Raw genomic sequence first — 60,948 nt, 5'->3', positions numbered from 1 at the left:
AAGGGCTGCGTTTCCATCCCAGTCGCACATTGTTTTGTCTGGCAATGTTTATTTAGATGTAAATCAGCCAGCAAAAGTGTTACATCCTGCCAGTGTATAGAGGGTGCGACTTCTGGCCCTCTGAGGAGGAAACTGGCTTGAAGAGATTGGGACCCTCGGAATGTCCGAAACCGAGTGCCCTGTTGCAGTTTGGGTGACATCACCCTTTCTCCCCGAATTTAGCATCAAAGTCGGGGGCGTCCTGGGTGTTACACGCCTTCAGCTCCTCTCAACACCTCCTGGCCCATGCCTGTATGGTGCTTTTATGATTGCACTGATTATTATATTATTGTAGGCAACCACAATCACTGTACCACACAGTATTGCGTCTAAAGATGTTTGGAAAGGTGCACACCCCGGGGTCTATAAGAATCATGCTGAATTTCCTTGCTGCCTTATCGACTGACTTCCACCCCGCCTTCATCAAAAGATCTAATTTAGATCAAATTAGAACTTGTATTTTTCCAGTCAAACTCAGAAGATTGGAGGGGCGGGAAAGAGGAACCAAGGGGTGGAAACTGTTCGTGTGGGAGAGTTCTGAGAACTATGATTAGAGGTATGAGAAATATGATTGAAAGAACAGGGTGTGGAGTATATCGGGGATTGAATTGCCGTCACATTAATCACCGTGGTTATACAGAGAAACCCATGACCACATGAGAAATAAAACATTTTGGTCTTTGTTTTTCTTATGTCTTTGTTTACAATGTTTGATTTCTTATAGGATAAGACAAAAAGGCCCAAGGATATTACAGAACACATGGTAAAAAAAAAAAAGAAAGCAAATAAACGGTTTGCATTTTAATACATCTGTTTGATGACAGTTAATTTATACAGAACTAGAGCTTTTCTAATATGAGAATTACATTCTACAATAATGACAGTTATGTTGGATTAAAAAAAAAAAAAAAGTAAACTCACGAAAGTGGAAAATAACATAATTCAGGAGCTGCAAACCAATTTCATGTTCTTTATGTCTGTAACCTTGACCTGACAGTCATATACCGTAGATCCCTAGTGAATTCCTCAGTGTAATTAGCAATTTGTTCCACTTCTGCTGTCTCTAAAATCATGTCAAGCCAAGCCATCAATAGACATATACTGTCGATGATTAACCCACTCGATGATGTCATTTCTATATGTGAAAGCTGTGATCACAGACATCTAAAGCAGACAAAGAAAAATTGTCACCCTACATAGGTGACAGTTTTGCACTTTTTTGTGCTTGTAAAGAACGTGACTCACAAACATCCTCATCTCTTTAAGACATGGTTTTAAACATTTCAATGTCAAATGACTCTTTATACATACTCCAAAAAAAAAAAAAGATTTTTGTTGCTTGATCAAATTGCTTTGTTAAAATGTGCTGAAGCAACTTATTTTTTTTAATTTAGTAAAAAACTATGATTATGTTCAACTTAATGACTTTTGTTGGCAGCAACAGTTGATCTGTATTTTTAAATTAACTGTTATTTTTTGTTTTTCAGTAAAGAGAAAGACTAAGTTAGTGCTTAATGTTCCGTTATGTTGGAGGTTTAAAAGAGTTTCTGTTAAAGGGATACTATGCAAATTCACTATTAAACTATGTTATTCCTTTAACTAAGACGAGTTGATACATACCTCTCTCGTCTCAGTGCATGCACTTCAAGGGTTAGTTCACCCAAAAATTAAATTGATGTCATTAATGACTCCCCCTAATGTCGTTTCACACCCGTAAGACCTCTGTTTATCTTCAGGACACAGTTTAAGATATTTTATATTTAGTTCGAAAGCGTATCTAAGTGTATGCACACTTTACTGTCCATGTCCAGAAAGGGAATAAAAACATCATTTAAGTAGTCCATATGAGACATCAGTTAGTTAGTTAGAATCTCTTAAAGCATCGAAAATACATTTTGGTCCAAAAATAACAAAAACTACGACTTTATTTAGCATTGTCTTCTCGCGTTTGTGTTCAATCCTCAAATAAAGATTCAAACGGTCATGAATCATTGAATCGATCAATGATTCGGATCGCCATTGTCACGTGGTTTCAGCAGTTTGGCATGCGATCTGAATCACTGATCTCACAATTTGAATTCAGCACTGGGACCCCAAATACACCATTTACAAAGACGCAAGCATTGAAAAAAATAACTAAGTAAAGATATATCAAGGATGATAGGGTAAGCTTTGTCAGCTGCTTTTGATGAGATGTTAGCAGAGATAAGTTCAGATAAGAAACCTGCACCCATCACTACACACAGTTTACCTCTACGATTCTTAAGACGTCCATGTCAAATGCCACATTCTGTTTCCTCTAAACTACATTGAAACCACATGTTTAGACATTCAGTCGTATCATTGATGTTTTAAGGCCATCAGATAAGCAGACAGATTTACTTTGCAATAGTGGAGTGTGTGGGGGTAAAAGACAGAAAATGAAGATTAAATACATCTGCTATAATAAAATGGAAAACAAAAAGGCTGTGTTTAGAACTGAATAGGCCTACTACTAGTGCCTATAAAAGAATATTTCAGACAGAATGCTACATTATTCACATGACCTCATTACCTAACGTGATTAATTCAGAGAATGGTGATACCCAGTTATCATCTCAGTCTTTTTAAAAAAAATCCAATTTTCAAAATAAACAAATAAATAAATAAATGAATCAAGAAAGAAAAAACTGTAAAAACACATGCATTTAGGCTATAAAATATATAAATCCTATATTATAGGCCTATGTGATGAAAATAATATGAACTGTTTGTTGTGACTCAAATAACACCTTAACTAATAAGTTGCTTATTAGTAGCCTATGCATATTAGGATATTGGCTGTTTATTAGTACTAATAAATCACACATTAATGCCATATTCTGAACCTATTCTACATCCCTTAATCCTACTCAATACCAAATTTAAACTACAAAACCTTGCTTACTATTACTAAGTAATTTTAAGTGTTTATTGAGGCAAAAGTCATAGTTAGTGAATATGTGTTCCCCATAATAGTGTTTCCGTTACTAATAGCTATATATATATATATATATATATATATATATATATATATATATATATATATATATATATATATATATATATATATATATATATATATATATATATATATATATATATATAGTTTTTTTTTTTATTCAACTACCCTATATAGGCTATAATAATGTTATGGTTACATAAACATAATAATATTATGGTTTAGTATGTGTCCTGTCGAGGAAGGTGGGAATGAAATTAACCATTCAGACATTTTGGGCAGTGCACGTTTCTGGTTTAACAGAAGATTAACAGAAAATTGTTAGTAGTTTTGGCGGTTTAAATTCTTTAAATACTTTTTGGCGGTTTATTTAGCGAATCACGCGCTCCCTGAAGTTGGCGCTAAATGTGAGGTAATGCCTGCACGAGCCAAGCACACACCTGCACGCGCGCGTGATGCGCGCGCCCGGTAAAGGTCGAAACTGCGGCGTGCTGTGTGTTTAACCTTAAAATAAAAATAAATAAATGAATGAACTCATTCACCGGAAACTATCGCTGACTGGTCGTTTTCAGCACCGCATAGTCCTTTCTACAGAGCATTACTACAACGCAAAAGCTAAACAGCGTTCTTATTCTGCCCTTCACAGGCTTCCGTAGACATTTCCCCTCATTCTCCCGTAGTCTGCGGCTCTGCCATCTGTGGTGAGAAGTACCCGTGGGCAGCTCTATCAAAGCCATGGAGCAGATCAATAATATTCAGGTGGTTCCGTGCACCAGCTCGAACTATCTGAGGCCGTTTAGGGTGCATTACAACCAGGTGAGTTGCTATAGTTTAATCGCACGTTATCATCTGTCAGTGATGCGGTCACACCTCATCCTTTTGCTGTCAAGCAGCCCAACCCCCATTCATTCTGTCATTGCTTTTATCGACCAACATTGCGTCTAATATTTCACTATCTGCATAACATACATAGCGTCATTCCCAATGACAAACGACGTATTGTAAATGTTGCTGATACCGTGTATTGTGGTCTTAGGTTAACTAGCAAGACGCTATTAAGCTATAAACTGGGAAGCTGCCACTTTCCCTCGAGCACATGCTTTACATTACAAGCAGCACAGCTGCCTTAGAAAGGCTTTATTAAAAGCCTGATGCACATCATATTGTACAGTTGGTACTGAGGAATGAAACGCAAACCTGGACTGAACATGGAGAAATGCTAGCCTAGAACTACACAATTATTAATGTTATCCATCTATCTGTCATTCTGTCTATCTTGAACAATTTTGATACTGTAATATATATATATATATATATATATATATATATATATATATATATATATATATATATATATAATACTTTTATGAAGGCAGACTGTTGTTAGGGACAACCCTCAGTGCTTTTATAAATATTAAATAATATAAGGACATTTGTAAGTTATTATAATATAATAATTTTTTAAAAATTATTATTATTATTATTTTTTTTTTTTGCTAATTCATTAAGTGGCATCCGACAAAATAATTAAACATTTTAGCATACTTTAAAGATAATTTTGTAAAATCAGAAAAAGCTTCACATATTTTTTTTGTTTGTTGTTACAGATGTTTTTCATGCTTAAACAATTAACAATTATTGCACATTTATATGTAAAACCGTACTCAAACTCCCCTGTTTTTCTAATGTTGTTTATGTCTATGTGGTGTTTTTAATATTCTTTAAGACAAACCATGGGCAAATTCATTTCAACACCAACACTTAATTGTCAACCGCCTGTAAACTTTGAGGCCTGTTTCACAGCCATGGCTTAGATTAAGCCAGGATTAGACCTTAGTTCAATTCGTGCATTTGAGTAGCTATCTCAGTTTGTCTTCTATGTCTTTGCATTGACTTAAAGGTCCCATTCTTCGCGTGTTTTCGAAGCTTTGATTATGTTTGCAGTTTGCAATATAACATGAGTTCATGTTTCGCGTGTAAAAAAAACAGTATTTTTCACACAATTGACTTATCTGTACAGCGCTGTTTCCTCTGTCCTAAAAACGGCCTGATGATTTCCTTGTTCTATGAAGTCCCTCCTTCAGAAACACGTAACGAGTTCTGATTGGGCCAGCGCTTCCCGTGTTGTGATTGGACAGCAGCTTAGCACACTTTGCCCGGAAAGGTCCCGCTTCTTACCATAACGGGGAGATGCAAGCGCTGAATGTGCGCTCTTCTCCACGTTGGAGAGCAACAAGACCACGCCCCCTATTTTGCGTGTTCTTGTGGGCGGAGGGTTAGTCAACAAACGGTTCTAGTGACGTCATTACATCCCTGCACTTCCTGCTGTAGTCCAAACCGGCCGTTCGCTGCAGGCTTTGAAAGGGAACTTCTGTTAAATAAAATATCTCGCTTGGCATTGAACTTTGAGCTTTATAATTGTACAGGTATTATTTATTCTCTAACAGCAACATTACACACTAACTAAGGTTTGAAAGATGGAATCGCGAAGAATGGGACCTTTAACATGTAAATCACTCGCGTTTAACGCTTCATTCGTGCCTTGTGTGAACGCACCATAAGAGTGCTACAGGAAGACAGGAAGAGCAGCTGGTCATCCTCGTATGGCAAATAACATGTAAACATATGTACCTCTAGACATGTTTGTGAACTTGCTTGTGCTTTGGTGGAAGAGTGGGATAATATCTCAGCAAGAACTAGTGATTTTCTGCAGTCCATGCAGATGAGATGCACTGTAGTTCTTAAAGCAGCTGCATGAGGACAAAACCCATAGGACTTCATTATGAGGTCATTTTTATGCACACGTTTGAAATATAATTTAAAGGGATGATGAATTGAGGAATCAACTCTTTGAGATGAGATTTTGATATATAAAAGGTCATGGTAATATAAGAATATCCTGTAAGTTTCAGAGCTGAAAACTTCCTTGTTAGTCAAAGAAAAGCTTTTATAGACTCCAGGCTCAGTAAACAGTCCTGTGCTTTATACTGACATCAGTGCGCGACGAAACACGGCTTTACCGCGTGGGGGGGGGGGGGGGGGGGGGTGAAATGCTGTTTCATGCATACTGAGCTTTTTACACTGTAAAAGACTTGGATTCCCATCCTAAACATAGACAAAGTTTCAAAAACTAATGTTGGACGTTTGTAGTATTTCTGTGTCAAAAATACTCCTTCCGGTTTCTCACAAGTTTTGGAGAGTTTTTTTCTAGTATGGGTCGGCTTGACGGCGATAGAGCGGAAGGTCCTTGTATGGGCCGTACAGACTCTTCTCCCGGTAGGGTGCATGCACACGTGTGACTAGAGGGAGAGAGGAAATGCACGCCCATAAACGCGCCACGCTCCCCTTTATTCCTATGGGTGACATCAAGCGACTTCAACGCTTCAGCACAGCATTCCGGGAAGGCAGCGCTGCATTTCAACCGATTTGAACGCAGAAATGACGGGAAGCTTCACAACATCGCTTCAGTTGCGTCGCAAAGTGGATCTCAGCTGTCAGGACTTCACCAAATCATACCAAAGAAGTGTGTTTTTGACGGAGAGGTCCCAGCGATAAAGGTTCGGTCCTGCTTTGGAAGCAGCCGGTGAGTAAAACTGCTTCAAATGTCTGTGCTGTTGTCTCGTCGCGTCAGTAAACATCAGTAAACGACACGATCGCGTGCTTCGTCATTCAAATGCGCTAACGGACTCCATTGTTGTTCTCTGTATAACGTTACACTAGTCTGACGTGCAAAACCGTTTTGCGTGCTACTGCTAAGGTTTAGTCACATACAATAGTCCATAAACCGAATGTCCTCATAAACTGCGAGTAAACACACACAAAGGCCACTAAATACAGTACATACCACAGAGACGGACGTCCTGCGGTTGCTGTTTCTCCTGTTCAGTTTATTTCAGCCTCCGAATGATTCTGGATCATATATCTATTAGCTGAGCTCGATAGCCATGGGTTTCTCCACGCTTGAGGACGTCACCGCTTTGCGCGCTCGTCATTCCTTACGCCCATTCCAGGCGCTCGTTTTTTTCCGGAAAGACACGATACAGCCCATATTTCTTTTATAAATATAATAAAACTAAAGACTTTTCGGAGATATGAAGAATGCAATACTACTCTATAGGTACTCAAGATTGACATGAGATTGATTGAAACTGAGTGTTTCACCCCCCCTTTAAGATTTTGTGCTATTCCTGGTTGTGGAAAAACACAGTCACTGCATAAGCTTCCTTTGGATCCTAATATTAGGAATAAGTGGTTGAACTTTATTTTTAATGAAGTTCCAGCTCACGTGGGGAAGACATTCACTTCAGTTCACTGCGGGATCATTTGTAAACAAATCTCCAGTCGATGCTGGGTTTGGATCCGACAGTAAAAAAGCCAGTTCATGACACCTTTAATGTTAATAATTTTTTAGGCCAAAAGCCCTAAATGTGATTTGTGAAGTAGTAGTTAAAGGCTCAATGCCAACATCTGTAGACCATACAATCATATTCAAATAGCCTGTGGGTATGGTTTAATATTTTAACCTTTTGGTGCTGGCTGATTCTTGGCATGCATCCATATCCTTTTCCGTGGCACTGTGGTAACAAATATGTCAGCACATCCATAGTGTTTTCCTGAGTTTACGTCATTTTTCCTTCTGTTGTACTGCCGTGCATTAAATCCTTTTTGTTTTTTGCCGGGCACCTGTGGGTGTTCCCTCCTTGATTGTTCTCCTCAAACTGTGTTGCATTTTTCAGAGTGTAGTAATACTTCCTCCTGCTATAGTTTGACAAGCAGACCCTGGGTCCACATACCCGGTTTGCACATGAGGTGTCTTAGTCATTCACATCCGCTGCTCTGTGTGGGCATGGATGGAATGCACAGTGATTTCTTTCCAGATTTTCGTGCAATATACAATAAACCCTTAATGTGAGGTTAAGGGATTTCAAGATGTTTCACTTTGAGTCGCACCACCTGATTCTTGTAGTTTGGATTTAAACTGCACCATAATAATGGTCAGGCCTTGCTCAGTGGTGTATTTGTTTTAAAAATGCTGTTACAACCTTTTAGCATGATTTCTATAGTCCCATAATTTCTATAGTCCCCTGCCCATAAAGATTAAGATAAAGAAATCTGCATGTGTCTAATGCAATCTACCAAGAGCAGGGCAAATCAGAGTCTGGTTTAAGACATGCTTTTTTGGCTGTAAATAATTCCACAAATACCAATAAACTGACGAGCACAAACCTTAGTAAATTACCTTGCATGATTGATTGAAATACTCTCCTCCCACACGTTTTGCACCTAAATGGGAAACTCCTACAAATGTATATACTGTAAGGTCAGCTGCAAAATACTGACAATAGTTTTTTGGTTAATGCCAAAAGAGGTTTTGAAAAGAGACTGTTAATGAATCTGGCCTTAAGGCTTTTATTCTCAGTGCAATACTTGTGTGATTGAACAAGTGTTGATTAAACACTTAAAGGGATATTTCACCGCTTTTTCATATTAAACTGTGTTATTCCCTTAACTGAAACGAGTTGATGCATACCTCTCTTGTCTGAGTGTGTGCACTTAATCTCTCTGAAGATCTGATAGCATTTTGCTTAGCCCACTAAACCCAGTTCATTCACTATGGTACCAAACAGATCAAGTTAGAAGCGACCAAACACCTCCACGTTTTCCCTATTTAAATACAGTTACACAAATAGTTGAATTGTTGAGTATGATGACATAAAATAAAACTTTTCTAAGCAGATTAAAAAGGAGAACTATAATGTATGGCAGAATAGCACTTCTGAGAGTACTTCGACTCGGCGCAGTCGCGGCTGAAACATCCTCCCTCACATCCTTCTCCCCCCTATTGACAGAAATGTGAGCGGGAGGGGGAGATTTGAGGGAGGATGTTTCACATTTTCTGATTTTTAAAGAATTTATTTGCAAATTATAGTGGAAAATAAGTATTTGGTCACCTACAAAAAAGCAAGGTTTCGTGTCCCCCTGCTTAAGCCAGTACATGTCTGGGCCCGTCTAAAGTTTGCTAGAGAGCATTTGGATGACCCAGAAGAGGATTGGGAGAATGTCATATGGTCAGATGAAACCAAAATAGAACTTTTTGGTAAAAACTTAACTTGTCGTGTTTGGAGGAGAACAAATGCTGAGTTGCACCATAGCTACTGTAAAGCATGGGGGTGGAAACATCATGCTTTGGGGCTGTTTTTCTGAAAAGGGACCAGGACGACTGATCCATGTAAAGGAAAGAATGAATGGGGCCATGTATCGTGAGATTTTGAGTAAAATCCTCCTTTCACCAGCAAGAGCATTGAAGATGAAAAGTGGCTTGGTCTTTCAGCATGACAATGGTCCCAAACACACCACCCGGGCAATGAAGGAGTGACTTCGTAAGAAGCATTTCAAGGTCCTGGAGTGGCCTACCCAGTCTCCTGATCTCAACCCCATAAAAATCTTTGGAGGGAGTTGAATATCTGTTGCCCAGCAACAGCCCCAAAACATAACTGCTCTAAAGGAGATCTGCATGGAGGAATGGGACAAACTACCAGCAACAGTGTGTAAAAAAATTATGGCGACTTACAGAAAACATTTGACCTCTCTCATTGCCAAAAAAGGGTGTACAACAAAGTATTGAGATTAACTTTTGTTATTGACCAAATACTTATTCCCCCCATAATTTGCAAATAAATTCTTAAAAAATCAGAGAATGTGATTTTCTGGATTTTTTTTCTCATTCTGTCTTTCAAATTAAAGGCCTCTCTCATCTTTTTAAGTGGGAGAAGTTGCACAATTGGTGGCTGACTAAATACTTTTTTTGCCCCACTGTATTACTAACGTGCTCTTTAAATAACTCAAGAAATACTGCGCTATTGACTTTAGAACAGGTTTTTGTTGGTCAGTCACAGTCGTTTTCAGTTGGCTCAAAATAGCAACGTGCCAACAATGCTCCTGAACACACCTCATTTTCAGACTAACACACACATGGGTGCACAAATCGGCACATATGCATTTGCTATTTAAACAACGTGACACTAGATACTTTTTTTGCTCCACTGTATGTGCCTATAGGCAGGTGTACAACATGTGTACACTCTGCTTATTACACACTAGGGATGGAACGATTACCAGTTTCACGATAAACCACGGTAAAATGTACTGTAGGTTAGTAATATCATTTAAAATTGAATTTTCATTAAAACCGCGTTTGAGTCATTGCATGCATCACAATGACCAATTTGCAGTAATGACTAATCAAATTGGCTACTTATTTAACCAATCGTGGCAATACACAACTTAGGTTAAGTTGGGTGTCTATATTACGGCATGTAAATAGCGCATCCACCATGGTGCAAGCACAAATGGTTTTTAAAGGGAATGGGAGATGAGACTCTCATAGGTTTATTGCACGTTACAACCATGACTCATTAAAGGTCCCATGGCATGACATTTTTATTTTATGAGGTTTTTCAACATTGATATGAGTTCTCCTAGCCTGAATGTTGTCCCCAAGACGCTAGAAATTTTGATCAGTGTAAAACGAGTTCAGGCTGTCTTCCTCTGCCTTTGACAAAATGAGAGCCCAAATAAGCTGATCTTGAATTCTCCTGTTATGACGTCATACCAGGAAGGGTGACTGCCCCTTCCTCTGCTTTGCCCGCCCAGAGAATTAGTAGAAAAAAGAGACCGTTTTTTTTAAGTGGAGTCATCAGCAGCACAGGCTTTACCATAAGGATTTAACAGCACCGCCACAAACAGTGAGTAACAGTGTTCATTAATGCCTGATCTGGGATCAGTGAATTCTGATGTGTAGCTAATCATTCAAGTTCACACAGACTTTTTTCTAAATCGTTTAATACTGTCAGTCCCGCCGCTGGCTGTCTTGATGCATCAGTGAATCAAGCCAGTGACTAAAGCCATCAACTTCACGTCGTTTCTGTTAGCAGCATGAAACAAATCTGTTATTTAAATGATTAAACTACAGAGAGCAATCAAAGAACACTCTTTATAATGTTCGAATCGGTCAATCACCCGTTTGAATGACGCTGCTCATTATGCTCAACAGAAGCATGTCGATGTCGTGTTTGTTGTTAGCGGTGGTGAAAGCATTTTGTGAGAGAAATAACATTGCAAAGTTCACGCGTGTTTATTCAGAGTTCTCAGATACAAAAAAAATAAACTTGCGCTCTCCAAAACTCGGTACAATAACACTTCCTCAGCAATCTTTCCCCAGCTCTGTTTCTCTCTGTCTGTCTCTTGACTGGCAGCACTGCAGCTCAGCTCCACCTCGTGCCTGATTAAACCACGCCCCCTCCGCACGTAATCTCATTTAAAATCAGCCAATCACAACAGTGGGTGTTTTCACTGAAGACTCACAGCAGACACGCCTCTTGAAACAGAGCATTCCAAACAGAGGGATAAATTGGTATAGAAAAAATGCCTTTTATTTCTAAATTATGACATTTTTTGATGTAAAAACCATACTAACAATATAATTACACCCCAGGAAACATTATAAAACATCCCATGCCATGGGACCTTTAAGAGAATAGTGGCAACCCTTTTAGACCTTGAGCTGGGCACACCAACCGTTTTTCCTCTTTGTTAAACTAGCAAAACTAAATTCGGTGCACAAAAGTGCACTTGGGCTTTGCCCTTTAGACCATGTGCTCAGATCGTTAAAATAGGGTCTGTGGAATTCATTATAGATATTGTTTTAATCCATAGAAACTCAAAATGTTTTATTATCTGAACAACATTTATTATCTAAGTTGATTCTGACAACATAAAATAAATCAGTATAAAAATAAATAATTTTTATAGTATATTTGTTGTAAAAAGGCAGGATTCTGCTTTAAAATTGATGCTCTAGTTGGTCATATTAATGCAAAACATTTAAATAGATTTGTTTAGAGTTAGGAATATGTTCTATTAGAGAGAAGAAGAAAAAATGTTTCGGCCAGTTAGTTCATAGATACAATTTGTGCTAATAATAATTGTGTTGTAAAAGTGTTGTCAGAAATGCAAGTGTATGGAGTCCTTTTCAGGCTAGTAGAAAAGAATAATTAGTCCTTAATTGTCCCACTTTTCCATTATAAATAATCGTAGGAGGTTTTAAATGCATTAAAAGTGAGCACTTTAAAGTGCAGGTCAGAAAACATCTAGACACTTTTCCAGGTGCAACAGAAGATAGTGCAATCTATGCACCCACACCTCCAACCTTTGCCTCTCTGAAAGAAGTTGAAATTTTCAGCTCCAGCCGCATCACTGAGTCACAGCGCACTGTTCCACCCACACAGCCCTGCTGCCATGTACCAGTAGATGCTTGCTGCAATTCCATTCCACCACCTGTATTTTCAAATATTGCCACCCATCACACATTTCACCTTTGCACCAACCCCTTTCGCAGATTCACCTCCAGGGTTTGGCACTGTTTAATGAGTCAATGTGTTGTCTGGTAGGGCTGGGTAAAAATCAGTACTAGGGGTCTCACAGACTAGATGACTTGAATTCTCTGCCATGACGTATTAATCTTGATGTGGATTAGTCACTGATCATGGCCTATAGATGGCGCAATAGGATAATAAGGGTGCTTTCACACTTGGTTCGATTGCCTGGACTGCCTTTATGCGGACTCGGGTGCGGTTCGCGGGTGCGCACTTGAGTTCGGAAGACCGCGTTCACAACATCCAAAAATCCAAAGTGACATGCCGAAAAAGATAGCAAGATATTGTGGAAGTATACAGTCGCTGCATAAGCTTCCTTCGGATCAGAATATTAGGAATGTGTGATACTTAATTTATTTTTAATGAAGTTCCAGCTCACGTGGGGAAGACATGTACGTGTGTAATAGTAGTCCCGGGGCTATGTGTTTTCCAGACGGGCTACCAAAACATATGCCCGTCGGCAGGCCGGTGAATAGTGAAATAATATTCCTCTCTCTCTCTCTCTCTCTCTCTCTCTCTCTCTCTCTCTCTCTCTCTCTCTCTCTCTCTTTCTCTCTCTCTCTCTCTGTGTGTTTGATATCCACCGATTGTGCGGGCCAAGTAATAAAAAAATAATATTTCAATCAATTGTGGGTGGATGAGAAATAAATCCTTGTGTTTGTTTGATAAAGACGTTTATGAGCCCTGTGATCGAGAGAATAACTTCGGAAAGATGTTTTTTCATCCAAACAATCGGTATGTTGTTAAACAACAGTACAATCCATTGAACACACACTAGTTCTATCCCTTGCAGCCTAGTTTTCATTCCTGTCAAAAAATAAATATGTGGCTACCGTGAAAAAAGTCTATAAATCTCAAATGGATTGACTAATCTTGTTAAAAAAAAGAAAAAAAGTCAAGACCGCTCCCAAATGCTCCCGTGACAAGACAAAGCCCAATCCCGGGTCCTTCAACACTGGTCTCTTACACATGAAATCTAATATGGAAGGTTCTTGTATCTACGGTACAGTAATCTTCCAATGCTCTCCCATTGGACACCTCCTTAATTAATTAGTAGAGTGGTTGGATAATGAAATTTAGGCTGAGCCAGTTCCCAGTGTTGTTCTCATGCAGAGCCGAGAGTCACTCGGGTCCCGAGAACCAGCAGCTGAGCCAACATGGTCAACCGCTCCAGCTGCCAGGCTACTGCCTTAGCAGCAGGGGTCTTGGCTAGGAAAGGGGGTTATCAAAGGAGAGTGTATTGGGGAGAGGAGGGGTGTTGGATTAAAGCAGGGGTTGGTAGGCAGACAACAGTGTGCACTGGGTGCGGAAGAACAGATGAGGAACAATAGGGGCAGGGATGCTGGAGTGAGCAGAAGGGTGAGGAGGCCATGGGAAACGTGTGGCGGCCATCGCCCCAGCACCAGGCCACTGGGCGCGCTCAATAGACACAGGAAATGGGATTTACGTGAGGCAGATGTGCGCAAGAGAGGTAATGAATGCATTAGAGCCCAATGAGCATGAAAAAGGTGAGATGGAGATGTGCGCTTCCCATGAAAGCCGTTAACCCTACCCTCTGTAGACCACCTCTCTTTAGACAGCTTTACAGAGACACTCTAAAACAATGAGAGCAGAAGGAGATGGAAAGAGAAAGAAAAGCTCTTGAGCCTCGAGTACTCTTTGTCGCCCAAGGCTGGCCTGTCATCTTACATTGCGTGGTAAGTGTGTCACAGTGTAACTTACTACTTATCGACTGTTTCCAAACCCATAACACATCTGATGAAAGGACTCTCTCACTTTCCCAAGACTGTGTGGCCCTAGATCACCATTGACATCCTTTCTCTTACAGATGTTGGTTTTGTATGGTGAGAATCTGGAAGCAACTGCACCCAAGAACATTTTCCCACTGCATGGCATAGCCTCAATCTTGTGGCAGGAGGTTTTTCGGCCGCCATTCACGGCATTGTATTTATGTCCTGTATATCGTTTCCCTGTGAGATTGTGGATTGTTCACAGGAACAATGTGGTTCTTTGAAATGTTCATAAATCACTTAGTGAAGAATATATTGTACGCCGCTGTCTCTCTTTTTTCATGTTAGAGTTGTTTTCTGATGCTGATTTTTCCCTAGTGAAAGCAAAGTTGCAAGGGTGTATATGACTCTTCTGAATCTGTACTTCAGAATGCATTAAAATGCAATTTCATACAGAGGCATGAATTCACCTCTTTAAAGGGTTAGTTCACCCAAAAATGAAATGTATGTCATTAATGACTCACCCTAATATCGTTCCACACCCGTAAGACCTCTGTTCATCTTCAGAACACAGTTTAAGATATTTCATATTTAGTCTGAGAGCGTATGAAAGTGTTTGCACACTTTACTGTCCATTTCCAGAAAGGGAATAAAAACATCATCAAAGTAGTCCATATGTGACATCAGTTAGTTAGTTAGAATCTCTTGAAGCATCGAAAATACATTTTGGTCCAAAAATAACAAAAACTACGACTTTATTCAGCATTGTCTCCTCTTGCTTGTGTTCAATCCTCAAATAAAGATTCAAACGGTTATGAATCAGCTTATTGATACATGATTCAGATCGCCAATGTCATGTGATTTCATCTGTTGGGTACGCGATCCGAATCATGAATCAATATGCTGATTCATAACCGTTTGAATCTTTATTTGAGAATTGAACAAAAACAAGGAAGAGAATATAATGCTGAATAAAGTCATAGTTTTTGTGATTTTTGGACCAAAATGTATTTTTGATACTTCAAGAGATTGTTTACAGTATTTGTCCCTTGCACAAATCCAAACTGCATGATTAAATGTAGAAAAACCTGTGATGCAACAAGTTTTACCCTCCATCAATTGCCAGCATAATCAAGGATCTTTGCCTCCCTTACTGTAAGGCATTTGCTATGATGGCTGCAGGAACTTGTGGCCCTAGGCTCACAGGCATGAGCTCTACTTAAGCCCAGCATGGGGCTTGAAGGGGGGTTGGGGGTACACAGAGGGGGTAATTTGGGGAGGTAAGCTCACACCTGTGGGATGGAGGGGCAGAAGGAGAGTGGGGTCGATGAGGGGTGGAGGGCGCGGAGAAAGCAGATGGAGACACAGAGGTTGAGCTCCCTCTGTTCTCCCATCTCTTTCATCCCTAGTCCTGTGCTCTGAAGCGCAAGAGCAGAAAAAAGAAGCGAAACAAAGCCTTTTCAATTGGGTTAAAGTGGCAGACATGTCTGCCTTTGCCCTTACACTTTCAAAATGTAAATAGAAAATAGTATGGGTGAAGACGATGGTCACCTCTGACAGACTCTTGCAGAAAAGAAACCCTCCATAAAATGTTTATCGCTTGTTTTTTCACTTGTATTTTTACTCTGTCGTAATTTATGGTCGGCGAGCTTTGAGGGGAAAATCAGCATGTGTCGGCATCGGGTTGGGTTTTGTTGTTTACACAGAAAGTGTTTTGTTTAGGTGGTTGGTAGGTTCAGTAACATTGGTTGTCCCGGTGTAATGACGTCTTAGTGTTTACCTTTGAGATCTGAAGTATGCTTGAGGACTCAACCTTTGTACCCTTTGCAGGGTGGCAGTGCAGAGTTGCATAAAACTCATCTCACGTTTTGAGAATCATGTAGGCCTGAGAAGAAAATGAATGGGTAGGTACAGTAAACAAGCATGTGATTTTTAAAATAATGAATCCTTTTGCTCATTATCCCTTTCACACCAGCACACCCTACCAGATCCAGACAACATCTTTCTTACTATGAATATCAGCAGGGCTTGGCACGTGATAGCCTGGTGGGAATAATGTGCGATAAGGGCTTTAAATCTTAGGAAGTTGAACAGCACATGGTGGGAATTAAAGGCCTTGATTGTAAATGGCAGCGTGACAGCAATTGAATTCTCAGCAGCTGTCGGGGTCACAGCATTATATACTGCAAGCTGATGATAATTAGACTTTAAGCATGCAAAAGAACAAGGCCTGTCGCTCCGTCCCTATTCACTCATAAGCCTTTATTGCGAGTAGGACGGAGGGGGCACCATAATTTCAAGTCTTGTGTCTCCTTCCACTCCCTGTAATCTGTGTTGTAATCCATGTCGCTTGTGATTCCCAGGGTCCCAAAAGGCTTTTCTTGTTGACCTAGAGAGTGGCCCTGATAATGAGGGACCCCCACCATCTGTGTGCAAGGCCAGGGACCCTGCCACACAGAATAGTCCTTTAGGGGGCAAAACAATAAAAGGAGCTAGAACCTCAACAGGGGTTTTTGGAGGCAATATAACCTGGGTTTCAATTGGTTTGTTTCAGAATGATGCATCATATAGGCTACATTTTTAGTGAACACTTGTTAGGTAATTTTATAGGTCAGTTTTAAGGGTGTCATGATTTATTCTCCCTCATGTTGTTCCAGACCTGTTTGACTATTCTTCTTCTGTGGAACATAAAAGTAGATTTTTCATGAAATATAGAAGTATAAGTTTTTGTCAGTGGAATGAAAGTCAATGGGATCAAATGAGGTCAACCTCATTGGACCCCATTGTCTTTTTTGTATGCAACATATCTTCTTTTGTGTTCCACAGAAGAAAGTAATTCTTACAGGTTTGGGATGACATAAGGGTGAGTAAATGACGACAGAATGTTCTTTATTAGGTGAACTAACACTTGTTCACCTAATATTATATTACGGATCTGCCTGCATTGGCACCATTGTTTGAGAATTGAACTGAACAGGACGATGACATCAGTGTTTTCTCCAGCGTGTCTGTATAGCTGAAACAAATTTTGTTGCATTATTTTCCTGTTATCACTGTAAAGCTGCTTTGAAACAGTCAGTATTGTAAAAATCACTATATAAATAAAGATGACTTGAGTTCAGTGGCTTGTGGCTCAACATTTAGGCTCAATCCCAATTCTATTTGATACCCCATGCCTACCCCTTCCCCTCGGCCCTTGAAACGGAGTGGCAAGGTGTTTCTTTTATTAGTGTTCTTTAACATTTAACCAGTTTTAACCGCAATGAAGTGCGTAGGCAGAAATCTAACAGAAATCAGGCGCAAGAATGAATAGCAAATTAGGCTACTCACTCCCAACTTTGTTTTGCATTGTATTTGGTCTTAATGGGGTGGTTCCGTGTTTTTTTTTCTAGGCTTGGTTGTGTTTATGGGGCGCAGTATAACATGTCTTAATACTTTTTTTTTTTTAAACGCTGTATTTTTCTTATATTTGACCTTTATTCCACACCGCTGGGCTCGTTTGCTTCCTGCTTCTATGAATCCCATCCCTCCGAAAAACGCAATGGTCTTAGATTGGTTACATGGCCAAATGTAGTTTCATGTATTTTTATTGGCTGAAGTGCCAAGCACAGGCTGTCCGGAAACGCCACACCCCTTACCATTACGGCCAGAAGTCACATCTGCGGGGACTAGCAAGGGTTTAGGATGTCACCAACCCGGGAAGAAGCTCGTTTTAGTCCAAACCGGCCGTTTTTGTAGGCAATAAACTGGCATAACTTTAAAAGACAATATCTCTGTTTGCATTAAACTTCAGCGCTGTAACTTTGCAGATACTGGTTATGCTCAAGCAGCAAGATTACACACTAACTGAAGTCAAAAAAGTGAAATCGCATGCAACCACCCCTTTAAGAAAACGCAGCTCGTTTTCAGTTCAAAAACGTACAAGCTATTGAGTTTCCTAAGCCGATAGGACAATCTTGGACAATTTGGGCGTTGAGGAGAGTTGAAATCTGGACAACTTTAGGTAATACCAACCAATCATAATGTTGAAATGCTCCACTTGAGAGGATTCCAGAGAGCGCAGGCCTGTAAACTTTGGTTCCGGCCACATATGTTTCCAAGCTAAATTTGGTTGGATTGAGAGATTGATCATTGCTATAGCTGGTTTGATAAGAAGGCGCGCAACACTATTTATAGGCAACATTTTCGATCTAGAACACTTGTTTTTCAGCTGGGAATGCAATTAATTTGCTCAAGAAATCAGTTTTGACCAATTGTATTAATGCTGTATTTCAACCAGGACCGTTATTGTATGTAGGCTGCACACAAATAAATGTTGATGTTAATTAAAGACCGCAGCTAGTAAACTTCTATAAACTGCATTTTGAAATTAGACTAGCACTTAACCACCAACACAAAAGCCACACCACACAAATGGCTTTTAATTGGTTTATTTCGTTAGCAAACATCTAACTATAATTGTTAAGTTCTTTCCATTGATCTGTTTTCTTTTTTCACATTTAAATGATTACACGAGGTTACTTATGGTTACTTACATAACTTAATACATCAATACATAACAGTATTTGTGGTCTGTCAGCACAAAATGGCGATCATAATCATTGTTTTTGCTTTGGCCCCTTTAAATAAAGTTTTTAAAAATACCAAGCTTTCGATCTACGTCAGAGCGTCAGCGCATACACAAATCTTTCTACAGCGTCATTGGCAAGGTGGCCAGAGCAAATTTGTCGCTCTCATTTTTGACGTTTGGGATGGTGTTCAAAATTCTGTCCAGAAACCAGACAGATGTTGACTTGCATAACATTGTACGTTATAATTTACTTTCTAATACTGCAAGATGTTTTACAGTGAAAACCAAGTGGTGCAGCCAAACCTGTACCACATGTCTCTTTTGAAGTGAAGCCTATAGCTCTCCATTAAACCTGAATTTCTTGTACCTTTCATTTAGGTATTCAACTAGTACAGTCGTTTGACCTTTTAGTTCAACAGCATACGTGTTAAGCTAAGAGTGCATGTTTGTACACACCTCTTCATTTACCTGGATTTTAGTTCCAGCTAATATATTGTTAATTTTCATTTTGTAATTGTTCAATATCATTTTTCTGTTGGAAGTTCTGTGTATAACTGGTGCACCGTAATATGTGATGAATGAGATTGGTGAACAATCATCTTACTTTTTAAAAACACAGTAGATTATCTAAATTGGTTGGTTTAAATACAATTGCCTTAAATGCATTTATAAATCATAAGTTTAAAATAGTAATAGTAGTACAGTTTTAGGGCTTTGTCTAGTTCTACAGTGTATACCTGCATGATTTCACTTCCTGTTTAGATAAGATGCTTTGCATGCATTTTCTCAACATACATTGGCATCTTTGTGCCTGTTTCAATCTGTAATGTAAATGCTTGTGGTGTTTATTTCCTTGCTATTTATTAGTTGCAGAGTTGATGAGATCGCTTTAGAAACAAGGCCATTTATATTATCACTTCTACACTTCTACGTGTGGTGACATGGATGGATTATGGGGATTTTTGGACTTCGGTCAATTAGTAGTATATAACTATTGTAATTGGTATACATTTTATAAATCGGTTAGTCTGTTTCAGATGTCATTTTACACTTTCCAGACTATTATACACAACCTACATCAGGTTGCTTTACTATGGTGCATGGTCTGCACGATATATCTTTTTAGCATTGATTTTGCGACGTGTGCATTCGTGATAGTCACATCGCAGGATGTGCAACCTCAAGTAAATGGATCGTAGTTGATTGGTTTGATTCATAACACAAGTGATTAGCGGATTAATTGCACAGTTTATCCATCATAGAGAGTTTTTAATCACGTTCTGGGCGGAGTCCCCCGCAGGAGAAAATCGTGTTCTGGGCGGAGTTCCCCGCAGATGGAAATCGCATTCTGGGCGGAGTCCCCCGCAGGAGGACATCGCGTTCTGGGCGGAGTTCCCCGCAGATGGAAATCGCGTTCTGGGCGGAGTTCCCCGCAGATGGAAATCGCGTTCTGGGGTGGAAATCGCGTTCTGGGCAGAGTCCCCCACAGATGGAAATCGTGTTCTGGACGGAGTCCCCCGCAGGTGGAAATCGCGTTCTGGGCGGAGTCCCCCGCAGATGGAAATCGTGTTCTGGGCGGAGTCCCCCGCAGGTGGAAATCGCGTTCTGGGGTGGAAATCGCGTTCTGGGCGAAGTCCCCCGCAGGTGGAAATCGCGTTCTGGGCGGAGTCCCCCGCAGGTGGAAATCGCGTTCTGGGGGGAGTCCCCCGCAGGTGGAAATCGCGTTCTGGGGGGGAGTCCCCCGCAGGAGGAAATCGCGTTCTGTGCGGAGTCCCCCGCAGGTGGAAACCGCGTTCTGGGCGGAGTCCCCCGCAGGAGGAAACCGCGTTCTGGGCGGAGTCCCCCGCAGGTGGAAATCGCGTTCTGGGCGGAGTCCCCCGCAGGAGGAAACCGCGTTCTGGGCGGAGTCCCCCGCAGGTGGAAATCGCGTTCTGTGCGGAGTCCCCCGCAGGAGGAAATCACGTTCTGGGCGGAGTCCTCAAAAATATTTTGCACTCTACTGCAGCACTAGAAAAATCTTTCACAGCAGTGATCATGTAGATTCAATAGACCTGGTGTCTGTGGTACATGAATGTGCATACTTGGCTGTTGAGCAACAAATAATCTGTTTTACCCTCATCTTAAAGCCCTTACTCTTTACTCCTACATCTTTTTCTATCTTGTAATAGCTTATGCTCAATTTACAGCACTTTCACTTTGTGGGCTTGTCTTTGCAGTGCATGAACTTGCATGGCCTATCCCATTCAGTGCTCTCAGGAGTGATGGATGTTTTAATACTGGTGTTAAGACTAAGGGTTTGCTTTCATGGAATGTAAATGTTGAAGCTTTTCAGAAAACTGCGGGTTGTCTTTGTCTTAGATACTGTATAATCACTCTTATGATAATAGCATAAAGACTTTTGTTTGACAATCTAAAGTTCAGCATGTTACGTCCCCCTCCACACATTAACATACCCACTTTTGCCTCCACAAGTATGTACTCAAGTATACACTTGCCATGAAAAGACACTTATCCCCACTTGTCTAGCCCTGCGGGAAAAATGCTAGAATTTTGCACCTACACAAAAATGTTTGGATTTTTCTGATTAGGGCACGCACCTCTATCCTGGCCATGACATTTTTATACTTTAACTACTTTAAACTACTTTATCACTTCTTGTGAGGTAAACTGCATCTCACCTGCAGTGTATAAGGCATAAAAATAGCTCTTTCAAATGTTGAGTAAAACATTTTTATTCCTGTTTTCTTGGCTAAAATGTCTTGTTTTCCCAATGTTTACCAAATAAATTTCTTTACACATTTTATGTAGTATTTCTAGTTTCAGTTAGGTATATTTCATTTGTGTCTGTTCTATTGTAGTTAGTTCTTTACTCTTACTTTAACAGTTTACTTGTCTTCAGTAAGGTTGGTTTTTATCTTTGTAGGCTAGTATTTTTTTTTTTTTTTTTTTTTTATGAAATAGAAAATGGTAATATAAATAATGATATTTTAATGGTATCAAACATTTTGATGATATAAACTTAAAGCAAAAATAACTATATTGTGATATATACTTAGCCTGGGGAAACCAACTTCCAGCTAATTTAGGAGTCTGGCAAAGAGCCCAAAGCCCATTTCTAATCCGTCAAAATCATGGCACAAATCAGAAACGTTGGGGCAAGCTTTACACAATGACGATAGCGCAGCGACGGTTATGCAGATTTTGTGCATTACAAAGATGGATGACACTGTGGAACATCACTTGTTTGAATCAGATATCGCGTCTGTTTTAAGTGATTTAAACGTTTCCTTTTCGTTTAAACCCGAGCAAAGAATATATTACTGGGTCTATATATCACATAATTGAGATCGCTTCAACCCGCGGACATGGAAACAACCTTCGGGAAAACCGCAGGCTTGGCAACACAGGCTTGCGTTCTGTTGACATTTGACAACTAACATTATGCGTCGCTCCGTTGCTCTGATTGGTTGTAGATCTATCCAATTGAGGTCTTTACTGTTTTGGTTGAAACACACCCCATAATTACAGCCCAATGGAGCAGTATCAGTAGAATCTAGTATGAAGACGTCAGGCTAGAACCTAACCGCATTCAGGACTCAAATACAGGACTGACAACCGTATTCTGCTGCTGTGTAAATGTGGCCAGTGATTTATTATCAAACCTAAAATACTACTTTTAAATGATTATACATTTGTTAAATCTTTGAACGTAATCACAAATGACTGGAAATTCATTAGTCTAAATTAAAGATGTGATCTCTTCTAAAAATTGACATTTCTTTTATGTAGCAAAGCAGCTGACGCTTGAGTAATGAAGATTACAAACTCTTTCAAGCATTTAACTGGCTTGGATTAATGGAGCAACTCTGACACCATACAGAGCTACAAGTTTGAAGTTTGTTCCGCTTTCTCAGTCTTCCCTCCAAAACAGCCACATTTTGGAGCCAAAAGATGCAGGTCATTAGCACGAAAAGCGGCATTGCCCAAAGCAAACATGACCCCCGTCGGATCCACTGACCATGCTTGGTATGCAGGTTCACTTTCCACACTCTCGTTTTACACTGGTGCCTCAGGTAACCGATGACTGTTTCCATTAATGGAGCTTTGCTTCTTATTAACAGATCAGACCAGCAACCACGATTAGGTAGGTTACGCTTAAGCTGTTCAACTGGAAAAAGGTGCTGCATTTTTTTAAATGGCACATTGTCTGTTCATTGAGAGGTGTAATAAAGCCTTTGATTATTTCTGCCTTTGCACATTACAACTATACAACCAGTTTATCTGGATAGCACTTAGAAATTGGATAAAATCGGTCACCTCCCATTTAAAAGTTTTCCTTGACAGTGGCTTTGAGGGTTTAACTATTCCACAGTGGAATTCTGCAAAAAAAGCCAATCTAAAATATTATTACTCTTTTTTGTATAACCATTTAATGTATGTATAATGATATTATATGTAGTGCGGTCGAATGATGAATCACGAATAATTGCATCAAAATTAAAAGTTTGTGTAATATGTGTGTGAGCTGTGTATAATTATGTAGGCTTATATTTAAATACACACATACATGCATATATTTAAGAAATATTTGTGTGTGTGTATATGTATATATACACATACATAATTATACACAGCAAACACACATTGCAAATAAACTTATTTTGGATGTGATTTAACTACTTAACAGCAGTTAGTTAGTGAATCCACATGCGTTGTATCATGATGCTACCTGGTATTGTGATCCTTTAGCTTTAGTCCTTAAAGATACTGGTTATGCTGAGCTATGCATAATTTTTCAAAGTTCAGAGTGATATACTTAATCACTCTTTTGTGGTGAATGAATAGTTACTGTGGGTGTTAGCATAAAGAGCGCCCATGAAAAGAGAATTACTCATTTCCAAACCCTTATTATTAGGGCTGTAGGCTACTTGTTCACAACTATGACAAAATATCTGGTATGTGTTGAGACAAATATTGGGTGTAAAGTCTTGGACATAAGCATATTTTCCGAATGTAATTGTAATTGTTCTATTTGTGAAAATATGATACATGATCTTCAAAGAACACATTTCTGTGATGCCAAGCATTTTACAAGATGCATTACATATTGAGTGTTCATTGAGTATTGAGTTTGCATCCTAATTCCAAACTACAAGTTGTACTCATGATATAAAGAAAATAGAATATATATAAGTGTATGTAGAATAAGAATTAAGTGATGCGCCTTCAAGTAGAGTACAAGCGCACACACTGGGCCGATCCCCTATCGACTTGAGGAACACCAACAACCTTTACAAGACTCATGTCTGATCTTGTAAGATTCATGTCTTGCAGAATCCCTGTCTTCAGGCATTGTAGTGATCAAAAGTGCTAGAGGTTTATATAAAAGGGTAAGGGAGACACTTAGTACTGTACATGCACTGTACACATACATAAGCCTGGGCTGTTACTATTAACATTTTAAGAGCTATACACACCCTCTCCCATTATTGCTGTAGTGTTTTGACAACTCAAATACACAAAGCTGCTTGTCTATTTTGAAACCAAACGTTGCCATTTAATAATTTCATTAAGATTAAGCTTGGTATTTTGTAGTACATATAATATTTAATGTGAACACACTCTTTATTGCAATCCAGCATATGCGGTTATTATTATTGAACAGATATAACTTAATATCTTAGGATCTGTGGCTAATTGCATTTTATATAATTTTGGGATTGATAGGATGTCTGGTTGCCTAGCAACTAGTTACATTTGCAATATTCAAAACATAAGCCCTGCTAACGTTTTAGCAGGGAAATTAAAATTTCACATGACAGCCCCTCACCTCATGCACTGTAAAAAAAAATTGGTTGTTTTTTGTTGGTTTAACTTAAAAAAGTAAGTAACCTGGTTGCCTTAATTTTGAGTTTATTGAAATAAAAAATTTGAGTTGATACAATGAAGGAAATTTGTTTAATAAATAGAAACTCAAAATATTTTTGTATCTGAACCACGTAACATTTTTGATAAATCATGAAAATAGCACTATTTGGCATGTTTCACTGCATCATCAGAAATAAAACACACACAATTACCCAATATGCTTAAAAAATCTTTTAATAATATTTTAATAAAGGTTGTCAAATCTCAAAAAATTTTCATTGTATTAACTCAATTTCAATTTCAATGAACTCAAAATTTTAAGGCAACCAGGTAACTTTTTTTCTAAATAATTTTTTACAGTGTGGAGAAATGAAGTTACATCAAGAAGCAATTTTCTCTATTTAACATTAAAACTATCAGAAATATTCTCATGTACCTAAATTATGTTTAGGTAAATAAAATAAAAAAATGTGATATTTTAAATTGTTGTTTTTTTGTTTGTTTTTGTTCTCACAGAATGGAACAAAGAAGTCCTGGGACTTTATGCAAACCCATGATAGGTGAGTCTTATGTCTTTCTTTCGTTCTGTTTTGATCCATACTTTTTTCTTTTCTTTGTGCCATCTTTTTGTTTTTGTTTAGTTTTTGTTTTTACAATAATAACACTTTGAAGTAAGCCTTCTCTGAATTATGTGACATTCTGACTTTTTGTTTAAATTTGGTTTCTGTCTTCGACTGTATTTCGTTCTCTTTGGAGTTCTGACTGCCCTCTAAATTTAGACATTCTGCTATAAAGAGAAATGTCGATTTGGATTTCCTGTTAGCCTGTTTAACAATATTATCAGAAAGATGTCCATTGCATTTAGCTGCACGGAGTGTAAATCATTCAACATAATACTTCAAGGCGACTATAAACCTTGGAGGATTAGAGGCTTTTGGAGCTGGAATGTCTCACCACGGTGCAACAATAGGAAGTTCTCCCCTGCCCCAAAAGTCCTGTGCACCTCTTGATCTCTTTTCAGTTCTGTCTTTTACATGCACACATCTCCATTGAGCTTTGTCATGATAAATCTGTCCCTTCTTCTCTTACTTTTATACACAGTCATTTTTTAGTAGGTTCAGGTAGACCTTGCAGCCCTCCACCTGTCTTCAGTGCAGTTACTGATCCTTGACCAGGCTTGAAGTGTCCTAGAGAGAGGCAGAAGCAGTTAAACTTCCATTCTGTTTTCCACACAACCCCTTCTTACCAACCCTAAGCGGTCTTTGGGTCATTACACACCTAAGAGCTGCCTCTTTGTACCTCTCCAGTTGTCAACTGCTGCCTTGAGATCATGGTGACCTTTCATACTGGGTTCATTAAAGCTATCGGTGAGGATTGAGAACCTCTGTGGACCGTGTGTCAGTGTTGCAGGACACTTTTATCTTCCATGGAGCTGTCTGGATATTCAATCATTCTAACCAAGTAGACCTGGTGGAACATAGTGGCTACAAACTCTCTGGCCAGTAATATAACAAGAGTTACAGCATGTTCCTATATTATTAGGTTTCTTAAGAAGACCTTTGTTCTTCAATGAGGACCATTTGTGAGAAAGTGGTCCACAAAACAATTTTAAAAAGACCTTATTTTAAACATTCATTCACTCTTCTATTGTAGAAAAGCAATATGGCACTGACATCAAATCACCGCCCACACTCTCCTTGCAGAATCGATTACAGTTTACTGCAGAACAACTCAAATAACACTTGAACTTACAACAGCATGATTTAAAAACTACCTAAAATGACAGAAACCATCAGTGTAATTTGATTGTTTATTTTGTCTCACATCCCATTCAATTATATGGATTGGGCATGGTTTTTGACCTATACTGGGATAAGCCACCTTGGGGCGATCAAAACGCTTTGGCTTCACTTTTCAGGACTTGTGCGGCACACTTAATCTCAATACATTCAAAATTGTGCAAGGTGAGAAAATTACAGCCAATCAGAACATTCAACTACGTGGATCTGGATTTTGGACCAATCTTATTGTCTTAGTGAGGCAACCAGCACAATTCAAACAATTAAACTCAAATTTTGACTTTGAAGCCCAAAAAGTGCATCTATACATTATAAAAAAATACTCTGTAAGGCCTTCTCCAGCGAAAACGATGCATTTTTGTAAGATAAATATCTATATTTATAACTTTATAGATTAAAATAACTAGCTCCAGCAGACGGCCTACGCAAGTCGACGCCAAAGGAGTTTCCCCTGAAGCAATGTGTGAAGTCAGATGTAGAAGTAGAGCAAGTTTTGACGCCTCTTGCGGTTCAAACAAATAGGGCTGGGCAACAAACTCAAGCTCCTCTTCTCATATTGAAATCCTCCAACATTTCTCTTTTCTCGTTTAAAATTCCTAATTCGTGACAGGTGTTTTGTTTTACTCTATCCTCTGCACTTCCGCGTTCGCCAGCACGTCATGCGTCAGGTCAGAGGTCACTCTTTTGCCGTAAATCGATGTGTATTGCCATCTGTTGGAAGCTAGTTATTTTAGATTATAACGTTTTAAATATAGCTCTTTTTTCTATACAAAAAGATTGTTTCACTTCAGAAGGCTTTTATGGAGTATAGTCGTGTGAAATATTTTTATGATAGATAGATGCACTTTTTTGGGGCTTCAAAATCAGGACGGCCATTCACTGCCATTATAAAACTTGAAAGAGCCAGGACATTTTTTAATATAACTCCCATTTTATTAATCTAAAAGAAGAATGCCATATACACCTTGATGGTGAGAAATTCATGGGATAATTTTCATTTTTGGGTTAACTATCCCTTTAAATTGATCAAATGTGACAGTAAAGAATTTTATAATATCCTGAATAAAATTACAGTTTTTACAAAAAATTAAGCAGCACGACTGTTTTAACATTGATAGTAAAAATAAATGTTTCTTGAGCAGCAAATCAGCATATTAGAGTGATTTCTTATATATAAATGCAGTCCATTTCATGATGCTGAAAATTCCGCTTCGCCATCACAGGAATAAATCACATTTATTAAATATAAAAGTTATTTTAAATTGATATAACATTTCAAAATATTGCTGTATTTTTTAATTAGATAAATGCAGCCTTTGTGAGGATAATAATATATTTTATTTATAATGCACTTTTCATTCCGAAGAATCTCAAAGTGCAACAAAGGGAAAAAATAAAAAAATGAATAACAAGTAAAAATATAGAATACTACAAACAATCAACCAACACAGAAAACTGAACAGAAACAGAGCTGATAATGAACAGAAAACAGAGCTAATGGTGAACAGAAAACAGAGCTGATGGTGAGCAGAAAACAGAGCTGATGGTGAACAGAAAAGAGCTGATGGTGAACAGAAAACAGAGCTGATGGTGAGCAGAAAACAGCTGATGGTGAGCAGAAAACAGCTGATGGTGAGCAGAAAACAGCTGATGGTGAACAGAAAACAGAGCTGATGGTGAGCAGAAAACAGCTGATGGTGAGCAGAAAACAGCTGATGGTGAACAGAAAACAGAGCTGATGGTGAGCAGAAAACAGAGCTGATAGTGAGCAGAAAACAGAGCTGATGGTGAGCAGAAAACAGAGCTGATGGTGAGCAGAAAACAGCTGATGGTGAGCAGAAAACAGCTGATGGTGAGCAGAAAACAGCTGATGGTGAGCAGAAAACAGCTGATGGTGAGCAGAAAACAGAGCTGATGGTGAGCAGAAAACAGAGCTGATGGTGAGCAGAAAACAGAGCTGATGGTGAGCACAAAACAGAGCTGATGGTGAGCACAAAACAGAGCTGATGGTGAGCACAAAACAGAGCTGATGGTGAGCACAAAACAGAGCTGATGGTGAGCACAAAACAGAGCTGATGGTGAGCACAAAACAGAGCTGATGGTGAGCACAAAACAGAGCTGATGGTGAGCAGAAAACAGAGCTGATGGTGAGCAGAAAACAGCTGATGGTGAGCAGATAACAGCTGATGGTGAGCAGAAAACAGAGCTGATGGTGAGCAGAAAACAGCTGATGGTGAGCAGAAAACAGCTGATGGTGAGCAGAAAACAGCTGATGGTGAGCAGAAAACAGAGCTGATGGTGAGCAGAAAACAGCTGATGGTGAGCACAAAACAGAGCTGATGGTGAGCACAAAACAGCTGATGGTGAGCACAAAACAGAGCTGATGGTGAGCACAAAACAGAGCTGATGGTGAGCACAAAACAGAGCTGATGGTGAGCACAAAACAGAGCTGATGGTGAGCACTAAACAGAGCTGATGGTGAGCACTAAACAGAGCTGATGGTGAGCAGAAAACAGCTGATGGTGAACAGAAAACAGCTGATGGTGAGCAGAAAACAGAGCTGATGGTGAACAGAAAACAGAGCTGATGGTGAGCAGAAAACAGAGCTGATGGTGAGCAGAAAACAGCTGATGGTGAGCAGAAAACAGAGCTGATGGTGAGCAGAAAACAGAGCTGATGGTGAGCAGAAAACAGCTGATGGTGAGCAGAAAACAGAGCTGATGGTGAGCAGAAAACAGCTGATGGTGAGCAGAAAACAGAGCTGATGGTGAACAGAAAACAGAGCTGATGGTGAACAGAAAACAGCTGATGGTGAGCAGAAAACAGAGCTGATGGTGAGCAGAAAACAGAGCTGATGGTGAGCAGAAAACAGAGCTGATGGTGAGCAGAAAACAGAGCTGATGGTGAGCAGAAAACAGAGCTGATGGTGAGCAGAAAACAGCTGATGGTGAGCAGAAAACAGAGCTGATGGTGAGCAGAAAACAGCTGATGGTGAACAGAAAACAGCTGATGGTGAGCAGAAAACAGAGCTGATGGTGAGCAGAAAACAGAGCGGATGGTCGAAGCCTCTGTAAGCTCCGCAGCACACCCTGGTCCACTCCATGTTTTACATTTCTCACAGTGGCAGTGTCCTGATGACGTCGTCGAGGCATGACAGCTGAAGACCAGATGATGGGTCTTCATGGTGATTCAGACGATGGGGATCGCCGCAGCACCATGCAGGAGGCAGATAAAGTTTTCCGGGCACTTCTGTGGACCAAGCTGCTCCACGGCTGCAATGCAAGACGGAACAGCGGCGCAGCCGAGAAGCGGAACATCCCAACATTATGCCGGACGCTGATGACGCTGGCCCGGTGCAAACTTCAGCCACCATGCAGCTCAAGCCCGAGGGAGACCACCAGTGAGCAGACGACACCCAGAAGAGAGAGCAGCCGCAGCGAGCAACATCAAATGTCCTTCAAACCAAAACCAACCGCAGCAATTCACACATAAATATTAGAGAAGCAGTGGAAAACGGCGAAACAACAAACAACGTCCTCTCACTGGCTGCCAGCAATCAGCAACAGTCCCAATTGTTGACTAGTCACAAACACAATAAAATAAAATCTAAATCTAATAGTACAGCAACATGATTTGTGGGTGTAGAAGCGGCGAACAGACAACGCCAGCGTTCTCTCCCCCACGTTGCCTAGCCTAATAGACTTCTTTCAAAAACTGTTTAAAAAAAAAAAAGTACCTACCCCAAACTTTTGACCGATTGCGTATATGCACTTGTTAAAATATTTGAAATCACCATTTGCCTGTGACTCGTTGTTTTGTTGCACTGTTTAGTGGATTGATGAATGAGGTGATCTGCAGTTGAAAGGTAAAGCCATTAAGAGGAGCATCTGTTCAGGTCATCAGTGCCCCTGCTACAGTCTATTGTGAGCTGGTAGCCATCGTCCTTTGTGAGGATTTTCAGGGGCGTTGATGAGTGTGTGTGTTTGTCTGTGATCTTTCATCTACAGTGTTGAATTTGAGTGATTAGTATAATGCTGCACCAGGCCTCTTCTTCTCTTCCTGCTGCTCCCGTTGCATTGCATCCCGTAGCGAGAACCAAACAACCTTAATGGACAGCAGGCTTAATGGCGTGTGACACGTCCTGCGTGACTTCGACAGTACTTTCATGGTGCAGCGAGGAGCATGTCATTCAGACATGCCTCAGCTCGCAGGGGCACTGACCCGTCAGCCGCAGTTTTTGAGGGTTGACCCAGACTGCACTCTTCATTCCTGATGGTCTGTACTCCACAGCTCATCATCAGTGAAGAGAAAGGGAGGAGTCTATACCTGACATCCAGTGTACTTCCTCCTGATGGGATAGATGAAAGTATAGACGCAGCAGGAGCTCTTAAAGGCCCACTGAAGTGCCTTGAAACGCACTGCATTATTCTGTGTTCACGTAATTTCCCCTGAAACAGCTCCAGCTGTTAGCAGCTCCTCCCCTTTTTTGAAACAGCCAATAGAGTTTCGTTAATATACAGTTTGACTAGAGTGCAAGAGCGGACATTTCTCTGTTTGGTAAAGCCAGTTTCCTCTAACTGTTTATCATCATAATCTCCATATCGGTTTTAAATGCAGCATTCTGTGCAGAATTCAAATGGATCAATATGTTTGTTGTCTACGCGGTGTGTGTGTGTGTGTGTGTGTGTGTGTGTGTGTGTGTGTGTGTGTGTGTGTGTGTGTGTGTGTGTGTGTGTGTGTGTGTGCACTGCTGCGGTGCGTGAAACTAACGTGAAAACAGACTTTATTCGCCTCAAATGAAAGCATATTTACACTGAATCGTTTCCTATCACATATATAGTGTGTTATGTGCCTTTCACCATGTAGAAATTAGTAAATGTGTGTAAACAACTGACCAATTTGAGCCTTAGCTTCAGCAGTGTAGGGGCGGGCTTTAGATTCTAGAGAGCATTTTCATTGGACAGAAGATTTGACGAGAAAGTTTAGTCTGCGATGATGTCACCAAAATCTGAGATTCTGAGATGTAAATTTTGAATGCTTATATCTTCTAAATGCAAATTTTGTCATAGTTTTGGAACATACCAGCTTATTCATAACTTTAAGGCTAACACAGACATAGTAAAAGCTTCAAAACTTACATTTTGATTTCAGTGGACCTTTAAGCTGAAGCAGGACCCTGCTTAATCAGACCTCAAACCATCAAATCATGGAGTCTCCAGGGGATAGCGCTTCCTACCAAAAGTTGGTGTATATCTGAGTAATATCAATTCAAGAACCGTTGCTGTTTTTTAAAAAATATATACAGGTCCTTCTCAAAAAATTAGCATATTGTGATAAAGTTCAATATTTTCCATAATGTAATGATAAAAATGAAACTTTCATATATTTTAGATTCATTGCACACCAACTGAAAACAGGAGAGTTGGCAGGCCAATTGAACACAGTAATACCATGGTCAGTAAACCATTTACCAGTGGTTTAGGCACTGTGAGCAGGTGCCAGGTCGTGCTGAAAAACCAAAAATCTTCATCTCCATAAAGCTTTTCAGCAGATGGAAGCATGAAGTGCTCCAAAATCTCCTGATAGCTAGCTGCATTGACCCTGCTCTTGATAAAACACAGTGGACCAACACCAACAGCTGACATGGCACCCCAGACCATCACTGACTGTGGGTACTTGACACTGGACTTCAGGCATTTTGGCATTTCCTTCTCCCGTCTTCCTCCAGACTCTGGCACCTTGATTTCCGAATGACATGCAAAATTTGCTTTGATCCGAAAAAAGTACTTTGGACCACTGAGCAACAGTCCAGTGCTGCTTCTCTGTAGCCCAGAAGTGGCTTGACCTGGGGAATGCGGCACCTGTAGCCCATTTCCTGCACACGCCTGTGCACGGTGCCTCTGGATGTCTCTACTCCAGACTCAGTCCACTGCTTCCGCAGGTCCCCCAAGGTCTGGAATCGGTCCTTCTCCACAATCTTCCTCAGGGTCCGGTCACCTCTTCTCGTTTTTTTCCACACTTTTTCCTTCCCACAGACTTCCCACTGAGGTGCCTTGATACAGCACTCTGGGAACAGCCTATTCGTTCAGAAATTTCTTTCTGTCTCTTACCCTCTCTCTTGAGGGTGTCAATGATGGCCTTCTGGACAGCAGTCAGGTCGGCAGTCTTACCCATGATTGCAGTTTTGAGTAATGAACCAGGCTGGGAGTTTTTAAAAGCCTCAGGAATCTTTTGCAGGTGTTTAGAGTTAATTAGTTGATTCAGATGATTAGGTTAATAGCTCGTTTAGAGAACCTTTTCATGATATGCTAATTTTGTGAGACAGGAATTTTGGGTTTTCATGAGCTGTATGCCAAAATCATCAGTATTAAAACAATAAAAGACCTGAAATATTTCAGTTGGAGTGCAATGAATCTAAAATATATGAACGTTTAATTTTTATTATTACATTATGGAAAATAATGAACTTTACACTTTAATGTTGATTGGCTATAACTAATAACTATAAAATAAAAAAGTAATTTTCATAGATATCAGTAGCTGTATTAGTATCAGTGATACTGTCCTTCATTCATAGAAATATGAATGTATTAAGTAATATATCCATTAAATGTATTAAGTATTTAAAATATGTTTATGTTGTTTCTACATTAATTTGGAGATTAACTGTGAAATTATTACATTTATAGAATATGTTAAAACTGTTGATTAATTGTGATTAATCACAGAAAAATTTGATATTGATATTTAATTGATATTTGTATAAACATTCTGGCCAATAATCCAAATATTATTTTCACGTGATAGCCAATATTTGATTAATTATATATTGAATAAAATTATATTATCCTGTCTAAATTAAAATAAAACTGTAAAATACTCGATTTAAATGCCACAGGTGAGTTTAGGCTTTACAACCTTATAATGAACAGTTTGAAAAATATATTCAGTATAAAATCTTTAAAAATATTACAATTATCAGTTTTATTATTTTTGATTATTTTGATAATTAAATTGGGGTAATTTAACAGTCTGATGTTCAGGGTGTCGTTGTGTTAACAGATGATAAACCATTGTAAAGTTTTTTCGGCTAAGAGCGAGCTCAATATTTCAATCAAACAAATGTTACTTATTACATCTCTAGCTTCATTTTTGGTCATGGTGAAGTGTGTCCACACTGCTGAATGTTTATCTGTTGTAGCTGATGTTGTGTACATAAAATAAAATAACACAAAAACACTTTTTCAGACAATGATTTCAGCACTCCCAAACCTTTTTGCTATCTTCCCAGAATATTTGTAGTTGCTAAAATGCATTGCTAAAATTGTTTGTTTTTAAAGAAGTACTGTAAGTAGCAAAGTTAATTAATCTTAAATTAAATTTAAATACACTTAAATTAATTAAGTGTACAATATGGGAATTTATAAGTAAAAGAAATCAGTATAATTTGATGACCAACATGGTTTTAAATCATACAAGATGAGGGTTATTTTTGAGAAAAGAAAAATGCAGAATGTTTCCTTTGATGGGTAGGTTTAGGGGTACGGTTTGTACAGTATAAAAACCATTGGGCCTGATGGAATGTCCCCACATTTCACAAAAACAAATGTGTGTGTGTGTGTGTGTGTGTGTGTGTGTGTGTGTGTGTGTGTGTGTGTGTGTGTGTGTGTGAGCCTGTTTATGTGGTTTATGAGGACACAAATTTGTATAACTACATGGGTATTACACTGGTATTACACTATAAAGGTGGTTTATGAGGACATATCAAGTGTGTGTGTGTGTGTGTGTGTGTGTGTGTGTGTGTGTGTGTGTGTGTGTGTAGGTTTGCATTCAGGCTGTGTGGGTAATATCTGACACGCATCCACCATGGGAAGGGCAGGGCAGGGCTTCCTGCCCCTACGGACATATCCGCTTTCTCCACTCAAAGAGCCGTCTTGCTTTCCTTTGCCATCCAAACAATCACGCTAATACAACATCATATTATTAATATTATTATAGCAGATAATGATCTGATCTGGGAAGATCAACAAATCTTGCACTCTAAAAGTGTGGTCACATTTAGCGTTATTCAGCGAATTACCCAGGCAAAATCCAGTCATTTTATTAGGAATCCTAGCGTTTTGGAATAATGCATAAATACGAAAATATTCTATCCCAGAATTAGCAGTGGGTTCAAGATGGCTGCACATTTTCCGCAAAACTCCTTGGTTTAAAAAGGGACTTCTGTGTGTGATGTGCTTCATACATCGATACACTATTGACACTATGTAATGGAGTATTTTTCTCAAATTTTGTTTTGGAGGTCTCCTACATGAGGTTTACATGCATAAATATCAAAAAAACGCTTTCATTTTCTCATAAGAAATGGTATTATTTAGTCGAATTAATCAGTCTCTATAAATCCCTCCTTTCTACAAGCCTGCTCTGCTTTGATTGGTCAGACGACCCAGTCTGTTGTGATTGGTCTACCGCGTACAGCGCATGTCGGAAGCTAAACGGCCATTACCATAACTGAACTTCAGTTCTGTATAGACTTCAGATTATATAGACTGTAATGATGGTATCAATTTTACCATATCAATCCGAGCGTGAGTCTGATGATGAAACATTGGAAGAAGAACTATTTATTCATCCCGAACCTCCATCGCATGGACGACTCAAGCAGGACGTTTCTCAGTGATACACTACTAGTTTTAAGTACATTTATGAGATTTTGCAACTGTAATTCCTGTGTATGTCCATCAACAGACCCATGTGTATATTTCTGATTTATTGCGGCGCATGTACGGGAACTGTATCAATAACAGCACATGTGCTAGTCGAGCCCTAGCATGAATAACTAATGTGATTAAAGTTTGATTAAACAAATCGTGCTCCTTAATCTTTACTAAAAGTAGTAAGAACTACAGACATGGAAACGGGGCGGAAATGGCTCCCACTGCTGGCTGTAGTCTTTAGCCTTTGGCCAAACATTCCTCCTATGTCATCAATTTGCATCATAGGAGGTATTTTTCCAGATTTAAAATGTATAAATCTCTTGTCTCAGGGGGACATGAGGGGGGAAAGCACAATCATTTGAATATACTCCAGGGTTTCTACTTATACAAAGCCATATGCTAATCTCTGAAGTAACCCTTTAAACTACTGATCCATCTTTCAAAACTCCCATGAGATTTGAAAAGCAGGCGTCAGTCAAATCCCACGTTAAAGGGCGGATCAAGTTGTTTTCGGGGGGACAACGTACAACAGGCAGGCATTATGCAAAAAAAAAAAAAAAATCTAGTGAGGTAGAACTGTCACACAGTAGGATTCCAATTACAGCGACTATTTTAGCCGGTTCAGAGTCAATTCTTTCTTTTGGGAGATAACTTTATTTATCTTGCTTTTGACTTTACAAATTTTGCAGAACGCTTACGTTCACAAACAGCTACACATTGCATGAAAAGGAATACTTGAAAAAACTTAATACGTGCACTTTAAAATCAGCCATTTTTCTAGTCCACATCAAAGTGCCAGCGTGGTATTTGTGAAGTCAGACTTACAGATCTAAATAGTATAATGCGTATATACATGGTATTTGGCCTCAATGTTGAATGTATGGTTCAAAAAAACCCCAGTTGTATTTAATCCTTAAATATTTGGTTATGCATGAGGCAGATGAAGACTGCGACTCAACTACGTAAAAACCGCTGTAGCTCGATTATAACAGGAACATACTTGGGCATATTTGTACATATTGTTTGCTGTATTTGGGGATGAAATCATTTTTGCTTGGATCTCCAGAGTCAGATGGTTTGTCAGGTATGTATTATCCTGGTTGGGGAACGATGCTGCTTGTATGAAGTGTGAAAGTGTTATACAGAGACACTCTGTCCTCTGACCTCCTGCCACGCTGAGCTATTAGCTAGTCCACTGAGGCCTGGCTATCCCAGTATGCTTTGGTGGTTAAATCCTATTATACAGAGATCCTTAAGAAGCAGGGATTTATTCTCTTCTTCTTAAAGCATTATGTACAGCGTCAAACAGATAAAGTGAAAAGCCAAGACCACATCCAAGGTGTTAATCCTGGGTGATTTGTTGGGGCTTGATGGGGCAAGGGTGTCCATGCGCCTCTCTTTTTCACACACATGCTTTGCTCATGTTCACTTACTCTTACTCTCTTTATCACTAAGCCTACCTGAGATTTTGGATCGGTTGTGTTTGTTGTTGCTATTGCAGGACTGGATGCATTTACGGGAAGGCAAGATATCCTTTGTTGAGTACTGATCCAAGTGGAACCACTTCTCTAAATGACAACTCCGCTTCTAAATTCATTCCTCTTCTTTTTCTCTCCTCTCTCTAGTGTCTCTGTGCTGATTTTCAACACCACCTCACACTGTTTCATCCTGGTCAAGCAGTTCCGCCCAGGTAACGCCCTGCAGTTTTCCACACTTGAATCTTTGATTTTGATTGATTCTAGTTGAAATCTTGTTTTCTTCACCCCAATTTAATGCATGTTTCGTACAACTGAATTTTTTACATCCATGAGATCTTCAGAAGGTTTAAGGCTGTAAAAGTATTTTTCAATTACTGTAGATATCAGGGTTGTGCAACATTTTGAAATGAAGAAATATCTCCCTTTCAATTAATGAGTTGGAATTTGAATTGGAGTGAAGGGCAGTGGAATTTACTAGAATTGCAATTCAAAGAAACCCAGCACAGGTACATGATTTCACCAAGTGCGTCATGTTCCTTGATCAACATCTTTATTGATCCTGGAGCAGCATTCCAATCAACCAATCAGATTTGTGGGACAAGTTTACAGTTGATATCGCATTACAACCAGGGTTAGATGCGTCTACATCAGTGTTATTCACCTATCATTTCCCTCTTTTGGTTTGGGACTAGGGATAAGGTTAGGACATTATTTGAAGAGAAATGTTATTCCACGATGTTATTCTCGTGCTGACTGACAGATCCAATGTGTGTGCACAAAGATGTCTCAGAAAGCGCACAATTCCGATATACACCGGTCTATGATATACGCAGAATTACAGTATTTCACAATATCTGTCTTGGCGAGTATTCACGCAAACCATAAGATTGTGGCCAAAACTGGTACTTCAGGTGTATCCTCTCCCCCCCGACTCGAGGTTGCCAGATAGGCTGCAGGATCCAGCCGGAAAGTTTGTGCCTGCAGCTGTGGTAACTAGGGCAGATCTGGCAACCCGGATGCCCAAACACTACTGACTTCATGATTGGTCGATAGGTGGAGGGCGGAGCTTCAGGCCAAAACACAACATGACATCATCAACATCAGTTGAGGGCTGCAACAACTTTTAAATGACAATATCCTGGCCGGACCAAGTATTTGAAATGAACATGATTTCTTAATGTCTAGTGACATATCAGGGCCATTTTATGATTAATTGAAATACATTTCTTACATACAGTTCTTTCAACTCTTGGGGAAAAACATCTTATTTGTTACATTATATTAGATCTGTGTGGTACAGTAGACCTTAATATATAGACTGTCAGTTTCATTAATGTTAATCAAGCAATTGTGGTATCATGGAGAAAAAAATGTTTATTTTTTCTATAGATTTGACTATAGAAGTTTTGACTTGATGTGTGCCAAATTTGGTGTTATTACCAGGGATTTTAAGGTGTGGTTGCTTGGTGATTTTGTTTTGGAACAAATTTTTCTCAAAATTAACTTTGCTGAGTCTATCGACTTATGTCTTACAGGTGCAGCGTAGTAATTTTTTTGTCAGATTCAAACAAATCATATATCATTTGAAAGGTTTTTTAATAGAGAATATGATTTGTATATCAATCATATATTGATTGTATATGTTGTGTGTGTGTACATATATATATATATATATATATATATATATATATATATATATATATATATATATATATATATATATATATATATATATATATATATATATATATATATATATATTGAAGAATGTCTTGCTTGACAAAATCACAGTGACCAGTAATTCTGTCTGTTAGTCTGTGTGGTTTTATAAAACCTTTGAGCTTATTTCTTTTTTAGTTTTTAGACTTAAAGTTTTGTCAAGCCTTTATTTATTGACATGGTTTGTCAATGAAATATGTTTTAGCTTCACATTTTTATAATTAAAATGACACAATTTAGTTAGTCTTTCAATTTCATTTCATTTTAAAGGTGCCCTATAATGAAAAATGTAATTAACCTTGCCATGTGAAATAATAAGAGTTCAAGTACATGGACATCAAATACAGTGAGTCTCAAATAGGGATGGCTCGATACCACAATTTTGGCTTCGGTAAGTACCGATATTAAAACGATACCACACGGTTTGATATTAGCGCGGGTATATTGCACAAGAATGAGAACAATTATGCAAGTTTTGAGTTTATAAATTGGGAAATTACCACAAATGTTCATTAGTAAATTAATCAGCAAAGATTATCACATCAAATCAGTCATTTGAAAACTTTCTTGTGAGAAATAATTTCAGCAAAAATCTCTCAAAATTAGCAAATTGCTTCTGGTTTCAAAAGACTGGTTTCAAAAGATAAGATTCTTATGTAAATCTTATTTATGAAAAACATCACGGAAAAATAAGTGATTTTCAACATAACGCCAACTGTGACGCAATCGCTGGGATAATTAACATGTGCGCCCCAACATTTGCAAGTTAGCCCATGTTCATTGTCAGGCGGAACTGATGGAGCCGAATCATCAGGACTGCAGATAAACAAGCGACACTCGAGGATAGCAAAAACAGCAGCTCTCATGGACACACGTCATGTTCCAGGCTGTGCAGGGGACTTTTGATACCCTTCCCACAGAAAAAAAATTGTCAACAATTTAATTCAAGGGCCAAGAGTTCGGCCCATTTCAAGCAAGTTTCACTCAGCGTCTTAAACTGAAGAAAGGGGCAATTACAACTGTATTCCTGCAAGCAGTTAGTAGTGATTTATCCACTTATTGACTGTTTAAACAATTTCTGATTAATTGAAAGTTTCTTAGAAAGACAGCTTTGTCTAGATAACGTAAGATGCTAGTACAGTAACAATAGGAAACTCCAAGTACCTTGTATAACCAAAACACCGGATAGTATACTGGTTTTGTCGGGGGGAAAGAAAAGCGTTCATGCGTGCGGTTGCCAGATTTCAGAGCTTTTCTGTGAAAAGAGCACGTATACTATTCAGTGTTTTACCTAAACATTTGCAATCTGGCAACCATATGCACGCGAGCACGGATGATCTGAAAATACCAATAAACAAGTAATCTGCATGTTCTGCTTAAAGTGTCATTCAGTCGGTCTTGTTCTGTCAGGATGGTCAGGACTCACGAGCCGCTTCCCTGAACTGCTGTGTACTGTGAGCTGCTGAAATAAGCCAATCAGAGCAGAACTCTGCATTAATATTCATGTCCCTTCCAAATAAGGCAAAAACACAGCATTACATCCTAGGGACAATGTATAGGGTTGTAAATGGAACTGTAAAACCGTATCGGGACAATATTTGCCCTTAAATAAGCCACATATCCTCTTTGTAGATATCAGAGAACAATTTAACATATTGTTTCAAATCATTCTAGGGCACCTTTAATTATTTTATTTGTTAATAATTATTTGTAATGCAATTCTGAAAGTTGCTCAACCCTGTTAGATATATTCTTAAAAATATTACATAACAAAACATAACATTTAAGTAAAGCATCTATGTGAGGCTTGTCACAGCTAAACGAATGTTTTACTGTTTGTTTTGCATCTGTCTGAGCTGTCCTACTAACCTAAGCTCCCCCTCTTCCTACACAACCTAGGCGCCCGTGTGGGCCAGATACTTTCAAAACTACCCTAAAAAAACTTTTAATGTAATTCTCACTTTGATTTTGTAGCCTGATTTCACTGCAGACCAACACTTCGACATACTGTTTTTTATTATTCCCTCTGTTAGATCTACTTGAAAAAGATGAAATGTTTTGTTCTGCTGCAGATTTTCGAAGTGAACCTTTTTTTATTTTTTTAATCTAATACCATTTTAGTAGAGGTGCCATTTTATAACGGTCTTCAGTGAGTTTTTCTAAGTTGAAATGTTTGCTTGAAAATAACATGGATGATAGACTAGGTCTTATTAGAAGACAGTTAAGAACCTTGCCACATCCATCAGGTGATTTCTCTAAAAAGAATAAGGCATGTATTGCAGTGTTCTCATAATGGGACATTTTTCATGTTGATGGTGGTCGTGCAAACAGAGCATTTTTCAGTGTTCTCTATGAAGCTTTGGCCCTGCGCTACACTGTTACGCTATTGTTCTATACATGCTCGCCAGGGACGGCGCCCTGCTTCTCAGAATGGAAGGAAAGCCTTGCATTGAAAGAGAGACGTCTTTCTACAGTTTTTTTTCTTTCTTTTCTGTAGTGTTCAAACAATGCTTCAAATGAAAAGGCAGGCCTTGTGCAGGGAAACATAAGAACAAGTCTTCTCAAGGATGGCTGTTCTTGAATTGAGCTCTCAGTCAGTCCCATATGTACAGTACAATCGTCTGAAGGGCGTAGTAGTTAAAGATCTGGGTAAAGATATCTGTAAGATTGTAGGTACAAACCTATGTGTTGTGATCCAAGAGCAGGGTTATTATCATTTAGCGAAACTAAAACCATACAAAAAGTTAATTACTTGAAATAAAACAAACATTAACTGGAATAAAACTTAGCTTATTTTATTTCAGCTATAGTTGCAAATGCAACATTTCTCATTTTGTTTAGTTTGTTGAAGAACTAACATAACTAAAACTAAATAAACTTAACTAAAACTTAATACAAATTATAGACATAAAAATGACAAAAAGCACAACAAAACATGACAACATTGTCAAAACGATCCCCATTCACACCGATCCACGAAAATGATTGAAGCGCTGCATTATGCTGCCAGGCCAGTAGTTGGCGATGTCACTTTGTAAAGAAACATGACATGCCTATAAGAGGGAATGCATCTACGTCACTTTCCCGCCAGAATACGCCCCCGGCTCAGACAGGGCTGGGTGGCAGAAGAGCTGCTGCGTGACTGCAGTTAATAGAGGAAACCGCGAATAGAGCAAACGATTAACAGTTTAAACTAACGGTTGTGCTCGATATAGTGGTCCTTACAACTTATCAAAGATTCAGTGATCCATGGATATTGACTTGTAGCCAGGAATCATGTTTTCCTGAAATTTTTATGAGCCTGATTTTGACATGCTTATTTATAACTTTCAGTCATCACATTTTTTGAGTGAATCCCCCGTGTATATACGGATGGGTCAGTGTATTGAAACGTGTGTGGCTGCTTGTCAAGAATGAAAAAACAAAAGTTTTATTCAAATTCTGAATATATTATAGACCTATTAATACAAAGACAGTGTGCAAAGAGCACTCCCTTTATAATCAGTAAACGCTGTCACTCATTTAATAAAAAGAAATCTCACAAAGTTCTGCTATATTAGTGAAGCTGGTGTACAATGAATCTCTTATTTTCACAATGTCTGCACTTATAGAGACATGCGTGTAAACTGAACTCAGCAACTGGACAAACACTCATGAGTGAGTGATGCGGTGAGTTGATTCTAAATTCAACACGTGTGATTGGCCAACTGCGTTGTAGAAATCTACAAACATGTCTGTGATTGACTACATTACTCACCGGAGCAAAAACAAGTTTGACGAGTACGAATGCAGATACACACTAGATCTTTTGCTAGCTCCTTTTCGCGAATAATATGCTATTATTACGAATTCTTACAGAGGAGTACGAGGATTACAGATCCTAGACAAGCTGTTATTGTGCAGCTTATCCGGAACAGCGATGTCCGTGGTCAAAAATCTGGCTGATGAGCTTCATGTCCGGTGTGCGACCCCTTTAGGCATAATCGGCTTAAGAACATGCATTTAAACACACTCAGTGTTCTTTTCCTCTCTATGCAGTTTTTTTTTAAAGTTTTATTTATCGAAAATGTTCTTTTATATATTTGTGTGATGTTCTGTATTTCGATTGCGGCTTTAAAATGTTATGAAAAAAAAAAAAAAAACGTTTTAAGAATGTTTATTCACCACATTACATTTTATTTAAACCTGAATAAGAAAGCCATTGTCAGTTCGTCTGTCAGTTGGCAGTTTTGGTCGCTTTATTTAAAGTTGTTGCTGTGTGCAATGTGTAAAGGAAAATAAAAATGTTTTACCCTCCTGCTGACGTGTCGTGCCCCTCCCAGCCCATTCACACACACATAGATGATTCGACTATCAGTCGACTAAAGAAAGATTCGACAATTTTGATTCAAATGTGTACATTTCTTAGTCGGGGACACCCCTAATTATTATTAAGTGGTTACACCATGACATTACATTTAAACCTGCTTAAATTGTATACCTTTTTTCACAACCATATGAAAACATGTGAATGCAAAGATTTGTTTATGCTTCAATAGACTACATTTCTCAAACACATACTTGTGCCTACATGATCTAAAGCACTATATTGGAGACCTCATCAATTAAAGTGGTTGTGCGCTCACATTTCCTTTTAAATCTTGAGCGATGAGTGACACGTCTTACTTCTCCACAGCTGTATACATGAGCGAATGGGAGCGGAGCAAACCTAAGCCCCTGCAGCCTGCGGAGGAAGAGTCAGCGGAAGCCGCACCAACGGAAGCTAAAGTCCCGGAAGAGAACCAACCAGGGGACTCAAGCGAAGAGACATCAAGCCAACAACCTCCAGCTTCGGCTGGCGTGACCTACGAGCTTTGCGCCGGCTTGGTGGACAAACCCAACCTTTCTCTAGAGGAGATCGCCAGGCAGGAGGTGCTGGAAGAGTGCGGCTTTGATGTGCCAGTCACCAAACTGAGAAAGATCACGTCATACAGGTGAGAACCCGGCTAAAGTAAGTCACATTTCTTATGGCAAGTTTGTAGGTGCAATACACACATGAAGTTCATTAGCAATCGATCCAAAGCAATTACTTGTTGGGTCATGTGATGCTAAACAAACTCTATTATCATCTATTATCAGCTACATTGTGATGAGAAATGGCATAACATTAAGTTTAAATAAGTTTATGGATAAAGGTTATTTCTTGTAAATGGTGTCAGAGGTAATGTATTTTGGTGATGTCATTGTGTTTAAAATACTTAAAGCTGCAGCTTGTGCTAATAACGGATGTGAGAAATTTAGCAGCTTTCAAGTGTGAAAGTCACTAATAATAACACAAGCAGTTTTGTCACTGATAATGAAACAAGAAGTGAGGTTTATTCAAGCTTATTTATTTTCTTTGTTAGACGTTTCTCTGTAATACATCTGATTGGTCAATCGCAGCATTCTGCAGTCAGCCTGATCACCCCGTAAATGTTTATTATACACCAATCAGTTATAACATCATGACATTATGAACAGGTGAAGTGAATAACACTGATCTTCTCTTCATCACCGCACCTGTTAGTGGGTGGGATATATTAGGCAGCAAGTGAACATTTTGTCCTTAAAGTTGATGTGTTAGAAGCAAGAAAAATGGGCAAGCGTAAGGATTTGAGCAACTTTGACAAGGGTCAAATTGTTATGGCTAGCCGACTGGGTCAGAGCATCTCCAGAACTGCAGCTCTTGTGGGGTGTTCCCGGTCTGCAGTGGTCAGTATCTATCAAAATTGGTCCAAGGAAGGAACAGTGGTGAACCGGCGACAGGGTCATGGTCAAGGCTCACTGATGCATGTCGGGAGCGAAGGCTGGCCTGTGTGGTCTGATCAAGCAGACGAGAGACCGTAGCTCAAATTGCTCAAGAAGTTAATGCTGGTACTTATAGAAAGGTGTCAGGATACATACATACACAGCATCATTTGTATGGGCTACATAGCCACAAACCAATCAGGGTGCTCATGCTGAAACCTGTCCACCGCCCAAAGAGGCAACAGTAGAGTGGGCACAGTAGTGTCAGAACTGAACCATAGAGCAATGGAAGAAGAGTGCTCTGGTCTGATGAATCATGTTTTCTTTTACATCATGTGGATGGCCGGATGCGTGTGCATCGCTTACCTGGGGGACACAAGGCCGGCGTGCTTTGGACCATGTTCTGCTTGAAAACCCATGGATCCATCCATCCATGTGGATGTTACTTTGACATTTACCACCTACCTAAGCATTGTTGCAGAACATGTACACCCTTTCTTGGAAACGGTATTCCCTGGTGGCTGTGGCCTCTTTTAACAGGATATTGGGCTCTGCCACAAAGAAAAAATGGTTTGGGTTGAGGAGCAGAACAACGAGTTTGAGGTGTTGACTTGGCCTCTAAAGATCTCCATCAAATCGAGCATTTGTGGGATGTGCTGAACAAACAAGTCTGATTCATCGAGGCCCACCTCGCAACTTACAGGACATATATATATAATGCATACATACACTACTTTAATACTATTACTATCAGTACAATTTTTTGAAAGAGTTTAACAGTAACAGTAAAGGCATTTATAATTTTTACAGAGGATTTCTGTTTTAAATGAATGATTGTTTTAAACATACTATTTATCAAAGAATCCTAAAAAAATATATTATATTTCCCAGAAAAATATTAAGCAGCACAAATGAAGACCAAATCAATATATTAGAATGATTTTTGAAGGATCATGTGACACTAAAGCCTGAAGTAACGGCTGCTGAATAATTCAGCTTTGCCATCACAGGAATAAATCACATTTTAAAATGTATTTAAAAAATATTTTAAAATCTAATAGTATTTTACCACATTATTTTTATATCCGATAAATGCAGCTTCTGTGAGCATTAAGAGGCTTCTTTTAAGAAAATCCCCAAACTTTTGAGTGGTAGTTTCTAGAGAGTGTGGTAGAGAGGAATGTATAAATGTCTGCTAATATGCACTTTGTCATGACGGACATACATTTTTATCTCAACGTATTCTTGTCTCCCATTTTAATATTTAACCTTCCTCTTGATCATTGGCTGGTAAACCCTAGAGGAAGGAACCTCAGATAAAGTATTCAGGGGTTAAATGTGTCCAAAACTCATCTGTAAAGAAAGATGAAACAGTGCTGCATTATTCTCTTATCAGTCTTCATTGAGGAGAGTGTCGTAAACCCCTGCCGCCTCGCACCTGCCAGAGTCACACACCTGTCTGTGTGAACCTGCAACATGTTTGTGACCTGTTCGGCCATCTCTGATTTGCTATAGTACAACATCGGGTGCGTTTACATGCACACCAGTAAGCTGATAACTCAAAAAATCAGCTTATGGAAATAATCAGTTTTACATGCCATTAAACTGACAATGCAAGTAAACCGCGTTTACATGACTTTAATAATAAACCGGGTTATTTCCTCGTAGTGACGTCAAAAATAATAAATGTCCCTATCTTACTCAGAGTATTCCAAACGTTATGTCAGTTGTGATGTTAGATAAAGCGTGCACCGTGTCAGCTGGAGATTTGCGGCTCCTATTATACCTCATGCAGTTACAGATGCAGCATTTTGACTGAAACTCTTCTACTTCTGCTGCTGCATTAAAAGAGTCTGCGTTTGTGAAATATGTCCTTATTTCATGCAAAACGCTTGCTCGCTCTGTCTGGATGCGTTTAAAACTGCTGTAAGTTTGCGTCTTTGTCACCTATCACACTGTGCAATGTGCATTTCAATAAGCCGACAGAAAGCAGGTTAATGCGTTTACATGCTGCGCAAAATCAGGGTAAGAGGCAAAAAACGACCTGTCCCGACCGGTTTATGCTTACGCCGTTTATGACCTTACTCCAATAAAAGAAAACAGGTTACCGCGTTTACATGACCATTTTCATTGTCGGCTTATTAGGCATATTCGGCTTAAGAATGTGCATGTAAACGCAACTATTGAGTCAGAATCACCTGCCAACTGCACCATCACAAACACCTGTGGACCTTATGCTGCACCTGCTGCTTTTATGGGCTGGGTAGAGACATGAAGGAATGCAGAGTGGATGACCTACTTCTGATTGATTGGTACACATTGAAATTTGTTACATTGCCTCAGCCACGTCGGCATCAACGCTTCTCATTTACTTTGAATGGGTGACGTCATGCGATGCAAACTGAATTGTGGTTTGTGTGCCATCGACAGAATTTGAAAAGTGATACATTTTTCTAGTGCTAATGCAGGCGTCAGCCATCAGATCGCCCATACCAATGCCTTAACGCAGATGCTAGCCAATTGCGTTCATGCAACACTGGAAAAGTAATATGATTGGCTGTTGTCACTATGACGGTCTCAACAAGTCTTAAGTTTAATGGTAGTCTTAGCTTGTTGGTCTGATGTCACTGCTCATAGGTCAATATTTATCCTTATTTGCATATATTTAATATTTATATTTAAATTGATACTTTTTTCTGGCGTCTTTGATGAATGATAAGTGAATGGCACTGTAAATGTGACTTGACTGTAAGCAGGACATTCCTTACCATGTTAATGGTACACATTCAAGTTGTGCTCCGTTAAACTTGTTCATAGTTAGACTTTTAAAGATGATATATTTGTAGAAAATATTTAGCCATATCCCAACTTGTAGACAACAAAGTAAGCCATTTGTAGTTTAAAGGAGTCATGAACTGCATTGTTTTATAATGTTTCCTGTGGTGCACTTATAATGTTACTATGATTTTTACATGAAAAATGATCATAATTTAGAAATTAAAGGCATTTTTCCTACCCTGATTTGAACGCTCTGTTTGAAGGGGCGTGTCTGCTGTGAGACTTCAATTTAAACGCCCACTGCTGTGATTGGCTGACATCTTTGCATATGAAATAGCTGAGTATTACATGTGTAACTCTTTGGAAAACTTTTAGCATGTTTTTACTATTAAAGCTCTCTCGGGTAATTAATTGTGAAAAGTGTTGATTATAGCAATATATTTAGATCTATGGCATTATATTTAGATCGTGGCATAACGTAAAAGTCTATTTGCAAAGCCTGCACCAAAATTGCAACCAATTTCCCAATGAAACCACAGTGAGATGTACCAAATGCAAATAAATCATGCTTAACTGAGACATAATAAATAAGCACATTCCTAGCACTAGGATCTTTGGAAGGTAATGTTATTTGTAGTCCATCCTGTGTTGCTCTTCTTTCCTCGTCATCTCACTAACAAGCCAGTAGGCGGGGCCAAAGTTGCAATGATGATGTAGGCGTTGATTTCCTTCAGCAGAGGCGGTCTTTCACCATAGACAAGCACATTCCACAATAATTCCGTTATATGGGCTCATTATCTTGGTTATAATAAGCTGTTTTTGGACTAACAAGTCAACTCACGTTTTGAGTTCTGAAACCTAACAGGATATAACAGGATATTCATATAGTATGATGACCTCAAATATGTCAAAAGCTCAAGGAAAATTTTATGACACCTTCGATTCTCCCAAAAAATGTAAACACTTTGGCTCTATTAAAACATTGTTTATGTAATTCTTTTTGAAATTCTGTTTGCTAAGGCTAGTATCACAGAAATTAAGCCAAGTTATTTTGGGCAGTACTTTCTCTGTCTCCTAAAGAGAGGAAACTGTATACTATCTTTTGTGTTGAAACCATTATGAAACTGGAATTGTCCAAAGATTTATTAGACAGCGATGTCTTCTGGGCCCATAAGTAGGAGGAGGGCTTTAGAATAGTTCATTTGTCACGTCACATTTTTTCATTGGTGACAGACAGTGTCCTGGAGATCCTCTTGAAATCCGTCCTCTCAGATGTAGAGTCATGTTTTGCAACACACTCATTATGGTTAGTTTAAACGCATCCTCGAAAGTGATTGCTGGGGCTTGTTCCATTTTTACCTCCTCGGGCCATCATACATCACTTCGATTGTATGCAGACATCACTGCCTTCTAATTTTCTTCCATATTTCATGAGCTCATTTCAAAAAATCTGTTTCAGGCTACAAAAATACTAAGAAAAGAAGGGGCTTTTGCAAGCTTCCTATCTCTGTAATGCTCTGGTGTTAAGGAGATATCCATGGTGATGTCTCCATGACGGAGTCTCAGGTGAGATAACGCCTCAGCCACAGTGGCGCTTACCGGATTGTTGTCTATTAAGGTATCAGAGGTCTTGCTTTATGCCTTCAGGTCCTCACAGTAGACCCCCTTTGCCCTTGCCTAGTCCTCATTGGACAATAGCAATTTCACAAAAACTACTTGAATTGTGTATATTTTCTTATCTATAAATCCCTAATGGGTTTTGGAATAGTCATTGAATGGATGGTAATTGTTTTCATCTAGAATAGTTTATTTTTGCTCATTAAGTGACTTTAACAAGTTACTTGCCAGCCATCTTGGCAACACCGCCAGGCAATTTGTTTCCAAGTTGGTAATAAGCATACAGAGATCTGAATGAATGTGGAAAGATAAAAATGTATCAAGCTGTTTGCCACGATTACATTTCAAAAGGAGTTACATGTGACAAGACTGGTACAGAATTTAACCATTATTTTAGCATAAAATGTGCTTAAATTATGCTGAAAATGTATTAAGCTGTTTGTCAACATTTCAAATCTGGGATAAAATCTAACAATAATTGCATTTACGTTATTAAGTAAAAATGTGGCTCCTTTTTCTTAAAAGGTGTAAAAAAGTTACTCAGCTATTTGTCAAGGTTAAATTTCAAGTACTTTTCAAAACAGGCATAAAATCAAACAACAGTTGATATTAGCATTAATGTGGCAAAAACATTGCGTAAACCATGTTAAAATATACTAAGCTATTTGTCGTTACACTTCAAATCAGGAATAAAATTTGCCTACAAAACTGTATTTAGCAGGAGCATCATGCTAAAATGTACTAAGATGTTTACATTTCAATAACATTTCAAATCAGGAATACAGTCTAACCACTATAGTTAGCATTAACTTTTATTTAGCAAAAACAGCTTCTTTAGCTTAAATAATGTTAATGAACTAAGCTATTTGTCAAGGTTACATTCCAATAACATTTCATGTCAAATAAAATCTTACAACGGTCGCATTTAGCATTAGCATTTATTTAGCCAACATGTGGGTGATTCTATAATTGCGTCTAAAGTTTTTGTGTCTAAAGTCATTTTTTTACTCTTTTTACCAAATGGTTATATTTCTAATTATTTTAATTGTCATGGATCACAATATGAGACAGGCCATAAAATAATATCATTTTTAATTTTTCGTAAATAGCTGAAAATCATGATTTCTTATTGTCTGAATAAGTCAGTGTATTTTTTCCCATCATGTATCATTGTGTAATCAAAATATTTTGCTTTACTTTTCTTTTGGTAATATTTAATTTATTTTGTTAATAAAAGTTAATTTCCTAAATAGTTATTTCCCTAATTCTACAACATTAAATTGTTTAAAACTAACTTGTATCTTATGAAAATGTGTGTACTTCACATGCGTCTATTCTTTTACCATAACGTACTTTGCCTTTAAATTAACAGAATTATCTCCCACAACTATGCAAGATACAGGAAATGATGTCACTTTCACCAAGTTCTTTCACCAAGAAGAGTTATTATCCAAATTGTTACCAGGATATCAAAAGAAAAACAGAAATTATCACACTGTTTAAAAAAAAAAAAAAAGAAGTATTTTAATCATGGTTTCATTAGTGTCATGTGCCCTTAGCATTTATGCTAGCAAGTGGAGTTTTTTGGCTAAAGTTTTAAATGGTCAATTCTGTTACCATCAAACTCTGTTACCAAAGTTTTTTTTCCACACATTATCTAATTTGTCTGTAACAGAGTTGATAAACAATACTATAAAGAAATTACTTTTTCGTTGAAAAAAAAATATTAAAATGTAATATGTTTTCAATCATAGAATCACTCATGTGGCTTATTTAGCTATCATGTTGAAATGTACTAAACTATTTGTGATTTCAACAGCATTCGAAATCAGGATTAAGTCTAATAATTGTATTAAGAGTTGGCATTTTTTTAGCCAACATGGGGCTTATTTATCTTAAAGGGATAGTTCACCCAAAAATGAAATTAATACAGGTTTGGAACAACTTGAGGGTGTGTAAATGATGACAGACACCCAAGATGTTCCAAACCTGCATGAATGTCTTTCTTCTGCAGAAAACCAAAAAATATATTTTAAAGAATGTTGGAAACCAAACAGTTGATGAGCCCCATTAACTTCCATAGTATTTTTGGGGAGGTGAACTATCCCTTTAAATCACGCGTCGCCAGGTTTGTACGTTCTTGGATTGCTCTTTTTGCCGTGTCATTATCGAGTGTCCTGAACCTCTTGTGCTTTCCTCCCCCACAGGTCAGGAGTCGGAGTGACTGGATCGAAGCAGACCATGTTCTACGCCGAGGTGTCCGATGAGAATCGCGTAGGAGAGGGAGGAGGTAAACCCCAGGAGGGCGAATTGATCGAGGTAGTCAAAGTTCCCCTGCACGAAGCCATGACCTTCGCCTTTGACGAGAGCATCCCGAAAACGATGGGCGTCATTTTCAGCTTCATCTGGTTCCACAGCAACATGTCGCCGAAATATAAGATCTCCACCAATGTGTAACGTAACAGTTTCAAGCCATTTTCCGATATTCAAGTCATTACATACATTTTTATATATAGTAATCAAAATGGTCACTAACTGTTACTTTTTTTCTGTTATTTCTTACACTTTTATCTGTCCGTTGTGGTTATAGCTATTGTCTTATTTTAACTGAAGCGGCACATGTGTGCTGTCCGCTTTCCAGGGGAGCTGACACGTCCCAATCGGTTAACCGTAGAACTGAAGAGGTTCATTGTGAGTTTGTTTTGTGTAACCGGATGCTTTGTTTTTAACATGTCAGGAATTTCAGCCAGCCATTTGAAATCGCACCACAGCCCTTAAAGACTTTGTAATGGTGATCTATTCCACTCTAATTTGAGAGGGCTAGATCTGAAAGACCGTGTTGATACCATCAGAGAGAGCACTTCAGACCTGGATTATTCACGATTGAAGCTGTACAATGTGGTCAGAAAGTGACCGTATATAGCCATATTCAAATTTTGCCGTTTGAAGAATAACAATCGTTCAAAAGTAAATAATCACAATAATACATGTGAATTATATGTAAACAACACAGGCAGCTACCCAAATGAGCCACTTCTTGAAAACAATCATTGACAGAAAAACTATTACGCTCTTGCACATATCTCAGGTCCAAAGCTGACTTTGGGACATTCAGGGTTAGTGACAATGCTGAAAAATACTGAGGTGTTTTTTATTGCCGATTAACAATAAGTTGATATTCTAAGTGTGTTTTTGCACAGAATTTATGAAATATCTACTACAAAAACCTAAAGTATGAGTACAGTACTAGTACTACAGGTTTAAAGCTGCTTTGCCATAATCATAATCGTAACTGTAACAACATTATGAATTCTTTCAGAACTTACGGAATAGAATATTTTAGGGGTGCATGAGCTTGCCTGCTGAAGTTGAAAAAGAAAAAGTAGAAAATTATTTTCAAATACCATATAGTGTCTGGTACCTCCTAAAGTCACAGGAACAAAAAGTAGTGGCTTTCTAAAATCCCTTGAATACTTGAAAATCATTTGCATTACTGTTGCGGTTTACCGTATGAATATATAGGGTTATGAGTATAAATGCTTGAATATAATCAATATACCCTCAATATTCTCCATGATACCTCCAAGATTTGAGAGGCTGCTTGCAACTTGCAAACGTTTTAAGGTGAGCTGAAGCTTTCTGAATCAGATTCTTGCTCTGTTTAGTTCCGTTCAAATTCTCTCAAGCACAAAGCATTCACTAGTTTTTTTCAATCAGTCGATCCGTCAATAATTTTATTAATCCTATATCTTGTTGGCTTAATTATTTTGTGAAGGATATTGAAGTGCACAAACATTTGTTAATGCTATCTTTGTTCTTGTCTTGACAACTTTCATGGCCATGCTAAATAAATTCAATATTGTCAGCTGATTGGATCTTATTGTAAAGCATTTCTTCTGTCCTATCACTGTACTTGGTCTATATTCTGTTGTGATTGAGTGTTATAACTTTATCAATACATATGGTCAGTGTGCTAATTCACAAATTACAATGTTCATATAATCAGTCAAAATGAGGACAAGCAGGACTGGTTTGGTCCACGATGGCAGTGTTTTTAACTTTTAAAGTATGCAAATGAGACATTTAAGAATTATGCATTTGTTTTGGGAGCATTATTTCTTATCACGATGCCTCAGATATCATTCCCTCATTTTCTTAATCTCTTATAAAATAAATTCTGAACTTTTTTGAGTGTTTTGTACGTTTATCTCAGGATAGGGCTTTGTTTCTTTTTTTAAAAAAAATTACAGTTTTTTTTTTTTTAATTGCTTAGAATTTCTCAAAATATGGCTCCTTTTCTCTAAACTCAAATACATGTCAAACATCACACATCTCTTGCAAAACAAACACTTGCAAAACTATTTTAACTCTTCTAAAAGTTGTTCCCTTTCAGTTGTTTCAGGGATCACGATATGTCAGTGATGCAGACGTAACGTCTCCATTCCCTCCTTCAGGAAACGAGGGCTAAAAACATAACCAAAACGTTCCCTTTTAGTTGGTCAAGTTGGACATTATGTTGACGTATTGATGTTTATATAATGTCTCCGTTCCCTCCTTCAGGGAACCAGGGTTAAATGCACAACTGAGTCGTTCCCGTTCAATCAGTCACGTTCAACATTACCAATGTATTTATATCCTAGTATGAAATGTCTCCGTTCCCTCCTTTAGGGAACGAGGGTTAAATACATAACCAAGACGTTCCCTTTCAGTCAGTCACGTTCAACATCATGTTGACGTTGCCGAAGTATTTGGATCCCGATATGTGACATCTCCGATTCCTCCTTCAGAAAATGAGGGTTAAATACGTAACCAAGTCGTTCCCTTTCAATTGGTCACTTTCAACATTATGTTGACATCACACAACATATTGGGATCCAGATATAATGTCTCTTTTCCTCCTTCAAGGAATGAGGGTTAAATTTGTAACATGGCGTTCCCTTTCAGTCAGTCATGTTCAGCATCATGTTGACGTCGATGACGTATTTGGATCCCGATATGTGACATCTCCAATTCCTCCTTCAAAGAACGAGGGTTAAATACGTAACCAAGTCGTTCCCTTTCAATTGGTCACTTTCGACATTATGTTGACATCACACAACGTATTGGGATCCAGATATGTAATGTCTCTCTTCCTCCTTCAAGGAATGAGGGTTAAATTTGTAACATGGCGTTCCCTTTCAGTCAGTCACGTTCAACATCATGTTGACGTCGACGACGTATTTGGATCCCGATATGTGACATCTCCGACTCCTTCAGAGAACGAGGGTTAAATAGGTAATCAAGACCTTCTTTCATCGGCCACATTCTACATCATGTTGACGTCACCGGCGTATTTGGGTCCCAGTATGTACCTCTTCGTTCCCTCCTTCAGGGAACGAGGTTTAGATACGTTACTGAGGCATTACCTTTCAGTCCGTCACGTTCAACATTATGTTGACCTCACCGGCGTATTTGGGTCCCAGTACGTACCTCTCCGTTCCCTCCTTCAGGGAACGAGGTTTAGATACGTTACTTAGGCATTACCTTTCAATCGGTCACGTTCAACATTATATTGACGTCACCGGTGTATTGATGTCAATATAATGTCTCCGTTCTCTCTTTCAGGGAACGAGGGTTAAATACGTAACCAAGTCGTTCCCTTTCAATTGGTCATTTTCGACATTATGTTGACATCACACAACGTATTGGGATCCAGATATGTAATGTCTCTTTTCCTCCTTCAAGGAATGAGGGTTAAATTTGTAACATGACGTTGCCTTTCAGTCAGTCACGTTCAACATCATGTTGACGTCACCGACGTATTTGGATCCCGATATGTGACGTCTCCGATTCCTCCTTTAGAGAACGAGGGTTAAATACGTAATCAAGACTTTCTTTTATCGGTTACGTTTGACATTATGTTGATCTCACTGTCATATTTGTGTCCCAGCATGTACGTCTCCGTTCCCTCCTTCAGGGAACGAGGTTTAAATACGTAACTGAGGCGTTACCTTTCAATCGGTCTCGTTCAACATTATGTTGACGTCACCAACGTATTTGTATCCCAGTATGTACATCTCTGTTCCCTCCTTCAGGGAACGAGGGTTAAATACATAGCCAAGCCGTTCCCTTTCAATCGGTCACGGTCAACATTATGTTGACGTCACCGGCGTATTTGGGTCCCAGTAGGAAACGTCTCTGTTCCCTCCTTCAGGGAACGAGGATTAAATACGTAACCGATGCGTTCCCTTTCAACCGGTCACGTTTGAGATTATGTTGAAGTCACCGACATATATGGATCCCAGTATGTACGTCAACGTTTCCTCCTTCAGGGAAGGAGATTTAAATACGTAACTGAGGCGTTCCCTTTTAATCGGTCTCGTTCAACATTATGTTGACGTCCCCGATGTATTGATGTCAACATAATGTCTCGGTTCTCTCCTTCAGGGAACGAGGTTTAAATACGTACCTAAAAATACGTTTAGATGCATTCCCTTTCAATCGGTCACGTTTGACATTATGTTGAAGTCACCGGCATATTGGGATCCCGATATGTGACGTCTCTGTTCCCTCCTTCAGGGAACGAGGGTTAAATACGTAATCAAGGCTTTCCCTTTCAATCAAATGTTGAAGTGACCGGCGTATTGGGATCCCGATATGTCAGGGACGTAACATCTCAGTTCCCTCCTTCAGGGAACGAGGGTTAAATACGTAACCGAGACATTTTTATAGCAACTCTACACTCAGACCATTAAATGATTAGCTATATACATGCTACACAACAATGTTTGTCTTGTTGTTGAACTTTACAGTTATTGAACTGAACTGAATCAACACTGAACTCTATAATGGCACTATTGTTTTTTTTAAAGCTGCTTTACAGAAGAATTTGAATTTGTTACTATTGTGAAGCTGCTTTGAAATGATCAGTAATGTATAAAGTGCGTTAGAAATAAAGGCGAAATATGTATATTCCGTTTGTTTTTACAAAATAAATAGCAAGGGTGAAAATTGTATTTGTTTCTCAAAACACTGAGTTTTGATTTCTAAAGGATCCGATTAGGTATATTTAAACTTTAAATAGAAATGCAAGAGGGGAAAAATAATGTATTTCGTTTTGATTAAAAAGTGATCAAATGATGTGTTTTCACTGATCGTTGGCTGCAGGAAATCTGTAAATGATTGTGGCATTTAAATGCCAGTGTTTCTCAAATGAAATACAAGAGCTGTTGGTTTTGAATGATGCGTCTAATGTAGAGAACTGTGTTTAGCATTTTACAAAAAGTTTTCAATTGCAACCTGCTAAGTGCAAAACATAAAATGTGCTTAGTGGGCCTCAAATACCACTTTTAGTGTGTAAGCAATTTATAAAAATAAAAAAACTGTAATAAATTGTTGATTTATTGTCATGTGCCACTGTTACTAATGCTTGATTTTCAGACTCAGTATTTCATGAAAGGTGTTTTTAATGTCTTTTTATCTCTTCTTCTTTTTTTGGATCTCACAACATTTGTTTACAGATTGTTTTAATTTATGGCACCTTGAACGAATATATATATATATATATATATTTCAAATATGTAATATATATACACAATTACGGATCTTTTGAGATTTGAAAATATATATATTTCAAAAATGAAATATTGCATGTGCACTCTGTATTACATTGATCTGCATTCAGTTTAAATGAATAAAAAGGTTCCTGCCTTAGGTCATGGAGTCTACTTTCATCTGTCGAAAATCAACCTCAAAATCAACGGTAAAGTGATGAAATTACAGATAAATAATACATTTAAAGAGTTGTAAAAATTCACTCCTTGTCCTCATGCCACTCTTTTCTTTGGTTCCCCCCCACATTACCACACCTTTTGCTTGCGATCTGGCTTCCATGTGCCAAAAGACGTTGATGTTTTCATTCAAGCTGAGGGACCATTTATCAAGAACTTCTCTCTAGGGGTCAGAGCGCTCTTCGTTATAGAGATTCGAGAGGAGTTGAGTTGTCAAGGTAATGTTTGTTTTCGTCTGCTCTTTTTTAGGCACATTGGTAATCATTAGACAGCCTTACTGACGGATGTCCGGGGCGCGGGATTGTGGAGGAGGGACAGGTGGGAGGGTGGGTGAGGGGGTCACAAATAATAGCATTAAGTAACTAAGTGCAACTAGCACGACTTTGCTATAGCAACCGCACGCCTCAAAACAAGACATACAATGAGTGTGATCTGTGAGGCAGGGGAGAGGAGAAGACATGGCAAGGGCACCTAAGCGTGTTTTCTATGCTTCTTGATTTACTGATGTCTTTGTTTAGATGACCCACAAAGGGCTTGTGCACTGTACGCAGACTGAATATATTATCAATACAAAACAATTGCTCATTTGTCAACTGTACTAAGCCTTTTTTTGGCATTTAATGTAATGAACCGGCAACTGCTCTAGAGAGATGTGACGATTATTTCATAGTACACCCTAACGGGATTAGCTTGCTAATAGAAATTAATTATGGGGGTGGGACAAATTTACATGAGAATTTTATTTTGGTTGTGTTTCAGGTGCAGTCAATCATTAACCCTGTAAAGCCTGACATACAAAGCAATTGTCAGATAAAGCCATTTTTTAAGGCACTAAGTGTAAATAGCAGGTAGATTCTATTTACACGAAGTGAAAATAACATTTTCTCAGCCATAGATGTTATTTACCCAGTACAAATAGCTGTAGATGCTATTTACTAATTGAAAAGTTATATATTCTTTTTACACTATGTAAAAGTAGCAGTTCTTTGCAATATGTGTAAATAGTAATTTTAATGCTATTTATACTTTTTGACATGCATACTATTTGCACCTAAGTATTGTTGTACATAAACAGGATGCAATAATAACAATGTAAATTATTATTTATTAAAATTATTAAATGAATGCAGCCTTAATGGAACAATAAAAGCCCTCCCTATTTCTACCCAATTAATTATTTTATTATTATTAAATATATCTTTAGGCACTTTATTTCAATTTTCAGAACATTTTATTTGAAAGTAAATGTCTTTCCGATGTGATAGGAAAAGAGAGAAGAGCAAGCTCTGCAAAAGGCGGAGCTAGTGCAAAATTGCACTTGCCAACAAGGCACGCTATTTGCACTTGGTGTAAATAGACACTCTGCAAACCCTAACACTCAAAATAATTAACTGTTTTGAGTAGAACCAACACAAATTAAACAAATGAGTTCAATCAAATTAACTTTTATGAGAACAGAATTTTCTTTTGAGTGCACAAAACTGACACATTTGAAGTAATCTGAAATGTTTAATCGTTTTGAGTTTTATGAATTTGTTTCTTTTAATTTAAACAAGCTTAAATTTAACTGAAACTGGGGTGGGATTTATATTTCCCAGCATTTAATTGTTTGTGTGTGTGTGTGTGTGTGTGTGTGTGTGTGTGTGTGTGTGTGTGTGTGTGTGTGTGTGTGTGTGTGTGTTTGTGAGGACACAAATGTGTATAATGACATAGGTATGACATAGGTAACACTGTTTTAGCTTTACCCATTTAAAGTAACAGTTTCTATTCAGATTATCAGTCAAAATAATTTCAGATAATTTACCTCAGGCTGTCTGTTTTCAACTGAAGTTCTGTGAGGAATAATCTGAACAAAATGCGCACAGAATTAAATGGAGAATTATTGGCTGCAGTCTGCCGGTATTGGCTAATCACAAAAGTCGACATTGCGCTGCCATTATCACAGAATATTCCACAGAAGTTTTTATCATTATACATTACGTTACGTTTATGTGGCTATTATATTGTAAACTATTGAGTGGCTAAAATATTTTAATTAATTTCCACACACACACACACACACACACACACACAAAAAGTAAACCTAACCATTTTTCCTCCAACTGGAACTCCGCCCCCCCTCGAAATTCATTACCTGGACTCCATTATAAGTTCTTGGTAATGCTTTAAAAAACATTAGCAAAATAACTTTTATTTGATTAGCTAGTTAAAGCTTACCACGTTTCCATTACTAAAAACTTAAGTTAAGACTACATGATAATTGTACGTTTGATGTGAGAAATTAGCTTACTCACATTTTTAAGTTAATAGCAATTGAAATGTATGAGTGCAGGATAAAAATCTTTTAAGTTCTGCTTACTCAAACTTTACATTTGTTTACATTTATCTCAAATTTTCTTTGAGTTTTGCCAAACTTATTTGGGTTTACAGTGAGCCTTAACTATATTAAAACACTATATATTTTAAAAAGTATGCATGTGTTTTTCGTTGAATATCATCAAGCTTTAATGGTTCGATAAAGCATCAGCTCATTTGCCTTTAAAAAGGACACACAAAAAGGGTTAAATTTTAAAAGCTATAATAAATGATCTGGGGGGTCATTTGAAGTGAAACTTCACAGACACATTTTGGGGACACCAGAGATTTATATTACATCTTGCGAAAAGTGGCATATGTCCCCTTTAACTGATTGATTCAGAGTCTGAATGAGACATCTTGTTCCTGAATTATCTAATAATCATACCCACAATCTACAGTGGATTTGTGCTTATATATCCTACTACAGGTGTGAAGCAGTGATTGGCTAGACCTACTAGTATGAATGAATGCATTAGTCTGAACATTTTTGAATTATTATATCTTCTAAATACAAAAGTTGTCATTGTTTTGAAGCACATGGATAACAATGAGGCTAACATACACTGTAAAAAATTTGTGTTGGTTTTTGTTGGTTTAACTTAAAAAAAAGTAAGTAACCTGGTTGAGGTTAAAATTTTGAGTTTATTGAAATTAAAAATTTGAGTTGATACAATGAAGGAAATTTGTTTAATGCCACTATTTGGCATGTTTCACTGCATCATCAGAAATAAAACACACACAATTACCTAATATGCTTACAAAATCTTTTAATAATATTTTAATAAAGGTTGCCGAATCTCAAAAAAAAATGTCATTGTATTAACTCAAAATTTTAATTTCAATGAACTTAAAATTTTAAGGCAACCAGGTAACTTTTTTTCTAAATAATTTTTTACAGTGTAGTAATTAATAGTAATATTCATAGTAAAAGGCCCAAAACTTGCCGACTTTAACACCTCGAATATTTCAAATGTTGCTCATTGTGATTGGGGACTCGCTTTACAGTAAAAAGGAAGCCTCAGTGCTGCTTTGTGTTTTTTGCATCAACCTCATCATTTTCTCTACAATGTAAAAAAAATTTTTTTTTGGTTTTTGTTGGTTTAACTTAAAAAAGTAAGTAACCTGGTTGCCTCAAAATGTTGAGTTCATTGAAATTAAAAATTTGAGTTGATACAATGAAGGAAATTTGTTTAATAAATAGAAACTCAAAATATTATTGTATCTGAACCACATAAAAAAATTGATAAATCATGAAAATAGCACTATTTGGCATGTTTCACTGCGTCATCAGAAATAAAACACACACAATTACCCAATAAGCTTACAAAATCTTTTAATAATATTTGAATAAAGGTTGTCAAATCTAAAAAAAAATGTCATTGTATTAACTCACAATTTTAATTTCAATTAACTTAAAATTTTAAGGCAACCAGGTAACTTTTTGTCTATTTTTTTTTTTTTTTTTTTTACAGTGCAAAGTTTTTATCAAGCACGAAACCTTATGGAATCCTAAACATAACTGTGATTTTACACCTCACTTTATGCGACTTATCTCACAGTGTGACGGGCAGAGACTGGCTTCCGTATAATCTTTTGTGGTCTCAAGGCCATTCTTTTCAGTCACTTATGTTGTTTATGGCTTCACATAATTTGCATATAATTTTGACTCCACCAGTTTAACTGCTGAGCTTCTAGTAACGGTAAATTGAAATCTACTGAAAGCTCGGTTACGTGTTTGCATGCTGTTCAAAAGATTCTCGCATCCAGGAAGGTGGGGGTTTTGTTTTCCATTGCGACCAGTTACATTTTCTAACTAAATCCTTCCATTTTCCCACTTCTTAACACAAGGGTTGACTTGTAAGGAGTTGTCCCTTCTTATTGCTCCTCACTGTCAGTGCGTTCATAAATCATCTACGTGGAAGAAAATGTAGCAACACAATGTTCTCGATGAGGAGGTGAGGTCAACATTTCAGCTTGCGTTGAGCGGCAGCTTCTAAATTTCATGCAGGTTCCGAAGGAAAGGGCCCTTCCATTTCCATGAAATCCTGATCTGTCATCACTCCCCCATCCTGCTCCACACACCAAGCGCAGCTGATAAGATTCACTGTAGATAATACGAGCTTAATGCATTAATGGCACAGTTGAATGTTTATGTGAACTTGCCCCATCTTGAAGTCAACCACTGGCTCTCTTGTTCTAGCGGTGTGGCAGGACTGATTTGCTGTGCGGTTTAACAGGGCTAAGCTTCAGTGGGGAATATTCAGACATCCTCCGGGAGCTCTGTCACGCCAGCCAAGGAAGCTGATTAATTAAGGCCTGTTGTTTT

At 38.4% G+C, this 60,948-nt stretch overlaps 1 protein-coding gene across 1 annotated transcript; it reads left to right on the top strand.

Annotated features, from left to right (window-relative positions):
• Positions 1–3,474: 3,474 nt before the first annotated feature.
• Positions 3,475–53,798, top strand: nudt14 (nudix (nucleoside diphosphate linked moiety X)-type motif 14). The gene is made up of 5 exons (XM_067417008.1): positions 3,475–3,835; positions 25,138–25,181; positions 36,763–36,827; positions 43,010–43,307; positions 50,703–53,798. Exons 1-5 carry the CDS (start codon positions 3,755–3,757, stop codon positions 50,950–50,952), a joined length of 738 nt encoding a protein of 245 aa, XP_067273109.1. The 5' UTR covers positions 3,475–3,754; the 3' UTR covers positions 50,953–53,798.
• The last annotated feature ends 7,150 nt before the right edge of the window (positions 53,799–60,948 follow it).

Source organism: Pseudorasbora parva, chromosome 15, assembly GCF_024679245.1.
Source record: "Pseudorasbora parva isolate DD20220531a chromosome 15, ASM2467924v1, whole genome shotgun sequence".
In the NCBI taxonomy this organism is placed as follows: domain Eukaryota; kingdom Metazoa; phylum Chordata; class Actinopteri; order Cypriniformes; family Gobionidae; genus Pseudorasbora; species Pseudorasbora parva.
This window is presented reverse-complemented; position numbering and strand designations above follow the sequence as displayed.

Bases quoted from the DNA above. Each gene is read 5' to 3' on its own strand.
- nudt14 (XM_067417008.1), top strand. From the start codon at position 3,755: ATGGAGCAGATCAATAATATTCAGGTGGTTCCGTGCACCAGCTCGAAC. The intron at 3,836-25,137 runs GTGAGTTGCTAT...TTGTTCTCACAG, and splicing joins TTAGGGTGCATTACAACCAG to AATGGAACAAAGAAGTCCTG. The intron at 36,828-43,009 runs GTAACGCCCTGC...ACTTCTCCACAG, and splicing joins GGTCAAGCAGTTCCGCCCAG to CTGTATACATGAGCGAATGG.